This window comes from Pinus tabuliformis, chromosome Q (genome assembly GCF_031772625.1).
Source record: "Pinus tabuliformis cultivar Carrire ecotype Pingquan chromosome Q, CPIR1, whole genome shotgun sequence".
NCBI classification, from domain to species: Eukaryota; Viridiplantae; Streptophyta; class Pinopsida; order Pinales; family Pinaceae; genus Pinus; species Pinus tabuliformis.
The window spans coordinates 100,038,425-100,110,513 of NC_142296.1; the positions used below are offsets into that span (position 1 = coordinate 100,038,425).

The window sequence follows — 72,089 nt, forward strand, 5'->3', positions numbered from 1 at the left end:
GGCACATTCATCAGATGGATGTGAAGACTGCGTTCCTCAACGGAGTCATTGAGGAGGAGGTGTACATTGAGCAACCCGAAGGCTTTGAGGTCTTCAGCAGCGAGTTGCATGTGTGCAGGCTCAAGAGAGCGCTGTAGGGGTTGAAGCAAGCACCACGTGCTTGGTACACACAGATAGACAACGATTTCACAGGACTTGGATTCTCCAAGAGCGAGGCGGATCCTAACCTATACCAGATTGTGGTGGAGGGTAAGTTGCTTATCATTGTACTATATGTTGATGATTTGGTTCTAACGAGTGATGAGATGTTTATACTGTCATGCAAGAAGGATCTTGCTACAGAGTTTGAGATGAAGGATTTGGGCCTCCTTCACTATTTCCTAGGATTGGAAATATGGCAGCGCAGTGGTGGACTGTTTGTTTCTCAGGGCAAGTATGCTCGGGAGATACTGGAGAAGTTCAACATGCATGGTTGCAAGCCTGTTGATACTCCTCTTCCTGGAGGTTGGAGGAAGGAGGATGCCACTTCGGGAGAAGAAGTGGATGCCACTGTTTATCGACAGTTGGTGGGGTCACTAATGTATTTGGTCAATACACGACCTGATATATGCTATGCAGTTAACCAACTTTCACAAGCTATGGTTAAGCCTACCAAGCTCTTCTGGAAGGCGGGCAAACATTTATTATGCTACTTGAGAGGCACATCGGGATATGGTTTATGGTACAGACAGGAGGATGAGGTGAAGCTATGTGGCTTCATGGATGTAGATTGGGCAGGGAGCCCAATGGACAGAAAGAGCACATCAGGAGGGGTCTTCAGTATTGGATCGACAACAGTTTCTTGGTACAGCAGGAAGCAGAGATCCTTGGCACTCAGTTCAGCGGAGGCCAAGTATATGGCAGCAAGTTTGGCTGCATGCAAGGCTATATGGATGAGGAAGATCCTGGTTGGTTTGTTCGGTTCTCATTTGGATCCTACTGTGATTTACTGTGATAACCAGAGTTGCATTAAACTCTCAGCTAATCCTGTATTTCATGATAGATCTAAGCATATTGACATCAGGTACCATCATATCAGAGATTGTGTGCAACGGAGGATCATGTTGCTTTCATACATTCCAACGGAGGATCAGGATGCTGATATTCTGACGAAGGCTCTCACCAGGAGCAAATTCGAGTACCACCGAGGCAGGATAGGGGTTTCTGATAATCCATATCTTGTCGAGAGGGAGTGTTGAGATTGCAACAAGATGATGGAGCTTAGTGAAAAGAGTCGCCTTCACTAAGTGGGCCCGCAGGCAAATTATGGTGCAAGTTCTATTTTTGATCCCAGCAGGGATGATCACAGTGTGGGTGATCACAGTGTGAGTGATCACAGTATGAGTGATCAAAGTCTATTTTTAGACTGGCTGTCAAAAATAGAAGAGTAATATATTATTGTCTCATAATAATATTTGGACTATAAACTTGATCTTATTCTCTTGGAGCACTTCAGGATGAGCTACGGATGTGGTACATGCAGATCCCAGAAGGAAATACGTGGTTACCTATGGGATGACTAATATTTGCATGCAGGACTTCAGTTAGAACTCAAGTGAGTTGAGTTTAGTGGACTAGAGGTGCAGTTGATGGAGTTGTGTTCAGTTTAGCTTTGTTAAACTGGTTGTATTTAGTCTAACTGGCAAATAGACTAGAGATGAGTTGGGTGAATTAGTTATTAATTAATTCACAAGTTATTAACTCATAATGCAACTATAGAATACATCAGTTAACTCAGTTGCATGTCAGTGCATGTTCAGTTCAGCAGGGACAAGTGTTAGAGGATCAGATTGCTATCAGTTGTGACTATAGTTGTGCATGATGATTTGCACAATCAGAGGGATTGAGTATGCCAATGAATTGGCCAATATCAAGAATTGTAGCCTGTTCTCACGTCCAACACAGTGTGAGTGATTCTTTGCAGGTGAAATACGAGTTTGGTAAACCATTCTCATCAATTCTTGAGCAGGTATTGAGCTGGAGAGGCAGGCAAGCAGTGGAATAGATTTGGAGATCAGATCTGAGCTGTATTGTGTGTAACAGGTGGAGCTGGTACTGGATTGCTTGTGATAAGCATTGTACTTTGTAATGTTACATGTTCTCAATCATTAATATACAGATAGTGTGTGGTTTTTAGCGAGATTCTTTCCCCGGGTTACATACTGTGTTAATGTGTGAATGCTCTTGATGTTTTATTGTTATTGATGCTGCTATATTGATGATCAACGTAGAGGAGCTTATGTATTGTGTATGTATTCTGCAATAGTACATGATCAGGATAATCTCCATTGAATATGTGTTAAATTATTCAAAATTTCTATAGTGGAAGCTATTGTTTACATGCAGCTTGTGGGTTCACTCATGTACTTGGTGAACACACAACCGGATTTATGCTATGCAGTTAACCAAATGAGTCAAGCAATGGTTAGGCCTACCAAGTTGTATTGGAAGGTGGCAAAGCATGTATTGAGATACCTTAGGGGCACTTCTTAGTATGGATTATGGTACAGACGGATAGAGGAAGTGAAGCTTCAAGGCTTCACCAATGCAGATTGGGTAGGGAGTCCATCCAACAGGAAGAGCACATCAAGAGGGATCTTCAGTATTGGGTCAACGGCAATTCCTTGGTACAGTAGGAAACAGAGATCGGTTGCACTCAATTCGACAAAGGCAGAGAAGATGGTTGTGAGTTAGGCAACATGTGAGGCCATCTGGATGAGGAAGATCCTGGTTGGTTTGTTTGGTCAGTAGATGGATCGAACTGTGATTTACTGCGATAATTAGAGATGTATCAAACTCTCTGAAAATCCAGTTTTTCATGTAGGTCCAAGCACATTGATATCTGATATCATCATCTCAGAGATTGTGTATTGAGGAGGATTATGTTATTAGAGTACATTCCCACAGAGGAGCAAGATGTTGACATTTTGACAAAGGCATTATCAAGATGTAAATTCGAGTTTCATAGAGATAGGATCGAGGTAGTAGATAATCCCTTTCTTGTTGAGAGGGAGTGTTGAGAAATGACAATAAGGAATTCCTGTTTAATTTGTCTTTGAATTAAAATCGAATTATATTCTCATAAGAACTTGTAAATAATTAATTAAGTTTAATTAACTTAATTAGCTTAGGAATTTTGAGTTGGAAGTCTTTCTGTAGTCATGTATATGTTCTCCCTAAGTTTTAGGGGTCCATGATGAGTTTAAATTGAGTTGTAATTAGATTAACTCAATTTACTGAGTTATGGTCAGTTAAATTAATTCTAACTGTTTGTGGAACTAATAGAGAACTAACAGTCAGTTGGTGCACTGGTGCATCCACAAGTGTTACTCAAGTTAACTGAAGATTCCCTCATGAGAAACTCATGCATGTCAATTCAGAGAAAGACCCAGTTGAGACTAAAGTGTAGGGACAATGTACTATCAGTTGTATGATTTATTGAGTTGTAAATATCATGCATGCAATCAAAGAAGAACCTATGTTTGGATTGTGCAGTTTTGGAAGCATGAATTCCCTTTAAATACGGGTTATTCATCCTAGGAATTGCGCAAAGAAATAGGGGCTTGGCAGGTAGCGGAAATTGGCTAAGTTTTGGCCAAGAGTGGGCTTGTGAGGCTAAGAGTTGAGCATACTTGTGCGGAATTGTTCTAGTGAGAACAAGCTTTGTATCTTCACTCATATTTCTCATTTAATGCAATACAAATGAGCGGGGTTTTGAGTAGTGGCTTTCCCCAGGAAAACTTATTGTGTTATGTGCCATTAATTTATCTTCTTCTTGTTCATATTGTTTTCATCGATCTATTGGCTTCCGCTGGTTGAAAGTAGAAGTAGATTCTTGTCCCGTGGTTTACTTACATTGCACGAGCTTGTGAATCTACAGGAAATTCTACGATGTCCTACTAATATTCCATCCAAGATATGTTTGTTGTCCACATAACTAGTCTGCTCCATTGAAATTAGATTTGGCAGGAGCGGTAATCCTGATACATATATATGTGCTTGACATTTTTCTTTGTCATGCTTTATGATTTTTTATTTTTTTAATGTGATATATATATATATATATATATATATATTCTCTTATTAATTAAATTTAAATATGAAGCACTGAAATATAATAGTACAAAATGTGAATCATTATTTTAATTTATATGGTAAACTGTGTCTTAATTCATAGCTATTAATTAAATTTTATAAATGTTTCTCTCTCACACACATAGATATATTTACACACATTCTTCTTTTTAATTATATATTTATTAATTAAAACTTCAAATTATATTTTATGAAATAACATAATTTCTAATAAGAATCGTCATTATTTAAATTTATTTTAATACAAGAGGTATATCATGAATTTAATATATATATATATATATATATATATATATATATAGATAGAGAGAATTTTATTAATAAAAACAAAATTACCATGTAACAAAATTTATGAAATTAATTTATTATTTTTAGTATTTATTTATTTTTAATTAAGATAATATTATTATTATTTTCATTGTAGTATTTTTATTAAAACAATATATTATTATTATTTAATATAATGTATAATAAACACCACATCTCTTTACTAAATTGCAAAATGCCTCTCTTACCTATTGAATAAAATCTATAATTACTTTTTAAACATGCTTACATTGAAACTATCATTATGAAAAACGAAAAAAGATGTTATTTCATAACAAATGGTATAAAATATCCATTTCAAAATATAATATATAACACTTTGCATTTTCTAATCTTTAATAATAATAAAATTATTTGACATATAAACCTAACACAAACTAGTGAGTTAAAACCATGACCAAACAAACCAAATGAGTTGTAAAGTGTGAGCAATGATAAAGTATAATGGCACTTAGAAGTCAAACCATTAAATGAACAACTCATTTGGTGTATCAGCGTACCCCACAACTATGCCCAACTCAGTGGTTGGCTTTAGCTTTTTCCTTGCATCCTTGGTAACATGACAATAAATTAATGAACCAAAGATCTTGAAGTGTGGCACATCTGATTTCTTCCCTGAAAAAACTTCTTCTCATGTACTCATCCCGAGAATCTTATGAGGACTCTTGTTCTGCACATATACAACTGTGTTGCATGCTTCAACGCACAAGTGCAACGGTACGCCCTGATAATGTAACATTGCCCATGAACCTCCGAAAATACTTTTGTTCTTCCTCTTAGCCACCACATTATGTTGTGGGGTATGGGGTGCTATTAACTCCTGTAGAATTCCTTTTGATGCACAGAAGTTCTTGAACTCATTCGACACATATTCTCCACCATTATCGCTCTTGAGAGGCTTCACTTTCCTGCGAGTGGCTTTCTCAACAAGTGCTTTAAATTCACAAAAATTAGGGAACATCTGATCTTTCTTATGCATGAAGAAAATCTAGCACTTACGTGAGAAATCATCTACAATATCACATAATACTTGTGCTTGGATGTGGAGGCTATCGAGAACAGTCCACACACATCTGAGTGAACTTTTTCAAGGATCGCTTGCGTTCAACTGTCCTTATCATGAAAGGTGTCTTTGGTGTACTTTCCCAGTGTACACCCTCTGCAAGTATCTTGCTACTCTAGTGCACCCTTTGGAAGTCTTGTAGAAATCTATTGCATGATTTTCAAGGCTCCATGGTGCAAATGGCCCAATCTTCTATGCCATAATTCACCGATGTCTCGGCTCTGCACCTTCTCTACTTTCATGCTCAAAGCAACACAATCTTCTACATCCAATTTGTAGAGGTTCTTTACCCGAACCTCGATTTGCTTCACTTGTCCTATGGCTATGTGACAAAGGAAAGTATTTCCTTTGCTAAATATCACATCGTAGCCACAGTCTTCCAACATAGCAACTGAAACTAAATTCTTCTGCAGTCTCATAACATACATGACATCTTTTAATGTGAGAGGAGTACCAGATTCCCTTTGAAAAGTAACAATATCGATGTCGGTCACGTTATACCTTCCATGATCTCCCATCTCTATGTGCATTTAGAGGTCCTTCTCCTCCAAGTCACTGAAAAATTATTTGTTGCCCGTCATATGGAATGAGGCTCCACTATCCAGATACCACGCACTACCCATCATCAATGTCACCATGCATGCAATGAGGGTGAAATCCCACTCAAATTGTGAAGCAAGAGCTTCACGTGTCTCTCCTCCTTAGGGCTTCTTGTCAGCCTTCTTGTGCGGACAGTTCGTGGCATAGTGTCCCAGCTCATGATAGTGAAAACATCTAATCTTTGACAAGTCCTTCTTCTTGTCGCCCTGACTGGAATCCCATTTGGATTGGGATTTCTTCCCTTTCCCTTTCTTTGCATTTCCAGCCAAGGCACAATTTTCCTCATCATCATGCTTGGATGAGGTTCCATCTCTGGTGCTCCGCCTTATCTCTTCTTGCACCAAGTTGAACCACAAATGCTCCCACTTTGGTAGATGTTTCCTCCCATTAACTGAATCCTGGTAGTTTTGCCAACTTTTGGGAAGGCATAAAAGTGCTAGGCTGACCAGATCATCTTCAGCAACTGTAATACCAACACTCCCAAGCTCATCCTGACATTGGGTGAACCTGCTCAAGTATTGTGGTATTGTGTCACCCTTCTCCATCTTGATCTTCTGAAGCTTGTCCTTCAGTGCCAGCTTCCTGTGGTCACTGTTGTTCTGAAACAAGTCTATCAAGGCTTGCCACATTGCATATGGTGTATCCTTCCCGTGGAGATTCGAGACAATATGATCTTGAACTCCTTCTAGTATGATCCTCCTCACCTTTGCCACACATTTCTTCCACTCTACCAAATCTTGAGCATCGGTTGTTGGAGGCTTAGGAATATCATTGTCTATGAATTCCTTCAACCCGTTGTCTTCCAACACTACCTCCATCCTGCCCAACACTGTCTTTTAACTAAAAATGACATGTTAACTAAAATATTTTTATGAACAAATTGAATAAAAAAGTTTCAAAAATAACAAATTTTATGATATTTTTATGAATTTTATATCAAAAAATGATGACATTTGAATTTTTTTTCCAAAAAAATTGATTCAATAGTAAAAATAACAAAAAAATAAATTAAAACATACAATTAAAAAAGAAAAAACATAAAAATCTCCTAAGATCCATACTAAAAATTAAAAAAATTAAAAATCATAAACATAAAAAAAGTGCAATTAAATTAAATTAAAAAACACATTTTAAAAAAACATTAATATAAAAAATAATAATTAAACATTTAAAAAATAAAATAAAATAAAAACATTAAAATAAAAATAAAAAATAATTAAAATAACATTAAAAAATTAGAAAATAAAATATTAAAAGTTTTAAAATTAAAAAAAGAGCCTCGGTCAGTCGTCTGCGCTAGCCTGTGATGGGCGATTGGCCAATTCCCGGAATCGGCTAGCCCCCAACTAATCACCCGAGGGGCTCTAGGAGACCCCCACCCTTGCTCGTGATCCCTAGGGTGGATGGTTGGGGGTTCGCCGATTCCCGAATCCTAGAATCAGCTAGCCCCACGCCAACCGCCCGAGGGGCTATGGGAGAGAGTGGGGTTGCGTGCCACGTCCCCCACCCCACCTCCACCACCCTCCCCTCGCTTGCGGCCCCTTGGGTGACTGACTAATTCATGCAACCACCACCCCCCCCCCCCCCCCCCCCCCCCCCCACCAAAACCCCTGCCCCCCACCCCTGCGGCCCCTCGAGCGACTGGCTGGGGGCCAGCTAATTCTAAGGACCATCGCCTACAGCCACGAACAAGGGCAGGGGGACTGCATGTAACCCCCCTTCCCTTACCCCACGCACCCTCTCTCGTAGCCCTTTAGGCGATTGGCTGAGGGCTATCTCATTCAGGGATTCAAGAATCGACCAAACCCCAGCCAACGACTCGAGGGGTCATGGGTGAGGGCGGGGGTCTCCCGTAGCCCCTCGGGTGATTGGTTGGGGGCTAGCCGATTCCAAGAATTGACTAGCCTTCAGCCAACCACCCCCCGCGGCCCCTCGCCAACAACCTCTCGGGTGACTATCGAGGGCTTGTCTTTATATTTTTTAATGTTTTTTTCGTTATTTTTAATTTTATTTTTTAATTATTATTATTTATTATTATTATTATTTTTAAATAGTTTCCCTTTTTTTTATTAATTTATTTTGTTTTTTGTTTTTTAATTATGGTATTTAGTTTTATTTAATTGCTTTTATTTTTATTTTATTTTGGTTAATTTCTTAAAATAAATCTTAAATTATGTTTTTTTTTTAATATTTTAATATTTTTTCTTTTTTTGGTTAATTTTTTATCTTCTTTTTGTTTTGTTTAAATTTTTATATTTTATAATTTAATTTTGTTTTTTTCTATAGTTATTAAGTTTGATTTTTGTTTGTTTGTTTATTTTTTCTTATATTTTTTTACATTTGATTTTTTGGGTTTTTTTTTTCAATGTTTTAATACATTTTTTTATTTACTTATTTTTATTTTTAAACTACTTTTTTTTTTTTTTAAAGTTTGTTTTATTCTATTTTCTGCAGGATTTGTGTCGATCCTTAACTAGTAACTCCACCCCATTATGTGTCAATTTGATAGTTGTTTTTAAAGTTTTCATTATAATGGATCGAGTCTACCCCCACAATGTGTCAATTTCATGGTTGATTTTATAGTTTTCATAGCAATGGGTCGAGTTCGCCTACACTACGTGTCAATTTGATGGTTGATTTTTAAATTTTTGTTGCAATGTGTTAAGTTATCTTATGCTAAGATTTTAAAATAGTTATACTTTTAACATTTGAAAAAGAAATTACTCTTAGTATAATGACTCTTTCATTTAGGTGTTCATTTTTTAAGTTTTGTTAGTCATATAATTTGTCCATAATGCCATAGTTGAAATATGTTGAAAATTTAAGGTTTTTGTAGTTACGATATTTGGTTTTAATTCCACGGTTGAAAATTTATCAAAATTTTAAAGTTTTTCTTAGTCATGATATTTTATCTTTAATGTTGTGGTTGAAAACAATTATAAGTATTTTATCTTTAACATTATGACTTAAAATTGTTGGAATTTTAAGGCTTTTATTCTATCTTGAATGTCATGCCTAAAAAAAAAAAAAAAAAAAAAAATCCAACATCAACACTTCGTTTGTAGGGTGTTTTTTGCACAAAAAATGACTTTTACTGCGATTTTTAAAAAATGTTGAATATTTACCTCGAAAAAGAAAAAAGAAAAAGGTGTTATTCCATCATCAACACTTTTCATTTTTAAGGGTGTTTTTTGCACAAAATTAATTGGTTTTATTAGTTTTTACTGTCATTTTTAAAAAATATTGAAAATTTATCCTAAGAAAAATTAAAATTAAAAAAAAAAAAAACAAATAAATAAAATGTTGATGCAACATCAACACTTTTCGGTTTTGGGCTGTTTTTTCACGTCTTTTTGGAATTTTTTTGGCTAAAGTTCTCGTTTGATCGGTAACTTTGTTATAAGAGCCAACAACAAAATATGAAACAAGGGCTACATAGTAGCTAGTACGTGCTGCTTAACTTAAATATAACTTAATTAAACTAAAAAATAAAAAGACAAAAATTTCATCAAAAAAATAAAACAACTAATAAAATGTTGTATTGTTAAATGTCATTACCAATAATATTGTTTATATTAACATATATACACTTTAATATATATATATATATATATAAGGGGCAAGAGGAGCGGGAGGGGTATTACTTTGCCTCGACGAACAAATTAAGATAAAATATGCGTAGGGTTTAGGAGTGGCCACCAATAACAAGGAAGAGTTATTTGCTTTGTGGAAATGATTGGATCTTGTTATATCTCTAGGAATAAAGAAAATAATATTGTAGGGGATTCTTTGATGGTCATCACAATATTCTCATCCTTTAACCACCAATATGATGCTAGTAGGTCCTCTATTATTAAAAGAATAATACATATTTTGCAAAAATTTGAAGAACACTCACTCTTTCACGTTCTTCGCCACCTAAAATGGGAAGCCAATGAAATGTCGAATTGTAGAACGCTTTTGGATGTAGGTAAATATGAAGTCGACAGGAGAGATTTGGGCCATCTTCCCATACCTTAAAATAATGTTTGTGAGGGCAGCACTAAAGACCATCAATGATGGTGCTGACAGAAGAATGACGCGGGGAAGCATAATCAGCAAGTGGGACAGGTGGGGGAAGGTCAAAGTGAACTCAATGCTTGGCGTCTTCTCAAAAACCCAGGGAAACAAGTTACAAGGTATAAGGTGGCCATTAACTCAGCTCATGGCGGTCATAGTGAAACTGCCATTTCAGGGATTTGGAAGGGTAGCATATCGCACTAGAGAATTAATGGTGAGGGGATGGGGTAAGGATTTGTCTTGTATCTCAGTGAATTGGTTGCAGGGATGGTTTAGCAGATCCCTTAGATGGGATGTCTATTTAATGGGTATGAAGATTGAGGATCTGCATGCGATAATGGCACAAGCCGATGGTAATTGCGCGCAGAAGGAAAGTTGTCTATATAAGGATACACATGCCTCATCTCGTTTTGCAAGTTTGGAGCGTCGATTTGATAAATGCATCATTTGGAGAGACTCTATTATGGATATGTGTGAAGTTCATGGAAGGAAATTCCCGGAGGATGATTTGGCTCGCTGGAAGCGGGTCGTTGAATTCCTGTTTAAATTACTAATGGGAAGGTTAAACCTGATTACTCATTGGGTTAGGATGTTGGAGAAATATCGTGCTTCCAATGTTGAGCGTATTAATGCCAAGTTTGAGAGTGTTGAGGCGTCTTTGGAGCGAAAAATAGTGAAGATGCATACTAACCTACTAACCTCCGACTCATATTTGATTAGTGACAATATATTTGCAGAGGTGAAGGAGATCATAACAGGGTTGCCTGAAACAGTTGTGGTCTAGTTGCAAAATGATGGAGGAGAAGTTGCTTTAGGAGCTAGTCCGAGCAGCCAAGGCAAAAAAGTAAGCAAGGATGCGGGGAAGTCTAATCTCGGTTAATGTTTTTTTCATGTATTGTTGTGCGTTGATATGGGGTCTATTCTTTCAAGTATATGGTAGATATCCATTTTTTTATAGTTCATAGGCTCATAGGGGGGAGAAAATAGTTTTATGGTTGTACTGGGATATGGAAGCAGTTGCACAAACTGAAGATAGTTTTGATATGGTGATGTAAAACCAGTTCTGGTTGTGTAACCCAATTTGAATATAAAGTATTTGTTATGTTAATATATATATTATATATTATAATTAAATTTATTAAAATATTTTTTTAATATAATAGTAAGTCATCTTACATTGAAAATATGGAGAAAAAATTATAATTCGTGAAAATGGGAATAATAGAAAAAAAAATCAAAATAAAAAGGTTAAATAAAACTAAAAACAAAAAATTAGTTACTAACATTAGTGGGAGTTATTGAAGAACCCATAATAATACATCAACCAATCACCTTACAAATATATAAATTTAAATAATAATAAAAAATAAAGAAAAATAAATTCTCAATGTAAAATTATGGATAAGCGACATAATATTTTGGTCAAAGACAAACTAATACGTAGTCAAAGCAAAATTGAATGTGTAATACCATGTCCGCAACATGTATAATAAGGTAAACAATAATAAAAACAAGGACTATATTCGAGTAATAAGTTCATCCATGTATGGTCGATGGAATTGGGAATGTTCATCGTTCAAAGCTTCTTCAATGGACCATATCCCCTGATCAAGTTGAAGGCCTTCCTTAGAAAGTTAATTTGCCTCCCTATTTCACTCCCTATAAATAATGCAAGAAAAATATACATAAATAAGCTTTATCCTTAGCAAATCCTCCAAACTGTGAGAAAGGTGTAAGTTGCAACATTGTTGAATCTCATTAACCCAAATGATGGCCAACAAAGAATCACTAAAAACTATACATATATATATATATATATATATATATATATATATAGCGAGAGAGAGAGAGAGCTCTAAGGATTAGCTCAATTGGTTGAGTCCTCGTTGTTAAAGCACCTTTTCTATTGAGAGGTCATAGGTTCAATTCTCTTGACACTCTTGAGTTAGGCTCTATGGGTGAGATGACAAGAAGTGATCCCTTCAGGTGGATCTTCCTGGTATAAATATTTTATGGGCATAGAAGTCATCAATCTCTGGGGTCTGTGAACCACATTGTGTGTGTGTGTGTGTGTATATATATATATATACATAGAAGTCATCAATCTCTGGGGTCTGTGAACCACATTGTGTGTGTGTGTGTGTGTATATATATATATATCCAAAGAAAGAAACTGTAATTTTTATTAAAGAAAATAAAATCACATTCTGTCGACACCCCATGTGTGTATGTAATCCATATTTGAAACATGATCGATACAAATACAAAATACAAGCACGTAGGCCCGCTAAATAACCCCAATAAAATCACCATAACATGCTCTGAAATGGGTAACCACTACAATAAAAAACATTTCAAACAAAACCCAACAAGGATGTCACAGATCCCCAAATATGGGTCGATAACAGACTAGGCTGAAACCCTGAAAGGAATGGAGGCGAGTTTTGGAGCAATATAAGGCAACTCGAATGTAAAGGTCAACGAACCCCATCTCTAACACTAGAGAGAAGTCACCAGACACAAACGAAAATGTTGAGAATGCAACAAGATGATGGAGCTTAGTGGAAAGGAGTCGCCTTCACTAAGTGAGCCCGCAGGCTATTTTTGGCGCAAAGTCTATTTTTAGACTATGTCTATTTTTAGACATATGGATCATGATCTATGAGTTGCAGGATGTTGTTTATGGATGATTGGTCATGTTGGTAAAAATAGGTGGACTTCTATTTTTAGACATATGGCCGGAGTCTATTTTTAGACTGCCAGGCTAAAAATAGAAATAGTCGAATATTATTATCTCATAATAATATTTGGACTCTAAACATTATCGTATCCTCTTGGAGCACTTCAGTTTGAGCTACAGATGTGGCACATGCAGCTGTCAGAAGGAAATACGCTTTTCTTGTGGGTCAGTTGAGCTATTGCATGCATGACTTCAATTAGAACTCATGTGGTTGAGTTTGGTGGAGTTGATGGAGTTGTGTTCAGTTGAACTAGTTGTATTTAGTCTAACTACAGAATACACTAGTGATGAGTTGTGTGAATTAATTATTAATTAATTCACTAATTATTAACTCATAAAGAAACTAAAGAATACATCAGTTAACTCAGTGCATGGACAGTTCAGTGGAGACAGGTGTTAGAGGTTGAGATTGCTATCAATTGTGACTATAGTTGTGCATGAGATCTTGCACAATCAATGGGATTGAGTTATGCCAATGAGGACTACGCAGTGTGGGCCAATACCAAGGCAATTGTAGCTTATGCTCATGTGATTTTCATTTTGGATTGTGCAGTGGAGGCAGGCAAAGCAGCGGAGGAGATTTGAACCTGTGACTTGTTCGGATCTGAGCTAGTTTTGTATGTAACAGGTGGAGATAGTACTGAGTACTTGTGAGGAGTATTGTACTATGTATTGTTACATGTTCTCAATCATTATAATATACAGATAGTGTGGGGTTTTTAGCTGTATGCTTTCCCCGGGTTACATATTGTGTTAATGTGCGCATGCGATTGATGTTTCATTGTTTTTAATGCTGCTAAATTGATGATCAACGTAGAGGAGGTTATGTATTATGCATGTATTCCGCAATAGTGTATAATCAGGATAATCTCTGTGAATAAGTGTTTATTATTAAAATTTTCTACAGAAAATAAAAGGGTCGCTAAGACCAAATGAAATCCGTGACAACCAATATTCTAGAGACAAACCATTGGGCAAAAAGAAAGAACCGCCAAGATGAAAAAAAAACCTACTTCATGAGCCCAAATTTGTTGATCCCTGATGACAAAAGAAGAGGCCACATGGCCCAAAAATAGGGAGTCAACATCAAACTCAGATGACTAAGCAACCAAATTTCTAGGGAATGCCCAAAACAATGCGAGAATGTGGACGATAATGAGCCAAACCCCTTGTCAACCCAAAAACCAACAACCAAACCACAAAAGAAAACCTACAAAGATAGAGGCACCCACCAGAATAGATGAAGAAACATTGGTTCCAAAAAACTTATGAAGCATGGACTAGGGGGTGAGGGCGAGAGCGAGCCCCAAGGGATAACTCAATTGGTCGAGTTCTCGTTGCTAAGTACCTTGCCAATTGAGAGGTCACGGGGTCAAATCTCCTCGACGCCATTGGGGTTAGGCTTGATCAGATAAGCTGATGGGTAGATCATTTCAGGTGGATCTTCCCGAATTATTACCCGTGAATGTAGAGACCACTTAGTGACTATGAACCACATTTGAAAAAATCCCTAAGGGATAACTCAATTGGTTGAGTTCTCGTTGCTAAGTACCTCACCAATTGGGAGGTCACGGGCTCAAATCTCCTCGATGCCCTTGGGGTTAGGCCTGAACATATAAGTTGGCAGGTAGATCCCTGTGGGTGGATCTACCAGGATTATTACCCATGGATGTAGTGTCCACTCAGTGACCATGAACCACAGTTGAAAAAAGGGGGCGAGGGCGGTCAGGTATCCAGTTGCCCCGCCCTCCACTCCATGCAAAAATCCAATGTGAAAAGAGAAAAAAACCAATATTGAAGACTATATTTAGAAGAGGCAAAGGGATTCACGAAAAACCAGCAAGGATGACTTGCAGATCTATAAACCCACCACTAGGGTTTTCTCCCTCGAACCGCCTTTCAGCGTTTACCTCTTCCCCCTTATTTGTAGCAATGTATTCAAACCACACACACACACACTATTATATATATGTTTGTTTAATTATAAATTAATTAATTAGTAAATTTTATCTTTTATTTTTATATAACTTGGAACGAAAGCATGGAAAATCTCAAAGTACTTTCCCACATTTCGTGGATGGTAAACCGCACAAACTGTTGGCCATGATTATAGGGCATCGTCACAAGAGAATCAAATATAGTTGAACTTGTGATGAGTAACAACTAGCAACAATATCAAATAACTTCACACATCGCTCTATACCACTTAAGCTAACCCTTGGGGCTTTAAACCCAACTTAATTAATTAGTAATATTAAAATTAAATTATTGTGTTGAGAGGCACTCTCTAGTCCAGTATGGTAGAGATGTTGTAATGTAATATCCTGTTTAACATTTTGACTCGGTCAGATCATATTAAAAAAATAAAATAATTATAATTATAATTAATAATTAAACGAGCCTAGATCCATCTTAAATCTGCATCTAGTATGCATCGAGAGTGATCTAATCTCTTGAGATGCAAACCTCTTTTAGAGTGAGAAGAGATTTGATCCCTCTCAACACTTGGTACATTTGGAGTTAAGATGGATCTAGGATGGTAATATATAGTGATCTTTTATATATGAATATTATTACTTAATAGTATACATTAAAAATATATATTAGTAGTTAATATATATAGATATATATATTATGACTTAGACATGGTATTACACATTCAATTTTGCGTTGATTAAATATTAGTTTGCCTTTGACAAAAAAATTATGCCACTTATCCATAGTTTAACATTGGAGTTCAATTTTTGTTAATTCTTATTATTATTTAAATTTATTTATTTGTAGGGGTGGTAGGAGGGGGAGGGATTCTCTTTAATCCCGATGGAATCATTGTGGATAAGTATGCATGGGGCCTAGGCATCAAGACCAACAATCAAGCAGAAGTTTACAACTTGTATATGGGGCTCCTCTTAGCCATGAAGAGGGAAATAAAAAGCATCATAATCCTAGGAGACTCCTATTTGATCATCAGGCACCTCAGAAAGTCATCCCTTTTCCAAGACTATCATCTAAGCCAAACTCTTCTTCGTGCTTCGAGAATCCTTTCCTCCTTTGAAACCTTTCAAGCTTGGGATATCCTCTAAAACCTTAACACTGAAGCTGTTCTAATGGCCAATAAAGCCTATCATTTGTCCGAAGGAACTTTGGAAATCAATGGGGTATTTAGCGCCTGCCCTATCACCCTCTTCCCCATACATGTTATAGTAATAATGTATTGGCTACCTTTTTCGTCCCTCATCACTCCCCTCTCGTTAGCAACTTGATTATTCTTTGTCCTTCCCCATACGTCTGTGCGATGACACCTCTCCTTTCTCCCTTGTTGCGCGGCCACCTCTTTCCCCTCCACGTGATGTCATTAAACATGAATCTACATATAAGTGTGAGACTTCTCATGTCGATTTCATTACTCAAGGTTCATTGCAGGTGATTGAAGTTGGTTTCCATGCGAGGCCTCTCTCCCTGCGTGCAACATTTACTCCCCATGGCCCAAAAAGGACAACCAATCTGCAAATCATGGTCGATCTCTCTCCAAAAAGGGAAATGATGAGGTCGTATTAGGATCATGGCGGCTCGGGCCGGTTTCTACAGGGTCACGGTTATAAATATCAGATGAATTTTCTCCCCCCTCTCATACTACTTGTGATTTCCACCTTGGTTGGTTGGGGTTTTTCTTATCGAGTGTTGAGAATTTGGTTGCTTTTATGGGGTGCGAGTTCTCAGTCTCTCTCTATGACTGGACTTGCACCCTCCCTTTTTGGTGGTTCTCCAATTTGCTTGGGCAGACTCTAGAAAGATCATCTTAGGAGGGAATTTTTTGGCACACTACTCCTCGGCCCTGTCCTATCATTCTGAAGATGGATTCATGTTTTTGGGGCAGCAGATGCCCTCACTCTGGCTAGGTGTCGGGGAAGGAAGCACCGTGCCATGCCTCAGGTCAACTTTAGAGTTCTCCACCTCCCCACCCCCCTGACTCTGTCTTTATGCCTACATTGTGCAAAGGAATTGGCCGAGATTAAAGTGCAACTCTCTGGCATAAAGGACTTGGTGTATCGTCAAAGGGTGGCGGCTTATGAAAACTCGGAAAACATTGATGCGAAAGGGAAGCAGGCCGACAAGCTTGAGGACAAGGTAGTTGCACTAAGAACCATGATCGAAGACATACAATTGTTGTTGTCAAAGATAGGGTCTCCCGATAATGAACAAAGCAAATATGGAGTCCATAATTCATACATTGATCTGAATCGTCCAACTGACCCTACTGGCTAACTACTCCTTGCTATGTTTGGTTTCTTCTACGTCATTTTGTTGTCTCAATTTTGCCGAATATATACCAGTAGGCTAAATAAGAGTATTGTGTCTGTTGTAAATTTTTGTAATGGTCAAGAACATCCAGGCTCTGTAAATCATGATGGAAACGACAAAGTAGAAGCCTAAGGGCAAATTCAAATGTAATTTACCTGTGTATATTGCTGCGATCGAGCACAAAATTAATATATTGAGTACTCATTGTTGTTAATATATATATATATATATATATATATATACATACATACATATAAAGTGATTGGTTGAGGTCTCATTATGGGTTGTTTAGTAACTTCCATTTCAATTAGTTACTAATTTTTTGTTTTTAGTTTTATTTATTTTTTTAATTTTTAATTTTTTCCTCTTTCTATTGTTTCCATTTTCACGAATTATTCCTTTTTTGTCCATATTTTCAATTTAAGATGACTTATTATTATATTACAAACATATTTTAATAAATTTAATTATATATTTGGTTGACTTTGTATTCATTAACCTTTTGAATACAAAGTCAACAATAAATTGATTGTTATGGTTATGGCCTTCGGCATGCACTAATAAGAATAATAATTATTATAAATACTTGCATAGATCCATATTAACTTTGGATCTATGAAACGCTGAGACAGTTCAAGTTTCTCAATATGCAAACCTCTTTTTGACTACAAAACTTGAGGACAGGTTTGCACCTCGAGATATTTGAAACTAAATTACATAATATCAAAATCATTTTGCCATAGTTTGCTAGATTGGAAAGCAACCCAACAACATAAGTTAGTGTCTTTTATCCCAAAAGTTAATTTCTTTTATACCAAATGCTCATACACTAACCAAATACATACAAAAAGATCTATTGACTAAGGCTTCATTATGCCACATCACTGGTAAATTCCAAGTAAAGTAGAAAACCCATAAGTTAATTGAAACCATCAAGAGGATGCAAAAACATTAATAGTGCCAAGAATTGTTGGATTAATTGGAGGTACAAGATTTGGTTTGTTGCAAAGCTACTCCTCAATGTTAGCCAGTTCTTCATGTTCTTCCACCCCAACAGGATTTATCAATATTTGTTTATCAGTTCGATAAGTCCATATCTCTAGTCCTCTCACAAGTTATTGTTATAGTTTGTTGAACGATGAAAGTGAATGTCATTGCTTCTGAAATTGACCAAAAGGTTCAATACCTTATTGTCTATTCTCCTGACGTGAGAGAGAATAATGACTGGAATCATATGGATCAAATAGTTAATATGTGTGATATATTTTTTCAATCTAGCTGTGGCAAAATTTTCCCGAAGAAGCTCCATTAATCAATTTCTTTACTCTTGAGATGACTAGTTGAGAATCACACTCCACAATCGGCCTAGAGAAGCCTTGTGATGATGTGATAACAAGGCTAGTCTCTAGAGCTAAAAACTCAGTTGCATTGTTACTTGAATGTCCCATACTATTTGCGAGTAAGAACTCTAGTTTCCCATGGTTGTAATGAAAGATTCCTCCAAGACTAGTAGAACATAAATTGCCTTTAGATGCCTTGTCAAAATTAAGTTGAAGAAATCGAAGGGGAGGAGGGCTCGAAGAGGCCAGAGGACTAGAAGATGGGTTTCTTGGAGGAAAAGGATGGTTAGAAGGAGACAAAGCAATTGGAGATAATGCAAAATTGTGGCATCCAAACCTTCATCTTCCCAATCTGATGATGACCAAGGGTGGAGTAGTCTTGTTTCATGGAAACACTACAATGCCTTTTCTCATATTACCTCCCCTTCTAATGATCTGTTAATAAATATGCAATTGTTCCTCTCCTTCCATGTGTTCCATAGCAAAAACTTTGAAATGAGGGCCTAAGCTCGATTTACAATAGGATTCTTTATCATGGAGGATGTCCAATCTTCAATTGTTTCTATAATGCCATTTTAATTCATGTATGACTATCCAAATAAGTTGAAGAGTTCATACCATATATTTTTAGAAAAAACAAGTGTACTGAGTAAGTGCTCGATCTCTTCTACATTTGATCTAAACAGAAAACAAATGGAAGGACCTTTGAATCATTTTTGGATTATTTTATCCCATGAAAGGGCTCTTTTATGTGTGGACAACCAAAGAAATTGAACAACTTGGGGCCATAAATTTTGAGCCCAAACTTGTTTCCAAATCAAATCATGAGGAAGATTGGTGTAACTTATAGCTAGAAGATATGCCTCTTTGATTGTGAACATACTCTTATGGGTATAATCCCATTGGAGTTTGTCTTGTCCCTTGAAGAGTGAGATCTTTAGTTTGTGAATTTTTTCCATTAATGTGTTTAGATTGGCTTGATCAAGAGTTTGAGGCCAACTTTCCTTATTTTTCCATTCTCTCCACAAGGTTCACTTGTTTTTTGGTGCCAATAACTTACTAATGTCAGGAGACCTCAAGATTTCATAAGCTCTTATATAACGAGAGCTTATGCCCTACCACCAAGCTTTTGATACTACTGCCACACATATGTAAAAACAAGGCATCCTTTCCCTTTAAGACTTCCCAGAAACAATGTTGTCATACAATGAATTTATTAGTGCTTACTAAATTCCATATTGAGGATCCTTGAACAACATTTGAGCTCTCAATTAATGTTTCCATGTTTAAGAGGGAATGTATTTCCTACTCTGAAGTTTCCTCCATAACTCCTAGACACCTTGGATCCACCTTCACCATAATTTTGCCCCGAAAAATGTTATTTAGAAATCTTGAGTCATGAAGACTAAGACCTCCTACCATTTTGGGAAGCATAATTTATCCTAGGCTACATGGGCCCATTTTCTTTCCCATATAACCCCTTCACAGAGAAAGGATATGTAGATAACCTTGATGGATCTAAGGATTCGTTTAGGCGTCGCCAATACAAAGAGAAGATACGTTGGAATGGCTTGCAAGACTGATTTAAAAAAAACTAATACATCAACAAAATTTATATATCTAAAGGTCCAACAATCCAATTTTTTGGATTTTTTTTACTACTTCCTTCTAGTTGTAGTTATAAGGGAGTCATCTACCAAAAGTGCCCCCACTATTTAGCAAGGAGAGAAAGGTGTTGAAAGCTTAACAATATGGCTAGGTTCCTTTGCACTGCTAAGTCAATATTAAAGAAATAAATTTGAGATTTACTTGCATTGATGAAAGTACCTGGGGCCTCCATGAAGGCCTCTAGGATTTATTTTAGAGCTCTTGATTTCTTACTATAGGAACTCCCATTAGCATTGTATCATTAACAAAGTATTGATGGGAGATGGGAAGATCACCGCCATAAAGTCTTAATCCTTTGTTATTGTTGCCTTTATGGTGCACCCCAATCCTTCTGCAACAAGAATAAATAAGAATGGTGAGAGAGGGTCACCTTGCCGAATTGCACATGAAGACTTGAATGTTGAGGAAGGAGATCCATTGAGCATCATCAAGAAGAAAGGGGTTGCAACCAAAGCTCCTACCCAATTAATCCAACTACTTGAAAAGCCAAAGGTTGTGAGAACACTAAAGAGATAAGCCCAACTAAGTTTGTTAAAGGCATTAGACAAGTCAAGCTTAATTAACATTCCCGCCTTTCTAGATTTTTTCAACAAATGGAGGACCTCATGTGCTACTAATATTCCATCCAAAAGATATTTGTTGTCCACATAACTAGTCTGCTCCATTGAAATTATATTTGGCAAGAGCGACAATCCTGATACATATATATGTGCTTGACATTTTTCTTTGACATGCTTTATTATTTTTTTATTTTTTAATGTGATATGCATAACACACACACACACACACACACATATATATAAATATGAAATTTTGAAATATAATAGTACAAAATGTGAATCATTATTTTAATTTATATGGTAAAATAGATCTTAATTCATAATTACTATTTAAATTTTATAAATATTTCTCTCACACACAAATATATTTACACGCATTCTTCTTTTTAATTATATATTAATTAATTAAAAACTTTAAATTATATTTTATGAAATAACATAATTTATAATAAAAATGTTTATTATTTAAATTTATTTTAATACAATAAATATATCATACATTTTTAATAGAAAAATATTTATAATTTTATTAATAAAAACAAAATTACCCTACAACAAATTTTATTAAATTAATTTATTAATTTTTATTAAAATAATAATAATAATTATTATTATTATTATTTATTTTTAATTAAAACAATATATCATTATTATTTAACATAATGTATAATAAACACTACATCTCTTTACTAAATTGTAAATTGCCCTCTTTTACCGATTGAATAAAATCTATAATATTTTTTAAACATGATTACATTGAACTATCATTATGAAAAGCGAAAAAATATGTTATTTCATAACAAATGGTATAAAATATCTATTTTAGAATATAATATATACTACTTTACATTTTTTTAATCTTTAATTAAAAAAATTATTCGACGAATAAACCTAACCCAAACTAGTGACTTAAAACTATGACAAAAAAAACCCAATGAGGTGTAAAGCGTGTATAATGGCACTCAAAAGTCAAACCATTAAATGAACAACTCTTGACATTATCAAGAATTTCTTGAAAAATCACACACATCGTCATTCAAATCAATAATTTAGGGTAGAATATGCCCATAAAACTAGGGGATTAGACATGACATCCTATAGAATAAAGGAATCAATAATACTCAGGTGCTTTGGGTGGGAAGTCACAAAAATCTTGTTTTATAATTTTATTTTTATATTAAATATTATTTTATTTTTACATAATAATAATAGTGATAATATTTGCGGGGTTTTGGATAAATAGTGATTGAGTGTTTTGTTAGGGCACTCCTTGATGTGAAGTCACAAGTTCAATTTCTTACTTTGATTGATGTGATATATTGGACACGATGAAGATATAGTCCTGCCAAATTTCATAAAAAGAAATAATAACAATAATTTATTTTTAATATGATAATAATAATAACAATAATAATTTAATTTTAAAGTTATGGTTTTGTTAGATATTAAATTTATCTATGTCAATGTTTAACTACTTTAATTTGTAAGTGTCTACCCTACTTACTCCAAATATCTATTCAGAGTATTTTAAGAAGAAACACATGCTTTTAACTATTTGATTCATTATAAAAATACCCTTTTATGAAATAATTAAAATTAAAAATGTATTTATTATAAGTAATTTAAAACTTTTTACCTTATCAAAATCACTTAAAACTTATAACTAACTTTATTTGCATTAAAAGACCCACTTATATGAACATGGATTAAAAAATTAAACATGACACTTAACACATTTATAGATGGTTTAAAAAAAATAATAGTAATAAAATCAAATACAATTTTGATATATGAAAATTATATTTGTTTAACATGTAAAAAAAATGCTTTCTTCTTCTTGCAAGGACAAATAACAATGTCATAAATATATGGAATAATAAAGAATAAAGATTGTACTCATAAGCTAACAAATAAATTTGTTTTTTTTTTCCACATGCATAAATTTCATGTCATAAAATGTATAGGGTAAAGTAAGTTTTTCAGAACGAAAAAGCTACAAATAACAATGTCATTATGGAATAATAAAGAATAAAGATTGTACTCATAAGCTAACAAATAAATTTGTTTTTTTTTCCACATGCATAAATTTCATGTCATAAAATGTATAGGGTAAAGTAAGTTTTTTAGAACGAAAAAGCTGAGATGTATTATATTGAGGCCATATAATAGAACAAATAGTACAAGAGCTTTTGAAAAGCATGAGGACAAAACTGGACACCCTGTGCACCAGGGGGAAAACAAAAGGAGGGACTGACACACATACAACCAGATACGATTTATACTTGATCAAAAAAGCCTAAAGATATACAACAATTGCCAGATAAAGACACCAAGATTATACAACCATACCTGTACCTGAACATATAACAAAAGGATCAGAAAAGACAGCGCACCTTCAAAATTAGAGCATCAAAAACCAGGGAAGGAGAAGTCCTGGATGGGGACAGATTCCCCGTCAGATATTACCTTCACCAACTAGATCCCTGTTTGAGAAAGCAAACCTTCCTTTGAAAGGCAGTCAGCTTGCTGATTTTTTGACCTGTAGATGTGATGAATAGAGCACCCATCCACTTTTTCCCAAAGAAACATAACTCTGTTCATCCAGCCTGAAAGATGAGGGCAACAAATGCGGCACTTTCCCAAAACATGGTCAATCACTATCTTAGAATCCCCATAGATTGATACCAGGTGAATGTCCAGAAAGATACAAAAAGAGAGAAGCCCCGCTAAAGCCATCGCCTCAGCCATGCAATTTGATCCCTTGCCAGGGTAAAGTAAGTTAAAATGACAAATTATAGGGTAAAGTAAGTTAAAATGACAAATTTTAGACTCTTTATAAGAAGTTGTTTGTTTTTTAATGTAGGGATATAATTTTGGTGAGATTATAATTTTTTTACCTTAAATGTATTTATGAATACATAAATGGATTTAATGAATTCTTAAGACATTCAAATTGTATAAATCCAACAACTAAAACATATTATTTTATTATTTTTAACTAAAATTTTGGCAAAATTATTTTAAAAATAATTAAAAAAATGTAAAACATTTAAAGCATGCTCTTTATTTAGAGATATTTGGTATGTATTTCTTTGACTTTTGAGTTAGCCATACAATCATGACTTATGTTGATTTTCATTATTCCTATATAACATAGGACATGAGATATATGTAGTATTTATTTTGATGTGTTTAGTAGGTGTGTTTTTGACTTTTGAGTTAGCCATATAATTATGGCTTAGGTTGATTTGTAATATTTGTATGTAATATAGATATGATATTATTTGTATATACTTTTAAGATCAAAGTTTAGTTAGGCATTAAATTAATATATGATATTTTCTTGGGAAAAAAATATTTATTATTTGATTTCACTGCTTAAATTTATAGAGTTGTAGATTTGATTGTTATTATTATTATCTTTGTGCAAAGTGAGAAAAATGACCAATCCATTGGACGTGGAATTTCTAAATGTTATCCACCACTTCTAAATGTTATCCACTAATGCTTATTCACACATAATATTAGTAAGAGGAAAACCACACCACTTGGAATTATTCCTTGATGTCTTATAAGGAGGCAAGTTTTCACTCTTGCAAAATATCTTTGAGTTAGGTTGTTAACCTATTCCCTTACATTTAAAGAGGACAAGCTTTTAACCAAACATACACAATTTTAGGATATACTCCAAATCCACACTACAATCAAATTATACATCTATAATAAATATTTTTTTTCTATGTGGTTCATGGATGTCGGTGACAGCGACTTCCATGGCATATCCACCCGAAGGTTTCTATGTGGTTCATGGACCTCGGAGATCAGTGACCACTACGGCTACTTCCATGGCAGATCCACCTGAAGGTTTCTATGTGGTTCATGGACCTCGGAGATCAGTGACCGCTACGTCCATGAAATATTTGTACCAAACAGATCCATCTTAAGAAAACACTTTTTGTCGTCTCAACAACAAAACCTAACCCCAAAAGTTAAACCCATAACTTCTAAATAGCAAATATATTTTAATTACAAAACCTTGAGTAATTAAACTAACCCTCAAAAATTATATATCTATAATAAATAAATATTCAATATTTTAAAATTAAAATCTTTTACCTATCAAAACCCAATTGGAAAATACCAAAACACATTAGTAAAAAAACTTAGTAACAAAGTCCACTCGGAGTCAAAGAATTCACACAATAAATCCGGTTTAGAGTGGTTCCTCGTCTGTGTTTTCATGACTTGAGACATTGGGCATCCAATAAAAAGGTCCCTAACGGCAAAGCAACAAATGGGAATCACGGGCGTTGAGTGGTTGGTGGGTATGCCAATGGACGCGTATTGCATTTGATAACAGCCAAAATTAGGGCAGTAACAAGAGCGTAGATTCGGAAAAGGGGTTTCTGACGATGAGATTCCAATCCCAGTTCTGTAATCCAACCTCACAAGTCTCCTTATACAGCTGTTGTTACTTGATTGATTCCTTTACGTCCACATCATTCTTTTTAATTTTCATTCATTCATGTGCTGCACCGCTACCAGACACCAATGGTACTATGATTTATTTATCGTCGTCATCGTAGTTTTCTAATTTTTTAATTCGCGTTTTGTGATAGATTCAACCTCCCTCCCACGGTTTTCGGTCTTGGGGCCAACGGCAATTAACACCAAGGCGGACCGCTTTTATCCGCATTCTTTCTGTATAATATTGGTAAAATCCACGCACCCTCGCCCCAAATCCTCTGCACAGCACTCCTTTCTCTTCGTTTTCCATAGCTGGAGAACGCCATGGAGACCAACAACTGGAGGAATGAGGAATCCAGGCAGAAGATCGTCAATAAGATGTACTCAATCTGCTCACAACACCCATCTCTCGTTTTTTTGTTTGGTGTTTTGATTTGGGTCATGGTCGATATTTGAATGTAGATTTGGGGTTTTATTGATTGATGATAGTTTAGGTGAGCTCAATAAATCCATAGACAATCTGCTTATGATTGTGGAATTTTAAATAATGTTTGGTTGGAAGGAGGAAGGGCTCTGGTATACTGCTATTGAATAGGACACAGTCTTGCCCTTTGAGAATACCAAATATCCCCATGCCTTTGTTGTTGAGCTTAATGCATTCATTCACTCTTGGAAATGATTATTTTGTTAAATACGTAGCAAGGAACGTTGGTCGGAGGGCTTCAATTTATTAGATCCAGGTTTGTGGCATATCGTTTTTCCAGAGATATAAAGGATATGCGATTTTCTCATCTTACAAATCAAATGGGCCGACATCCATATGAGCGAACTTTCTTTCTTCTGGACATGCAAAACAGGATTAATGGGCTTTTATCATTCACACCCAGTTTGAGATGGTTTTGTTAAATGCTTTATTGGGGATTCTTTAGAGAGTTCCGAGGGTCATTAAAACTGTTATGAGCGACACAAGATAAATTGCGATGATATCAAAATTTCTGGACAACCAGCGTGCCTAATAAGCGTGATGTTATGATTGAACCTTAAACTTTCCCAGACCACAATAAAAAATCAGAAGTTTTCTAGTGATTTATGTTCTCTGGTACAAGCTATGTTATTGTTTATACACCTGATTTATAAGCCACACATATAATTTTGCCTATCAAATAAGTAACTGTGATCAAGCGCAAACTAGGATTTTATTTGTCTGATCGTCTGATCATCTAACCAAAGAGATAAACAATTTTCAATTATTTGCAACCCAGAATTCTTTAGGGACACATGGTTTAGCATGCACATAGTCCTGGAATTCATCAAAAGGAAATGCCAGATTGAAGTTACAGTACATAGCTGAAGCACTGATTGTTGTTGCCTATTGATTACAAAGCCCAATAAATTAACTTGTCTGCCAATACTACATTGATAGGGTATATTTCTTTCTATATTTATTTGCAAGAGTTGTGTACTTGTAATTGATTAGAGGCTTAATGGGTTTTGGTTCTTCCAGCTTGTAGCAATTAGGGTATAATGAATAGTGAACTGGGATTGTATTTTGGTTCGATTACCAGGTCCGGTTGGGTTAATGTCGAGATGAACAATTTTTATGTTCCATTTTTTGGATCAGGCATATCAATAATCAGACTTGTATACCTTGAAAAATGTACATCAAATTCCAAGCAATAAGCGTTATTTTCACTGAGAAATTGCTAATGCACCAATTATTGGTGATCTACTTGAATTTGCTGCCTGGGATTTTGTTAATTCAATTTACCTGATTGGTCTGTGAACTCTGTCAAAGCTATATGATCTTATGCAAAGAAATACTGGTCTTTCTAAGTTTGCAAAAAGATCTTGCAATTGGTTGGTTTGCTAATAGAAACCATGAAAGTAGGTTTATAACGCTATTGTTATTTTGTGCAGAATGGACACTCTTCAGAGACACATGCCACAGACGGGTGCAGATGGAATGAATGAACTGAAAAAAATTGCTTTGCGGTTTGAGGAGAAGATTTATACAGTCGCTATAAGTCAGGTGTGCTACTTCTCGCATTGGAATTGCAATGACTGTTAGTTTTCTTCGAAGGATATTCCATTTTATCAAATTTTGTTATCATGAAATGGTAACTGATGAACTTCTTTCTTCAAATTTGAATCGAGGGCATCTTTCAAAAATATCTTGTCTACGAATATTATCATGTAAACATATCTCCTTTCATACAATGTTAGATGCCATTGCCGTTTGAATACATATTGACATTTTACTGTGGCATATCTATATATATGTATGTATTTATAGCAGTGTTTTAAAAAACGGCCAAGCTGACTCCGACTCGGCCGAGCCAGACTGAGCCAATGCTTGGCCGGGTCGGCTCGGTGGCTGAAACGGAACGGCAGGCCGGGTTGTTACCGAGCCGGCCGAGCCAGTCATTGACTCGGCCAGCTTGGCTCTTTGAAAAAGATCCTGAAGCACATTTGTCAAAAGTTGTTTCGCATCCTACATATCAACGGTTGGGTTGTTGTTTATTGTATATTTATAGCCCTAAGTAATCTATCACTGTGAGAAAGTTTTGAAAATTACAAGGCCAAAGTATGGTTATCCTAGTGGCATGAATTAGAAAACTGAAACAATGCATTGAGCCATACAATGTTTTTAAAAAGGCAAACATTCTGGCAATGGACTAATAGATACATATTTACCTCTGATTGTTCTGGAGCTTGACCATAATTAAATCAAGGGTTTTGAGACTTCATTAGGGGCAGATTTCTTGAAATCATCTCCAGCAGTCTAGGTAGAAGCATGAGACAGGTCGTCCTGTAGCAAAGGCACAAATTTGAAGACATCTGTTGATCAGTTCATTGGCTTATCATTTGGGAAGCTATGATTGGTTGCAGAGAATTGGTATTATTGTTGTTGTAGTCTAGTGATTGTCCTTGGGCTGAGGCAGAAAAGAATCCTGGCATTGGTGGCTAAGTATGAACTTTGTATTGGACAGTGCACTGGGTGCCATTTTGATATAATGGATATATTCATGAGCCTACTTTGATCATATGTTGTCTTCTCTCTATATTCTAAAGCTTTGTCTCTTGTGTTTGGAAACATGAATGAAAATCTTTAAAATTATGTTTTTTAATAAAAAAAACATTTAATGTATTTTTTACAACGACCGAGTCATTGAAATCAAACTGGCCGAGTCGATACCAAGTTGGAGTCGGAGTCGGAGTTTTAAAACACTTATTTATAGATATCTTGGTTCCGATGAAGAATTTCTTGATGGAGGATATTGATGTGCTCTTTATGCTTTGCAGCAAGACTATCTACGGAGAATATCTCTCAAGATGCTATCATTAGAATCAAAAGCTAATGGACCTTCGAATCATTTTCCGGGTAGTTCTCCTGGTAACAACCAGCGGCCTCTAGATCCTGGTGAGGGCAATACAAAAAAGGCTAATCTGTTACACAGAAGACTGATTCGATTAGTTACATATAACTTTTATGTCTTCGTACTATATATCTGATATGTGTAGGTAAATACAATTTGTTTTACCAGGACGTTTCAAAAATATAAATTATTCTTAGCATTTTTCCAAGGAATTTTTATAAGTTTTATTATTATTTTTATTATTTTTGTTTCATTGCTTTCTATGTTCACTGTAGGAGGTATGCTGTTACGACCACAGATTAGAAATCAACAGCAAGCATCTGCAAATAATCTCCCATTGCCTGGGCAACCTCAACCACAACAACCAATGCTCCAACAAAATCTGCAAAATAGCATATCTGCAGGTGGAATGCCGAGCTCAGCTGGTTTGGCACCTTCCTTGTCTTCGATTCCTAATGGTCTGCCACCTATGCAGGGAATGCCACATAATTCAATTAATAGCTCAACAAGTCAAGTTTTACCTCCTCTTCTTGCAAGCAATCAGAGGCAGCTACAATCAAGACAACAGCAGCAGCAGCAACATCAAATTTTTCAACAGCAGTTGCACCAACAGCAACAGGCTCTTCTGAACAAGAAGCTTCAACAGCAGTCTCAATTACAGCCATCACTTCTTCAACAGCAACAATCAGCCTTGCCACAGAGTCAGCTCCAGCCATCGCAGCAGGCTATGCTACAACCAGCTCAACAACCTGCTCTCCAATCAAGTCAACAGTCTATTCTACAGCAATCCCAGCCCTCTATTCTACAACCTGCTCAACAATCTGTCCTTCAGTCAACTCAGCAATCTGCTCTACAACAAGCATCTCAGACTCCCCTTCAGCAGCATCAGCAATCTATGCTTAGGCAGCAACAATCACAGCAATCTGTTATACAACAGCAACAGCAGTCTTCTATGGTTCAGCAGTCAATTCTACAACCACAGCAACAACACCAACAACAACACCAACAACTTTTGGGTCAGCAAAACATGCAGCAACACCAGCATCAAATTCACCAGCTTATGCAATCCAAACATCAGCCAACACAGCAGACACCATCATCACTATTACAATCACAATCCCAGCAGTTGCAGCAACAGTCACAACAGCAGCAGCTTCTCTCTCAGCTCCAATCTCAGACCCAACCATTGCAGCAACAGCAGCGACTGTTACAGCAACCAAGTCCAATACAGCAAGAGCTGCAAAGGCTTCAGACAACTGGTGGTTTGTTGCAGCAGCAGCAGCAACCGAGCTCTATTGAACAACAAAAGCAGCTATTACAACCGCGCGGTCTGCCAGAGGGCTCTTCAAGTAAAATCCACTCATCCACTTCATTTGCATTTTAGATCCTCTATTCCCATTCAAATTGTGGTTAAGGCTTTAATCAACTTTGATGATAGTTATTGACCATCTCCAGTCCATATCTGTAGGGCATATCTGACGTAATCTAAACATAGATGAAATATATCCATTTGTACATTCTTCTGATTTTTCATATTAATAAAACTGTTTTGCGGCCTTATATGGGGTAACTGTTGGCTTTCCAGCATCAATGGAATCATCAGGTCAAACTGGACAACCAACTGCTGCTGACTGGCAAGAGAAGGTTTATCAGAGAGTAAGATTTTATACATTCTAATTCTTTTTAAAATTGCAATTTGGTTTTCAGCGTTGGTGTGGGTGTATGTATCTTCATATTTTCACAATGATTGGTTTTCTATATGTCTGTCCAAGAGCTCTTTCTGTAAAGAATATTGGATTTTTTTTGTTTGTTTGTTCTGGAGAGATACCGTGTCATCTTCACTATTTAACTGTTCACAACCATGAATGAATGCAGAAATCCATAAGAGATGCCTTCACACTCCTAAACTACAAGCTGTTTTCTTGCCCTTCTTTTTCAATCTGAAATGCCTTGAGAAATCATTTTTTCTTCTGAAAATGCATCTTATATTATATTGTTGAATGATAAAGAATACATCAACATACATCTTTAAACGAAGCTGTGATTATGTAGATTACTCTTCCCTGTGTAAGTGAAGAGAGCAAACGTATTTGCTTGGCTCCAATCTTAAGGTAGTCTACATCTTTTCTGATGTAGAGTCTCTTAAGAGTGGATGCCTTGATAAATTTTTGGTGTTTCATGAACAATAAAAGTAATAGAAATTGTTATGTTCTTTTTGTAGCTACAAACTCTGAAGGAGATGTATTTTCCAGAGATAAAAGAATTGTTTACCAAACTTCAAACGAAATGTCAGCAGGTGTGTTTTCTTTTTTACCCTAACTACTTTGACTGTTGTCTACTTAATAAAATGGCTTGATAGTATTATGAATATATGGCAAGTGAGACGTGAAATCATACAGTGAAGTAATCTAAATGATGTTGTCAGAGTAGGCTGGAGTTGTATTGACAATGCAATTCAAGTAGCCACTATTGATGGTGATAAATCGTTGCATTTCATGCCTGTGTTTGACCTGTTTCAAAAAGGAATACCAATAGTTATGACAGTTTTCTATTTTAGTTCATTTTGGCTTGACCGCTCATAGAATTGTTGTTTTAGCAGCCCATGCAACCTGATCAATCCGAAAAGCTTAAGCACTACAAAACTACTTTGCAACGTATGATGGCATATTTTCAAGTTCCAAAGAGCAGTATTCCACCAGGGTTTAAAGAAGACAAGGTTGATGCTTTCGAGAAACAGATTCAAGCCATTCTGAACTCGTTTAAGCAGAGGAAATCTGCTCCACAACAACAACAGGGACAGCAACAACTTCCAAGCCAAGTTAACAACCAAGTGCAATCTATGCAACCACAAGAGAAGCATGTTAATCCACTCCAACAGATGAATTTACAGCCTTCAGTTACTTCAATGCAACCAAACAGCGTGACACCTATTCAGCACAGTTCCATGCCTCTGTTACAGCAATCTGGTGGACAAACATCACACCAAAATATTCGTACTACGATGCAGTCTGCCACCAATCTAAATGCATCGCAAGGAAGTGGTGTAACTTCCTTGCAGCAGAGTTCATTAAACCATCTTCAACATAATAATAGTATTAATTCTCTTCAGCAAAATAATGCTCCTCTTCAGCAGAATAATATTAGCTCCTTACAGCAGAATGGCATGAATTCTCTACAACAAAATAATATAAGTGCTCTGCAACAACACCACCATCTAAAGCAGCAAGAAATGATGCAAGCACAAGCACAACTTAAGATACATCAGCAGCAGCATTTTCAACATCAGTTGTTGCAACAGCAGCAGCAGCAGCATCTCCAACAGCAACAGCAGCAGCAGCAGCAGCAGCAGCAGCAGCATCTCCAACAGCAACAGCAGCAGCAACAGCAGCAGCTTCAACAACAGCAGTTCCAGCAGTTACAACAGCAGAAGCAGCAACAAGCTGCTCAGTTGCAGGCACAGCTTCAGGCACAACAAATGCCGCAACTTCAACAAATTAATGAGTTGAGTAATGAATCAAAGACAAAACAGTCTGCTGTTAAACAAGCATTTATACAGCAACATTTAAGTCAGCGTTCAGTTTATCAGCAGCAGCAGCAGCAGCTTAAGACAGGGTCAGCACTTTCTGTTTCTTCACCTCAACTTCTCCAGGCTGCTTCTCCACAAGTATCTCAGCAATCCTCTCCACAGATAGATCAACAAAGTTTAGTAGCATCTTCACTTCAAGTTCCTAAAGCTGTAACTCCCGTGCAGCCTGCAACCTCGCCATTTATGGTTCCTTCACCCTCTGCTCTCCCAGCTCCTTCGCCTCACATAGAAGACACTGAGAAGCAGTCTTCTGCCATTTCTTCAATTTCGAATGTTGGAAGTGCTCAGGGATTTCAGCAGACAGCTCCTGCTCTAAATCATGCTCAGTCTCTAGCTATTGGTACACCTGGAATTTCTACTTCACCACTATTAGCTGATTTTTCTCCTAGCCCAGCTCAGAATACAGTCAACCAAGATGGGCACCAAACTGTTTCATCTGGATTCCTGGTGGGAGACAAGTCAAGCACAACAGAACCCCCATTGGAGCGCTTGGTAAAAGTGGTATGCAGGTGTCAACTCATTTTCTCAGATTATATCTGGAAGGGATAGTTTTTTTCTTTTTCCACATTATTTTAGAAAATGATCTTGAAAGCTCTATTTATTGTTGATGTTGCTACATTAACAGTGCAAGTTACCTAACCTATGCATATGTTTCAGTTTTCCCTTGACATTTCGGTATAGTTTGTGTAAAATCCTTTTGTTTTTGTAAACAAAACAATCATCACGCCTTTTTAATATATAGAAACTTGGAATTCTCCTTGGGTTTCATTGCTGATGGAATAGACACCCAGCCGATATTATAAATTCCATGCTGTGACTTCTAATCAGTATTTCTATTGTAGTAATTCATCATGGTTTCTCCTAGATGCTGTAATGACAGTCCTGCGGTTATGTCTAGGGGGCAGCAGTATCAAGTCAAATTATAATGCATTATTGTCCCACAATGGCAATTATTATTCAATAGAAGCAAATTACATTAAAAACAGTGTAGAAATGCTCCAGTAACATAAGGTAATAATAAACTGAATGTAACATGCTATTGTTGGGGGCCGAGGGGCTATTGGATGATACATTCAAATGGTCACATTAGCAGTTAAAATCAATTAGTTTATATAGTAATAGCATAGAACCGAGGAGCTTGTTAGAAAACCTCAAGGAGCTTTGACCATTTTAATTATCAGTCCCAGGACTGATTATTACTGTTGTTTTCTTTTGAAAATATATTGTGGAGTCCATTATACTGGTTCTCTGTTATATACTTGTGGATGAGTTGCAGGTGATTGCTGTGTGTACATGCACCCCAGAAAATAGTGATCAAGGAATGGTATTAGGAGTCTGTATTGTAATAATTATCCTAGTTGAAAAGCCCTCCTAATATATCCTATTCTGTTTAGAGTACTGGTTGTCTTCTTTTTAGTTCGTTACCTTCCTGTTTATGCATTGGTGGATTTGGTTTCAAGGAAGGAAGTACCCATGCGGGAGAAAACCCCTTCATAAGGATATGTCACTGCAGTAATAGCTTGAATTGGGATTCAAGCAATCTAAATATTAGAGACTTCAACAGCTCCCAGTCACCAGCAAAATTGACAGATGAAGTGTCAGTCTCCCTTATTATTATACAATTTGAAGAATTTCAGTATGTAAAGTTGACTATTCTGGGAATCATGCTATGCTTTTGATTACTTTCATATTTTTAACCGACTCCTAGGTTTCCAGCATCAGTTTCCTTGAGGCTAAGTAGCGTCAGGCAATAGATGAACTGAAAATAGGACTGCATTATTCTGTCATGCTTGGAAGTTGGAACACTTCTATTCGAGGTTTCCCTTAGATGCCATAAGCAGTTATAATACCCAGTTTGAAGATCACGAGAATTGTTGGTTAACTTAATTGTTGAGTTCATGTTGAGATGTATCTATCATAGAAGGTTGTTTGATGTTTTCCTTTTTCCTGAAATTTACAGATCAACTCAATCTCCCCAAAGGCTTTGAGGGCTGCTGTGAATGACATCGGTTCAGTGGTAAGCTTGATAGATAGGATGGCAGGATCTGCTCCAGGTAACGGTTCCAGAGCTGCTGTTGGAGAGGATTTGGTTGCTATGACAAAATGTCGTTTGCAAGCAAGAAATCTAATGTCACAGGATGGTAGTGCTGCAACAAAGAGAATGAGACGCCGTATGAGTTCCATGCCCCTAAGCACAGCATCTTCAGGTGGAAGTGTGACCAATAGTCTCCAACAACATAATAATCTAGAGTCTCCGGAAATGGAGTCTACGGCAACCTCTAAAATCAAGAGGCCAAGATTGGAGGTATGCTATGTAGATTCACTTATATCCTATATATGAGTCATAAACTTGCATAGTTTATATGTTGGTTTGTTCTTGTTGGAGAGAGGCAAACATGCAGACTAGATATTCTCGTATTAGTCAAGATTTTACTGTACCTGTGATTCTGCACACATCAATCATGCAAGTTTAGAGAGATTATTAATCTGGAAATCTGCCTCATATATTTCAATATTAGCATTGCTATATTTTGATCTTGTGCACCTTGTTTCATTTTTATGTGTCTCTTCCGTCCATAACAATATTTTATTTCCCCATCATGGTGTCGACTGTTAGATGCATTGTGTTCATATATTTTGTGATCCTTTATTTTTTGGTCTGTTCATGTTGTGCCCTTTGAACCTCAAGAGTCTTTAAATATATGAAAGTGTGTTTTTCGTGCATTGCTAAAAAGCATTTATGGGTGTGTTCTTCTGGCTATTTTTCTACCACCCAATTTCTCTTCAGCCACATCACCTGATTGCAATTTATTGATCATTTGTCCTCATTTTGGCACATTATAATGCACGTTGGTGCTGAAGATAATCTGTTTTTGTATGTTCACTTTGCATTTCTGTCACCACCCCAAAGCCCCCACCACAAGGATTCTCTCTTTCAAATGTTTTTTTCTGTCTTTGACAGATAACTGAGCATGAGCTGTGGGAGTTGTGAGTCATATTTGCTCATGTCATACCCGCAAAATTGAAGCGAACAAAGTTCCTTCTACAAATTAATTAATCCAAAAGACTTGGAATATCAAGATATCCATGAGGATACAAATATTATATTAAATATATGAATAAGAATAAGAATGAATGATAATGAATGATTTACAATGAGAACGAGAGGCTTGCTCATATATCAGGCAAGTGTCTCTTCATGAAGAGTCATGTCTCATTTAGACATGCCTCCTCAACCTAATTACTACTTAACTAATAATTATTTATGCTTATTATCATTTACATTATTTTATATTTATTTATATATATTTTATTCGTTACATTGCCTCCTTCCTCAAAAATCTGTCCTCAAAGCTTGTCGATGAAAAAGGCTTGATCTTTTTTTCAGCTTCGAAAGTCTTTCTGTCTCGGAATAGTCATTGTCGTCGATACAAGCTGATATGATCTTCTATGTGACAAACAAAATTGTTGCACTGAGAAGGAATCAGACCATCCCAGATTAATCTTTTGTATAGTATTTTGATTACTGGAATTTTGTAACGACTTGTTAGCATAAGACGGAATTGATGTTATGTCATTATTCTCTGAAACATTAATTTGTTGCCTACGGTTTGAATGGTCCTGATATGTAGCTTGGTTGATTTGTCTACTCTCGTGATTCGGATGCCGATATAAAGTTTTTAGATTTTCTTCTCGTGAAGATGTTGTTGAATTGGTTATGGAACCTTCGCTTGGGATGTCCATTGTCTGAACTGCAACATCCAAGTGCGCCTTTTTCTTCAACTTGCTTGTTTTCTTCTTGAGTTGTGACATTCACTGAATCGGTATTTGTTGTTTTGTCATCAACTTGAATTCCTACATTTGATGCTTCCTTCTTGATAAGTTGTTGTACCTGGTTTTCTAATGACTTCTTATCCTTCTTAAGTTTCTTAATTTGCGTCAGCGATTTTTCACTATGGTTTTTAAGTCGGGAAACTTCTTCATTTTTGTCAATAGTGATTTTGTCAATTTCTTTTTGCATATTTTGTAATACTTTTTTACCTTCTTGAGAAATTACTTTTGAAATATCCGAGATATCCTCTGGCGTTACTGAATTTGGTTTCAGAGTAAATCTTGGAGCATTATTTTCTTCTTTTTGTAAGAAAATGTCAAAAAAGGTTTTTTTGTATTTAGAATTAAAAGAACCTAGAGTTTCCATCCATGGTGATCCCAAAACAATGTCACTATCGTTAATACATAAGGTTTTCACGGTGAATTGTGACGTAAAAGTGTAATCTCCAATACTTAGGTGTATATTGCTTATGTCATATTGTTTGTCATAATCGCCAAGAATATTCTTTTCAACTATAATTGATTCAGGAATCACCAATTGGTTAGCACATTTAGGACTAACATAATTACTTTTTTCAGCAGGACTGATAGTGATTATGATATCTCTTCCTGCGAGCGATCCTTTGATTTTAAATAATGTATCAACATATTTACCAAAGGTTTCAGGAAACCTTTCATCTCTCATTTTTGGACTACACTCAATTTCTTTATCGTCAACGGTTGACTCCATTTTTACTTTGTTAAGATGAACTTGGGATATTTTTTTTTTTTTTGGTTTTGTTTTTGTTCGAGTAATTCCTTTATTTTTTATATATCTTTTCCAAATATTCTCCTTTAATGTGGATTGTTAAAAACTTGGAGTCCCTTTTATTAAAAAAAATACTCCTTTATATTGTTGCCCTCTATATATGTATGTATTTCTTTATATTAAGACCCCTTTTCAAAACAACTTTATTATCTTATAATAATAACAATTTCACTTCTTTTTTTATAATAAATTGGTCATTTTTTTAATATACTTAATTACTCCCTTGATAAATATTTAATGTCACCCCACTTAATAAATATAAAGGTCATGTCTTTTCATATGACACGGTCACGATGTTAAAATACCATGGGCTATTACCATGGGTTGTTTTTAAAACCTCCGTTAAAATGTTCTCCACGTAAAAAGTAAAACGTATTATTTTTGTTTTTTTTTTATAACTTTTTAAAATACCATGGGCAATTACCATGGGTTGTTTCTAAAACCACGGGCTTCTACCAAGTGATTTATTTTTTTATGTTTTATTTTTTTTAATTTATTTACTTATATCTTTTTTTTCTTGTCTTTTTTTTTTATGGCCAAAGGTCAACTAGCGATTTTTTTTTTTTTTAATGGCCAAAGGCCTAGAAAAACGGGGAAAAGGAGAAACTCCCAAATTCTGAGCAAAATGCTTCAATTATACGGCAACAAGGTTGACGAATTTCGATAGCCAAGGCCTTGGATCGGAGAACGAGCTCTGTGCACTGGTTAAACAACCTAGAGAACTGAAAAACTCTGATACCAAATGAAGCGAACAAAGTTCCTTCTACAAATTAATTAATGCAAAAGACTTGGAATATTAAGATATCCATGAGGATACAAATATTATATTAAATATATGAATAAGAATAAGAACGAATGATAATGAATGATTTACAATGAGAACGAGAGGCTTGCTTATATATCAGGCAAGTGTCTCTTCATGAAGAGTCATGTCTCATTTAGACATGCCTCCTCAACCTAATTACTACTTAACTAATAATTATTTATGCTTATTATCATTTACATTATTTTATATTTATTTATATATATTTTATTCGTTACAAAAATTGATTTGGGACTGAGTTAGGCTCAACTCTGTTTTCTCACAGTCTACAGAGCAGAGTCAGACTTGGAAGTCTGTTTCTTTTCATACGAGCCTGTTACATTGGTTCAAAGACTTTCCTTGCTACAAGTCTAACTTCTAAGCTGAGACTACAAATTTCAATGTGCTTACTCCATCCACTTTAATAGCTTAGCTATCCAAGAATCAATAAAGCAGCTTCCTCTTAACTTTTTATAGCTGGTGGGAGATGCAAAATTGAACATGATCTCATCTTTTCTCAATCAATGCCAGATAATCGTTGATCTTTCCAGTTATTGTCGTTATTATTTAATAGCTACCGCATCACAAGCTATGTCTAATCCTGTAGAATTGTTGGTCTTCCCATGTTGTTAGTACTGAATAGTTAGTGCATTACATGCTATGTCTAATCTTGCATTGTTATAACTTATTGCTATGATGCCTATAGAAAACAGATATATCTATTAAGCTGATACAACTCATATTATTATAAGATCATCAAACACTTATATTTGGAAAGATTGTGAATCAGAATGCATCATTATAGCTCTCCTCCAAAGCACCAGAAAATCCTCCAATAGAGATGTTCTGATTAGGTCGGGGAAATGATATGGCACTGAAACTGCACTTTTCATTGCACTTTTAATTGTTACAGTGATTATCCTATGGCACATGGTTTTGTTTTGTCAGATGTCTGTGTCTACATAGTAGACGTGGTTACAATTTATTAGACAGATTATAATATACAGACATGTAGTAGAAACACAAATGCTAATTCTTTTGGCAAGGAAGTTTTCCTATTATCTTCAAGTTCATTTGAATATTTTATCATTTGCAGTTGTTTTAATACCTTACATTATCTAGATTATACTATTATAAATATTCTGGAAACAGGTTATTTCAATTTTAATAGATGTATTGCAATAATAGTTACTGTTAGTTCAGTACTTTTCTATATTTGTTAAGAGAAAAAGGGGGAATCGAATAGCCAATCAAAAAACTTGCAAAAGTAGAAGAGAAAACAGCAGTAAACAAGTGCACTAGAGCTGTTCAAAAGATGCACTAGACAGAGAGAGAGGAACAACCATAGGATAAGAGAATGCCAAAGTTGTAGTACCCATAGGTTTAATTGCTTGTGGAAAAGAATGGCCCATTGGTTAAACAATGTCATGAGATTACATGATTGCATAAGATGATGTTATAGATGAGATTTGAGTTGTGTATTTAAATCAATGTTGCAGTAATCATTATCGGGATAATATTGGCGAGGGAAAAAATCAGGAAAAAATCGGGAAAAAATCGTAAAATACAATATATATATATATATATTTTCATTTTTTTAATATCTAAAGCATCTACAACATAAAATAAAGACATTGACACATAAATATGATAAAATATGTGTAATATCATTTCTAGTGCTACATCACGCATAACAGTGAATCATGTCCTGAATAGTCAGTCCTGACTCCTGAGTCCCAACTCAGCCTCAAAATATCAACAAAAAATATAATAATGGATCTCATATCATGAGTCATAATGTCATATACAATGAAATGAACCAAATAACTAATACCACTGATTTCCTCTACCTCTCTTGCGAGGAAATGCAATAGCTTTCCCTCTAGATGTAGATGCCGGTGGAGTTGGTAGTGGACTTTGTTGTGCTCTAGAAGCTGAAGAACTAGGAGCTACAGGAGGTAGACCACGTCCTCTACTGGTGACAGGGATAGCCTAGGTAGGTTGTGTCACCTCCTCCTCATCATCAAAAAATCGCAATACATTTTTTTAATTAAGATTTTTTTGTAAAAATCATGATTATTTCAATTTATCGTGATGTTTTTTTTCGCGATTTTTTGCGAAAAAAATTAACGTAAAAATCGGGCGATAATATCGCCAAACTCAAAAAATCGTGGTTTTCGCAACACTAATTTAAATACAAGTCAAGTAGGACATCCTCTAAAGGGGGTTTACGAGCCCACATAAATAGGGCACATTCCCCAAGAGGGTTATTGAGCCCATAGTTTTAAAACTCCGAGTCTGACTCCGAACCAGCGGAGGGTCGACTCCGACTCCGATTCCCACTCAGTGTCGACTCGGCCTAGTTAATTTCAATGACTTGGTCTTTGTAAAAAATACATTAAATATTTATTTTTTTATGAAAAAACATAATTTTGAAGATTTTCGTTCATGTTTCCAAACTCAAAGCATTCAAATATAGAGAGAAGACAACGTATTATCAAAGTATGCTCATGAATATATTTATTATATCAAAATGGCACCCAATGCACTGTCCAATACATGTAATATCTAGAGATCAGATTAAAAACACATAACCAAAGAGGCTCTAAATGGCCTCTACAACAAAACATCACTAGTCACTGTTGGAATTTCTAAGTCTAACTGTTAGAAACCTTTCATGTACTTTTCTGATTTATTTTTGCCTACTCGTTCGATTAATTAACAAGTTATTTACCATGTAAATATTGAAAATAAATACAAGTACATGCTCAACACATTACAGATCATCAACTGAAGGAAACAAAACAAGCACACAAGTGACACCATTGTTTTTGGACCAATGTCCATGGAAAAACCCAATGTGGGAAAACTGGTGCAGCTATCTGAGGGTTTTAATTATTAAGCAGTTTCAAAATACAATTTGGGTGCCAAAACTGACTTACCCAATAGAGAATAATCTCGGCAGTAGTACCTCTTGGCCGGAGACGGATGTTCCAGCTGAAATCTCGGATAAACACTCCAACAGTTCCCAGCTCCAATCTGCCCCACAAAAACCCCAACGTCAACCTCTAGGGACTGCGTCAGCCCTTTTTGGCCTAGCGTCTACCCAACGTCACCCCGACTTGCCTTGCATTAGCCTCTAGAGGCATTGCGTCAGCCCTTAGAGCCTCTGCATCACCCACGCTGGCTCTCTGAGGCACTATGCAGCTCTTGGCCGCCTCTGCGTGAGCCCTGGCTGGCTCTGCGTGAACCTCTGGCTTGCTCTGCGTCCCTCTCTCCCGGCTTTTGCGCTGATCCTCCCGGTACTATCTTTGCCTCTCTGTTTCTGTATTCACTGCCCCTCAGCTGCACTTTCGACTTCCTCAGCAAACCCAGCCCTAGAAAATCGAAATCTTGATCAACTCGATGTGTTCTCTAAGTGACCCTCAAGCCTCCTCTTATACTTTTCTCGTTGACAATTCAACGGCTGAGATTAAGTCCCTAATCAACGACTAAGATTAATTTTGGCTTGATCCATGACTTTTGGACCATTCTAACACAATTTTATATTAATACACATTAATATTTTATTTTTCCTAAGTTTAGATTTAGGGACCACATTAAAAATATTAATTATCGTGGCTAGAGCACATCCGATGCTACCCCAAATCAACACTCCCTCTTAGCGAGGACTGTGCTCTAGTAATACTCCTCACTGAGCATCACCCTGATCATCTGGCATCGGTCCCTGTGCTGATGCTAGGCCTGCCACCCAACATCCTCTACATTGTTGCATCATGTACTGCTACCCATGGCCCTGCCACTGCCACAGCTGGCTCTGTACGATAGCTCCCTCTCATCATGCTACATCGTGCTGCGCATAGCACTGCCACTGCTAACTGTTGCACTGCAACTTAGTGACTGAGAAGTAAGTAACTAATCTCCCAACTCTGACATCTCTGTCAGGCTAGAGACACCCTCGATGCTGACACTTCGTTTGTCACTGACAAGTGCTCCCTCTCTGACCTCTGCACTGCTGCAACAACTCTATGCATCTCGCATTGCTGCCTCACGCTGTCCTGGGAATTCTGCGCTGTGGCTCCCTCTGTCGCTCCATCCGCATCCGTCTCTACTGACATCTGCCAATCTTGCTATTCCCCTTCGGGGCTCCTGTAGCAAGGTATAATCCAAGAGGTTGGGTACCTCGAGGATCCTGCCCCTCATCGCCTGTAGTCCGTCTGACTACAGCTCGATGTCTCCCCACTTTTGCTCAAATGGCGTGTGCGCACTCATGGCACAGTCATCATCTGTCTCCACTTCCTTCTTCGCCCTTGCTAGCACTGCCTTGGTCTCGGAAGCCTCTCCTTTGCTCTTCCTCCTCGGACACTGGCTCGCATAGTGACCCAGTTCCCCACAGTGGAAGCATTTGACCTTGGAGAGGTCCTTCTTCTTCTGTTTCTTTTGCTTTCCCTCAGATGCTAGGGTAGCATCCTCCTCTTCCTCCTTCTTGATTCTGATCCCCTTGCTGTTGCTTCCCGCCTTGCTTAGCCTTCTAGTCTATTCTTGGCGAAGAGCTGCCCACATTTCCTCCCAATCTGGAAGGGTTGCTTTGCCCAGTATGCTCTGAACAAACACCTCCCAGCCTTCTGAGACCACGTTCAGGGCTGTTCTCACCATCAATTCTTGATCCGGCGTGGCCCCTATGGAAGTCAGCTGTTCCCAGATCTCCTTCAGTTGACCGATGAAGGTGTCGATCTGTTCTTCCTTCGACATCTAGTATGACCTCAGCTGACTTTCTAGTAGCATCTTCCTCTGCATTGAAGTATGCTGATACAACTTCTTTAGGGCCTCCCACATCTCATTTGCCGTATTCTTCTCGGCAATGTGTGGTACTACATGGTCCTTGACCCTGTCAAGGATGATGCCCTTGGCCCTCGCCATTGCATCCTTGTACTTATCGTTATCAGTCGGGTCAACTAGGACTGCTATTGTCCTCAAGGTGAAGTGCTTGAGATGGTTCCTGTCTAGAACGGATAAGATTCTAGCCTTCCAGACTACGAAGTTTGAAGCTCCATCCAGTCTGTCTTGGTCTCTTACCACGTTCATTGCCATCTCGCTGTTCCTCTACTTCCTTTCCGAAGTCCTCGGTGTGACTCTCTCTGAGCCTCGATTTCCCTTCTGGAAACCCCTCTGCCAATGTCGAGATGCCCCCACTCCGATCCTTAGTGCAGCTGCACCATTGATTCGGATTTCTTGGCTAGAAATCCTCGGTAGCAACTCCCTCCTCCTTGGTCTTGCCCTGTTAGGTACTATTCTAACTACAGTACCCCACCAGCTTCACTTTGCAACTTACCCACAGCCTCCTATGCTCCAACAAATTGAAGGTTAGAGCTTCTAGGCTCTGCGCAATCCCGACACCAGCAAAATCTGCACCTCTTGGCCACGAGCGTCAATCCTTCCTGACTGAGAAAGATGACTGGGCACTGCGTAGGTCGAGTCTACTCCCCTCTGCCACTGCGTTGATCCTCTTCCCGGCCCAAACTTGATGACGTAGGCACTGCATCAGCCCTTCCTTGCTGCTTCTTTGTTAGGAACAACTTCTGTCACTCGAGACAATTGCTTTTTGCTGCTGTTGCTCTGCTCGGCTGATGTCCTTGGTTCTTCTGTGATCTGCAACCATGCTCTAATACCATGTTGGAATTTCTAAGTTTAACTGTTAGAAACCCTTCATGTACTTTTCTGTTTTATTTCTGCCTACTTGTTCTGATTAATTAACAAGTTATTTACCATGTAAATACTGAAAATAAATACAAGTACATGCTCAACACATTACAGATCTTCAACTGAAGGAAACAAAACAAGCACACAAGTGACACCGTTGTTTTTGGACCAATGTCCCTGGAAAAACCCAATGCGGGAAAACCGGTGCAGCTATTTGAGGGTTTTAATTATTAAGTAGTTTTAGAATACAATTTGGGTGCCAAAACCGACTCACCCCACCCAATAGAGAATAATCTCGACAGTAGTACCTCTTAGCCGAAGACAAATGTTCCGACTGAAACCTTGGATAAACACTTTGACAATTCCCAACTCCCATCTGCCCCATGAAAACCCCAACGTCAGCCTCTAGGGTCTGCGTCAGCCTTTTGGCCTAGCGTGTGCCCAGCGTCACCTTGGCTTGCCCTGCGTCAGCATCTGGAGGCACTGCGTCAACCCTTAGAGCCTCTGCGTCACCCACGCTGGCTCTCTGAGGCACTGCGCAACTTTTGGCTGGCTCTGCATGAGCCCTAGCTTGCTCTGTGTCCCTCTCTTTTGGTTTCTGTGTTGATCCTCTCGGTACTATCTCTGCCTCTCTGCTTCTGTATTCACTGCCCTTCAGTTGCAACTTTGATCACTCTTTCGACTTCCTCAGCAAACCCTGCCCCAGAAAGTCGAAATCTTGATCAACTTGGTGTGTTCTCCAAGTGACCGTCAAGCCTCCTCTTATACTTTTCTCATTGACAATTCAACGGCTGAGATTAAGTCCCTAATCAATGGCTAAGATTAATTTTGGCTTGATTCATGACTTTTGGACCATTCTAACATAGTTTTATATTAGTACACATTAATATTTTATTTTCCCTAAGTCTAAATTTTCCTTAAGTTTAGACTTAGGGATTCCATTAAAAATATTAATTATTTTAATATTTCTCAAACTGTTTAGAATTTGCCCAAACCATTTTTGGGTATTGGAGATCTCATGTGCTTTAGCCTCTCCACCAATTTTTGTGGCTAGAGCACATCCGATGCTACCCCAAATCAACAGTCACTAGTCACTATTGCTAGAGAAGCCAACGTCATCTGGCTCAGACTTTGAATCAGAGTGAGACTGGGAAACCCATGGCTCCTCCTCCTCATCAATATCTCCAACTGCAACTGTAGAAGTAGTAGCACTAGCACGTTGAGATAGACGAGCTATGCGCTTGCGTCGTGGTTGAGTAGAGGAAGTGCCTGCAACTGGAGGACTTGGGGCTGGGCCTGGTACTAGTGGATCTGCATTTAACTGAACATTATGTTCAAGTAATGCCTCCATCTCTAAATCCAAATCAAGACCAATATCCTCATCAAGGTCAAACTTTGCTAGTTGACTCTCCACTACCCAATCTGATGTTGGATTAATATCTTCCAACACAATGGGATCTGTATCAGGTCTTTTGTTCAACAATTGGTTGCATCTTAGCCGAAGGTTGTATTGGACATAGAGTCTAGACTAGATCATTTAACTGTTTTTGTTCCAAACGGTTTCTCTTCTTAGTGTGAATCCTCTCAAAGACAAACCAATTGCATTTACACCCAGAAGCACTGCAAGTTTGACTCAAAATACGGATTGCAAACTTCTGCAATTGAGGACAATGGCTACCAAATGCCTCCCACCATTGTGTTGCAAAAAACATAGTTGTGTAATGAGTTAGCTCAACAAATTATATCCAACTTTCAAATTATAAAGTTATAAACAATTTAACAAAATAAGAATTTGAAAATTGAACTTGTTTACCTGGCTCATCTGCTTCCCTTGCAATCCTTGTTAGGTTCTTGCCAAAGGTACTTGTGGCTCTACTGAAGCAAGTGATCTATCGGTGTATCTCCAGCTGGTCACTCTCCTTAGGGACCATGCACTCAAGGCACTCAATTAATCCATCCCTAACCTCCCTAGTTAAAACTTCTGCCTCCAAAGCTTTATAATGATACCTTGGGTTCAGAAAAAAACCTAGCTGCATGTATTGGGCGATGGAGTTGATTGTTCCATCTTTGATCAATGATTTCCCAAATGGGCCCATACTTAGCCACTCTATCCTTGTATGTTGCCTTTATTTGCTCCTTTGCTTGATCCATAGCCTCATAAATGAAGCCCATAGACAATCTTTCCCCATCCACCAACCGCAACACCTTAACTAGTGGCTCAACAACTTTCACAATCTCTGCTGCCTTTTTCCAAAATGTTTCTTCATTAACTTTTTTTTCTCACATCTTTGCCATCCTGTTTGCGAGACCATTGACATTCATTCCGTTCATCACTAGAAATCATCCTCTGCAAGCTTCTATGTTGGGAAAACATAGATTGCAATGTTAAAAAATGAGTTGCAAATCTAGTGATGGCAGGCCTAACAAGATCCGTGCCCCCTGTGTTTTTCCTCATCGGGTTCAAAATCCATGAGTGATTGTAGATATATTTTGTTATGCTTTTGGCATGCTCTATAGTGGTTTTGACCCAATCTATTTTACCAATATCCTCAAGCATGAGGTCATGTGCAACACATGGGGTCCAAAAGATGGTTTTGTGTTTTTCCTCTCTACCAACAAGAACATAGTTAGAGGCATTATCTGTGATGATCTGAACAACATTAGCCACCCCCACCTCTATAACAACCTCATCCAAAAGCTGAAACAACAAGTGTGCATCTTTCACTCTATCAGATGCATAAACTGATTTTAGAAACATGGTTCCATGTGGGCAAAAGATAAGAAAATTTGTGATGGTACGGTTCTTTGTTGGAAGAATCACCGCACCTCTATGGAATCCGTAATTTCCACCCTGGGGATCCTAGTTATTGGTTTGGAAGGTTTACCAACCCTTGCGGGTTTTGGTGTAATGGAAAACCTCTTCATGGTATCAAAGCCTAGACCCAGGTTCGATTCCCCCGAGCTGCGTTTGAGGGGGGGTGTTGGAAGAATCACCGCATCTCTATGGAATCTGTAATTTCCACCCTGGGGATCCTAGTTATTGGTTTGGAACGTTTACCAACACCTGCGGGTTTGGTGTAACGAAAAACCTCTTCATTCTTTTGATCAATCCATCAAATATTCATCAATGGACAAAACCTCTTTTTGCAAAAGAGATCCCCTTAACTCATGCTTAGTATGGTCTTTGTAGCCCTTTCCAGCAGCAAATATGGTATCAAACATAGGTTCATAATATGGTGAAAGAGAAGCATTGAAGGGGATATCAACATTATACCACCATCTATCTATGTAATCACAGACAATTTCTCTCAATTCTTTCTTCCAATGGTCATCTAAAGTAGGCTGCATTTGACCTATTTTAGCTTGAGGACCACATGCATTATCAAATGGAGAGGAGGGTGTGACTGTGAAATAACTTTTGATATCACCCTTACCCTTTTCTTGAATGGACTCCAAAGAGGGAGGAAGATAGCGAAAGGGGTTGGATGCATCAGCGCAAGAGATAGATGAAGAGCCCTCATAATCAAAACTAGGGTTGGCAGCGACTATGTGTTTTATACAATGTTATTAGACTCGGAATCGACAATAAATCGACGAGGCAAAAGAGCGAAGAGTTTTAATTGGATCAGTGAAAAATCGGGAAAAAATCGGTGAATTCAATAATTTAAGATATACACATATTCAAAAAAAAAGAAAAAAAAAGAAAACATTTTTCATTGATATTCAATAAAGCCATGTCCAAACAACGCATAATAACAATAGATATCCAAAATATCATGAATGAATAACTATCTCATATATGTTATGAGTCCAAACATGATCCAAAGTACCGGGTCTTGACTCCTAATCTATGACTACATCGAACCAGAAGCATCTGCTTCTAAAAGTTTATAAAATACTGTATACTAATCAGTAAAAAGCAATAACTGAAATCTCTTGATTGCTGCTAAAATGATACGATGATGGTTTGCTACTGAAATCTTTGGCCAAGCACATGTTGAAGCTACAATGGAGCACACTGCACACTATGCCTCTATTACATTACGATTCTATTACGTGGAGTAAATATAAACTGAAACCATGCCTCTATTACTTTCTCGATGTATGAGTTGTAGGCTTGAGTAGTGAGAAAAGTCAATTACAGACTGACTTTTAATTTTTAACCTAACTAAACTACACAACAAAAAATGCGGAAACCCTAAAAGTTAAAACCTGTGCCCCTCGAGTTGAGGGTTGAAGATCACCTCAGTTGCCTAAATTGCAATTAATCAGTGAGTCACAAGTGAAACTTGCCTTGCCTACGAGTCAAACACGGTCAACGCGAGTTTGACTCACCCATAGTTGCATCGGATCGTTTGAGGGAAGAGCAAAGTTTGACTCGTGATTAATCGCAAGTGATCAGAGATTCACATTTCACTGGTTTTATACTCTTCATCCTCCCAATTTCAGCCTCTATTTCTTTTTGCCCAGATTTTTCTTCCTCAAACTTCTTAATTTTTTCTAGCAACTCCTTCCTAATATCCCTATTTTGTTCTATTGGTGCTGCACATGGAACAATTTGGCCTCTAATACCGGCCAAGTGTTGTTTCAGCCTATGAATGCCCCCTTCACCTCCCTTAATTCTTTTATGACAAATTTTGCAATGCATTTGATTATCAATTATCAGCATATGCCCAATTAGCATCTTTCATTCTAGGAGCCATTTTATGATATTTGGACTTGGAAATGAATGAACAAAAATCTGAAAATGAAAAGAAAAAAAAACAACTCTTCAATGTTCATTTCTTTTACAAAAAATATTCTTTTCAATTTCCAGATTTGCAAAAAAAAAACAAGCAAAGGCAGATTTGAGAAGTGAAAAAAAAATACCTCTAGGCTCTAGCCTCCTCAATGCTGCTCCAACAAACCAACTCCTCAATGTTGCTCCAACAAACCAACTCCTCAATGCTGCTCTAGTGATTGCCCAAGAAGGTTGTCACTACTGCTTCAATGATTGCCCAAGAGACTCCTCACTGTTGCTCCAAAAACCAACTCCAACTCTTCACAAACTCCTCACAAATGCTCACACAAATGCAATGTGATCGCTGTGAGGAAATATGAGCGGGTTGGGTAACTTTTATAGGCTTGGGAGAGGGTAGATGGAGTGCCGAAAACCTAAAACAAACAAAATCGCTTTTGGAGTCAGTCTTTCCCTCTCTTTTCCGCCGTAGACCGGCTCAGACGGTTCGGTAACGGACTGGCATTTGGTCCTGTTTTTGTACCGAGTTGGCCTGGGCAGGGGTCCGGCTTGGTTAAGTTTTAACTCGGTCGTTTCCGTTTTGGTTCGGCCGTTTTTTAAAATACTAATTGAGCCTTCATATCAAAGTTGCCTAATTGGCTTTAACCATTACTTAGTATTACAATAAATGATGGTCTTAATGCCCAACAACATGCATTAATGGTAGTATGAGATGGTCATGGTCACATATGAAGATTACACCATTCTCAACATCACCCCTTAAGTTGAATATGACGGCACAAAGATAAATGGTGAATTCATGTGGGGGTTGATTTATAGACTTAACTCGATACAAGGTTGATCGAGGCTGAAATACAAATGAGAGGTGGGTTTATGGACCTATCTCTAATACAGCTGTGAGGCAGTTTATGGATATCCATCTCAAATAGGTTGGCCATAGCCAAGATACAACAGTGAATGGGTTTATGGATACTTAGCTCAAGATAGGGTTGGTCCTATTTGCAACACCACCACTCAATCTGAATGGGAGGCTTTTGAGAGAAGGTGTTACATCACAACTTCCCCCATTAATACTAAATTCTAGCCATTTGGTGAAGATAGTACCATCTTTTCCAAGAAATCTGCTGTGTATTGCTTTGTATTTAGGGTGGTACACGCATTAGCAAGAAACACAGCGCTGTAGAAATATTACTGCATAATAATGATTGAAGAAAGCCCGAGTTCTGCATTGTAAGAATGATGCCACCAGCCAATGTTTTTTAGATCATATACCTCAAGTGAGCAATGGAGAAGGATTAAAACCCTAGGAAACCCTAAGAGATAATCAAGAAACTCTAGATCTACAACCCTTAGGGCAATACCTCTCGAAAAATATCTCCGGATCACTTGTAGAGAAAAACACATATATGGAAACCCTAGTTCTATAGCGCTTAGTTCAATGCCACTTGAAATTTTTTTCCAAAACTATGGCTGCAAAATATCCTGAATTAAATCAGCAAAGGCATGATCCGAAACCCTGGTTTTACAGACATAAATAATGGTAATGCCATGAGTCAATAGTCCCAGATCTGCTGCTAAATATTCCTGAAATAAAAATTAGTGAAGAAACCCTGATGCTGGGCACATCAATTTATGAACGAGATCTCCAAAAAAAGGTGCACAAAAGACCCAAACAGCATCAAATGAAATACCTTTTTCCAGCCAACAATAACACCATGAAAAACAACTCTGGAAATCCTTGATTTGGAGATTATTCTGTATGCCAAAGGCTGATCACAAAGTATACCAGCATGAGCAGCCAAGAAGAAAACCCTAACTGGCAGTGAAGTAGGTAGAGAATAGTTCACACCTGCTTTGATACAATGTTGAGATCACAAGAGAACGAGGGTATTAAATGTATAACCAATCAGCCAATCCAGAAACCTGCAAATATAAAAAAGAAAACAACACTAAACAAGTGTGCTAGAGCTATCCAAAAGATGCGCAGAGGGAAAAACACAACCTTAGAACTAGAGAACTCTAAAGATATGGTACCTGTAGGTTTAATCAGTTGTATAAAATAATGATGCCTGTAGGCTAAAGAATAATTACAATATCGGATGTTCACACAAAATGATATTACAAATGAGGTTTGAGTTGTGTATTTATAAACAACTCAAGTAGGGCATCTTCCCAAGAGAGTTTATGGGTCCATATAAGTAGGGCGCATTTCTGAAGAGGGTTTTTGAGCGTACATATCAAAGTTGACTAGGTCGACCTTAACCATAATCTAGTATCACAATAACTGATGGCCTTGCCATAATTAATGCCTAACAAAATGCATTAATTATTTAAATTAATTTTGTCATAATATTTATAAAACAACTAGCCTAAAGTTTATTAAAACTGAATTTGACAAGGGAGAAAGGCCACAAGTGGATAATTTACATTCTCACATGTCCCCATACAGAATCTCACTGAACAGTGGAGATAATTCCTTCAAGGGGAACTTTCTTTATATTGCCAGAGGAATAATGATAAGAGGATGGGGACATAAATTTCTTGAAAATGCATAAGGAACCAGATATGAACCGACAGGAGAACATGACCTTGCTAGTCTGTGTTTATTTGATCTTGTTAGGCTGGGCTTATTTCAGAAATCAACTCTGGTCACTTGGAATCTAGATTATTATTTTTAACATTCGCGCACAGATAAGTAATGCATACACTGGTTTTGCTTCTATGTTCACAATATCGGTTATACTACTTGATTTTGCAGATGAACCATGCTTTGCAAGATGAAATACGAGAAATCAATCACCAACTGATAGATACTGTAGTTGATGTAAGTGAAGATGACAATGATGCAGCTGCAGCTGCTGCTGTAGGGAGAGATGGGATTGTAGTGAAATGTTCCTACAATGCAATAGCATTGAGTCCAAGCATGAAAAATCGCTATAGATCATCCCAAATGGTGAGTCCTAGCTATCTTTTATGGCTTTGTCACTTGAATAAATAGTACACTTACTGTCTTGCCATTTTCTACGATTGGTATTACTGATATGCTCTTTTTCAGGGACTGAAGGTGCCTTCAGAAATATTAGCTGATAACTATCTGTGCCAAGATATTTTATAGTTGCAAATTAGTCTTTTCTTTCAATAGGTTAGACCAGAATTGGAGGAGGCAAATGGATTGCTCTGTAATCATATCATTTGAATTATTCGTTTCATTATATGCCTCAAGGTTTTACATTCTTTTGAATTATTTGTCTTATTTGATTGTGGTTTTCAGACACCCATTTCACCACTGCGCTTGCTTATTCCGGAGAATTATCCAAATTCTTCTCCCATACTTATAGACAGAGCTCCTGTTGAACCATGGTGAGTAGATTCTAGACGCTAATTAAAAATCCTTTTTGATTTCAGTTGTGCACATGTTCTTGTGCTTTGTCGTATGTCCATACTCTTACAGTGTTCCTATTCAAGCTAATTACATTTGCACTCTGACAGTAAGGAGTATGAAGACCTCTCATCTAGAGCAAGATCAAACTTTCATGCAGCTGTACGAACTCTTCCTCAGCCAATGTCCTTAAAGGCATTGGCAAAAAATTGGGATCTCTGTGCTCGGAATACAGTAGCTGAATATGCACAACAGTGTGGAGGGGGGAGTTTTAGTTCAAGATTTGGTGCGTGGGAGAACTGTGCAAGTGCTTAATTATGGCATATTCAAGTGGCGGGGGCTTGTATATTTTTCATTTGTTATATCTGTTGTTAAGGGAAAGAGTGTATTCCTTAGTATCTTTACACATTACCACTTGATCTCTAAGCTTAGTGTTTAACTTGCATGGAAGCACTAACATGGTAATGATCCATTGCGCCCATCAAAGTTTTCAGTAGCACATGAAAATATTGTAGCAGTCCATGTCTCATATCTTTGGAATATAGTTTTCAAATGCTTATCCCATTAAATATCTGCATGTGGAAAGTAATCTCATTCATTACTGTGTTAGTGGCCACTGTCAAATATTGATTTAAGAGAAGCATGTCATTAAAAACAACCAGGACAACAGCTACCAAAAATATGGACTTGCTTCGAAGTGTGACAAGATGAGAAGACACGATACACTGTTGATGGAAACTAAATTGGCATGTGAAATGCTCCGTCTTGTATTAGAAGTTCATAATCAACGCTTCTATTTCCTTCTACTGGAAATAAGGCAAACACTTATCAGAAATGTCAATATTTAAAGCATATATAATTTTTTCCTTCTGATTTCCATTTGAATTAATTACTAACACAGTTGGAAGTCAAAAGGTCGGAATTCCATGGCATTGGATATTTAAAATTTGTAATTGTCAAAAACATACTTGTGCCACATGATGTTCAAACACCACTGAAACAACTACTAATCATTCCTACCCGCAAATGTCAGATTTGAAACGTCTTTTAACCAATATATGTGTGAATTAGTTTACAATATTCGGTACAATAACATCTGAGAAGGCTAAAATCAACTACAAATCTACGACTATTTAGATTCTTTTTGCAATTCTACTTTTCTCAACCGTTGCTATCTTAACACCCTGGATTACAACTATGGATCATGATTCGAGTCCATGAGTCAATTTCATAGCACAAATTTGTTTAGAAATCTCTATGGATCTTATACAATAGGGCCCAATATCATGTTTTGTATACAATTTTGAACTTTGACGGGCCATGGATTGTTTTTGTTATGATAATCTTGATGGATACCACTTTTGATTTATATGGCATGAATTGTTTTTTATTTTTAAACCCTTTTTCAAAAGAGGTTGCAAGATCAATCTGAACTCAAGTAAACCTAACAATTGATTTGTTTTGGCATTTGTTCTTTACAAACTTTTAGATTCGATAACACTAAAGAATTTAGAGGAGAAAACCCATCTGTGAAACTATCATAATGTGTATTTTAAATCTTTTAACATCCCTATCTGCAATAAACATGCTTATGTTGAACTTATTCTCGGGTTTCATTAGTTTATAGCCTCTGGTAGCCTCTGGTATTCCTTAGTCTTCTTAAAAGATTGAATCATTACTGTTAGACTTGTGTAATTTTGTGATCTTTGGACTGTTTTAAGAATAAACATTCTAAGGCCATTAAACAACCTTTTATATTGAACTCATCCATCTTGAGATGGATGAGGGTTAGTCAATAAATAGCCCTTTGTCAGAGAATGATTCTTCCCTCATGTCCAAATTGACATATATTCTATGACAGATCAGAATCAAACCAGCTTCAGTCTTAGTTCTCATAAACATTATCCTTAAAAATATCAACTCGTCCTTCACCTTCAACATCACCTTTATGAGTAAATGCATGAGGGTTTGTTGATTTCATTGGACCAACTCATCCATTGCTATTGTAGCTTATCTTCATTAACAACATACACAATCTACACAACTATCATTTTGAAACATTGTGGAAGTTATCATGGAAGATTATTTCCATGTTAATATATTTTTATGATGTGCCTTGCATCCTCATATCTCACATGTCATTGTTTTGCTTTGATTTGAGGTAACAAACCTCCAATATCAAACATAACTCTCTACTTGTTAGTCACCTTAATGTTGACCACACATTTTTTAATACATGTTTACCCACTTGATGGTTTTTCTCATAGCTGTCTTGGTGTCAACTCTTGAAATCACCTCCCACTTAGGTGGGTGAGTGAACTAATTAGCAAGAAGGCTTAAACATAACTTTGTGCTTATTAAGTGTCCACTTTTTTACCGTTCTTGTGAGGTTCTCATTGACCTGCCTATGAATTTTGATCTTTGTAGATTCCATGCTTATGAATTGGTTTAGAGCACACCTAGTGACCCAAGGCATTCTCCAAACCACCTCATTACTTAGATAAGAGGCTTATTCAAGTAAGTCATAATTTCCTACAATATTGTCCAACCTTGTTGGACTTTATTTGGTTGGAAGAGCCACTCAAGGCATACATATAATTGGAGATTATTTCCATGCTAATATATTTTTATGATGTGCCTTGCATCCTCATATCTCACATGGCATTGTTTTGCTTTGATTTGAGGTAACAAACCTCCAATATCAAACATAACCCTCTACTTGTTAGTCATCTTAATGTTGACCACACATTTTTTTATACATGTGGTTTACCCACTTGATGGTTTTTCTCATAGCTGTCTTGGTGTCAACTCTTGAAATCACCTCCCACTTAGGAGGGTGAGTGAACTAATTAGCAAGAAGGCTCAAACATAACTTTGTGCTTATTAAGTGTCCACTTTTTTACCGTTCTTGTGAGGTTCTCATTGACCTGCCTATGAATTTTGATCTTTGTAGATTCCATGCTTATGAATTGGTTTAGAGCACACCTAGTGACCCAAGGCATTCTCCAAACCACCTCATTACTTAGATAAGAGGCTTATTCAAGTAAGTCATAATTTCCTACAATATTGTCCAACCTTGTTGGACTTTATTTGATTGGAAGATCCACTCAAGGCATACATATAATTGGAGAGGTAGCAAAATAAACAAGATCAAGTAGCCCCTATTGGGGAATGTCTCCAATTTCTTTAAGCAATGATAATATGAGAGTGAATCTATCTTGGTGTACTTTGGAAACCCTGGCATCTTATCTCTAAGTTAGAAGTTTTGCCCAGGGGAGTGTGGTCTATGGCAAGCAATGAGGTCATTGGGCTTGTATTAACATAAAGACTTTGGTTCAAAACCTCCAAGTGGATGTGGATGTGGATGAGGTAAACTATAACTCTAGGGTGACTTTGATGCCAGATATGTCCCTCATAGCACCACATCCTACCCAAAGAGATTTTGTAAGACATTTTTCAACCAAAAAAAAGACTAGAGAGTGGAGTGCTAATTTTGCTTAAATATCTAAGTTGTGTTACATTGGAGGGGAATCTTCACTTTCATACACAAAGGTAACTTGTAATACCTTGGTTTTGACCCCTAGAATGTATCAAATCAAATAATGTATAAATTGTAAATGTTTGGTCATAGTGTTGAGAGTTTATCCATGTGACTCTAAACAACTAACCCCACATGTAAATGTTGTAAATTCAATAGTGTGGATTTTTAGTCTGGAGCTTAGAGCTAAGTCTCGAATAAAAAATTACTATGCAAATAAATGATGTATATATAGTTATATGGACCATGTGGTAGGCTTGCAATGATGAATTCCATAGATGTAAGTATTAATAATGGAATATAATGTATAATGGTCAGAGATTGCTAGGGGGAGAACAAGAGGGGCAATGATTCAAACACAAGGGAAGAGGAAAATGTTTTTTCGAGAGTAACTCTCTATTGCCAAGTGTGAGTATGAACTCAGATTTTTCCTACCATGTGCATTAAATGGAGCTATCCAACTTTGCTTATTAAACCAATCATTGAATGTGTGTAAGAAGTTTGTGGGGAAGTCTTCTCATGTAATTAATAAAGCATGGTTTGAGTACAATAGTTATTGAGAAGGAAGTATTTTATTCCTTTCGTCAAAAGTAATGTTAGCGATAATTTCCTCAAGTTTCCTTGCCATATATTGATACATGCTATCAGTGTCATGTTCATGCAAGATACCTCTCATGTTACATTTGCCTCGCCAATAATCAACCAATCTGAAATTAGAAAAATCAATGCCATAAAAGGGTAGGTTGGAGACCTCAATTGAGAAATAAATGGCTATGGGAGAGCACAAAAGTTGGGGAAGTGAAAAATCTTGCACCCACTTTGTAATTGTTACTCATTGGATCCTTAAGAATTGTGTGCAAGTAATTCTTAGGAAACATTCGATAGATTGTGCTCTTTTAAATTGCATTGAAGAGTATTGGAGGGAAGAATATCCTTGAGGTATTGTTGAACAATCAAATGGAAGTATATTTTCGATGCAATGTAGAGTAGAAAAAGGGAAATCTTTTTAGCAGTGTAAAAATTTATGCAATTTTTTACAACAAATAGCAGAGGATTTTCCGTCTTAGTTCAATTGAATAAACTAGACAACACAAGAGAAAAATCTTGCACCCACCTTGTAATTGTTACTCATTGGATGCTTAAGAATTGTGTGCAAGTAATTCCTAGAAAACATTCGATAGATTGGGCTCTTTTAAATTGCATTGAAGAGTATTGGAGGGAAGAATATCGTTGAGGTATTATTGAACAATCAAATGGAAGTATATTTTCGATGCAATGTTGAGTGGAAAAAGGGAAATCTTTTTAGCAGTGTAAAAATTTATGCAATTTTTAACAACAAATAGCAAAGGATTTTTCATCTTAGTTCAATTAAACAAACTAGACAACACAAGAGAAACGATACCAAGTATATGTTGACAATTTTCAATGCTTAGGGCACATTTTTCCAAGCATAAATCAAATTTGAAATCACTGTGATCACTACAGATTTACAGTAGTGAAATTGCTCTATTATATTCAACATTGCTCTACTGTATTCAACATGTATGTGTTAAAAATCACTCAGTCAAAAAGACAATACAAGTTGAAATCTAGCATGCAATTGCACAATTTTGGACTGTTGGAAACTTCACGCACACGCACACCAAAGAAATGAAGTAAATGTACATACCATAGCTTGCTCACAAAGTTTGTGATTTCTACCTTTCCAAGCCCTAGCTAGAGAAAATCATGAAAACTCTAACCATTAACAAAGATCCACATCAAACTAACATTGGCATTCACAAGTCCTTGACTTCAACAAGAAGGTTGTATCATATAAGCTCTTTATGCTAGCACTATTATCTTTTTCTAGGTCTGTAAACCCTAGCTGTGTTGCATCACTCAAGAAAATGGCAAAACAACTCTAGTATTACCCCCCTCCAAATCTACATGTCCACTGTAGGATATCAATGTTCAAAATATATGTCCTCAACTTTTGCATCTACACAAAGACCAAGGCCTCCATGGAAAATCAGGGATAAAATAATTGAGTCTTCTTCCAGCCAAAGCACCACTCCAGCTCATCTCTCCATGGTCTTGCCCTAGCCTTACATCTCAAAAGAACAAGGTTCCAAAATCATACAAGGTGTTAGCTCCTTTCTCCCTATCTGCTACTAGGTAAGAAACCCTACTACTACGACAAGAACCATAAGAACCATCATTGCCTCCTGTTGAATTTTTGTAGCTATGGTCGGTCTTCATAATTACTACTTTTAGATTCATGATTTTGTAAAGCATGTTCTTCATGTATTTGTCAAAAGAGAAAAATGTTTGACATGTTCTACGTGCCGGTTCTTAAAAGAGAAAAAATTCATTTTTTGGTTCCAATTAGCCATGCTGGCCCTCCTCCTAGTCAAGTCAGCTCCAACCTAAGAGGCACCCATTTGGCCCACCAAAAGATTATATATATGAGGCATTCAACCTCCCTCCAAGTGCACAATTTGGATAATTTGTTCAAGACCTTCCAAGGTAAAAGACGAGTATGAGGCAAGCAAAGGATGGATCTAAGGAGAAAGAAGAATGAATCTAACTCTTGTTTGAGGACATAATCTCCGTCATAGCTTTCTATTGAAGGACGAATATTTGTTGAAGGACCAAATCTCTTAAGTTATACTATTATACTATGTGGAAAGGCCGAATTTCCGAGGAAGAAATCTCTGTGAAAGGCAAAAGGACCGAGTCTATCTAGGGAAAAGTATGAGGTTGAAATTATACCCTAGTAGCGCAGACCAGACAGCCACTGTTGGGAATCTAGTTGACTTGACCAGGAGGCTAATGGACCAGGTTTGTCCATGCTTATTTTGTTGGTCAGTTTGACCTTGTAAATGACTAGAATGTATGTCTCTCTTGTTGAAACGAATAGTTTCGCTAAGGAAAAGGTTGTTGGATTTCCCCCCATGTGGGTTTTCCCAAGATAAATATTTGTGTTCTTGTGTGACATTTTGTTCTACTATTGATATCCTTTGTGTAATTGCTTTATGATGAATAAGAATGCATGAAAGAATTAACCTAAGAAGAAATTATAAGAAGTATGTTGAGCTGCAAAATTAGCATACACTTTCACTCCATTTTCACCTTTATCCTCATTTTGTCACCTCATTTCATCACATTATCATTATATTTCCATTACCATATGGGTTCATATTTTCATTTTCCAAAGTTATTTATTTTCTGTATTTAAAGTGAATTTATGATTAAAAGTTAGAAAATAACATATATTTTCTTATACCTAAAGGTGGAATGAGTTTGGTGACATGTGTAGGTGATTTGGAAGGTTCCAAGACACTTTTATGTGGCCTCCAAGACACAAATTCGATTTCTCTTGAAGATTTGAAGGAGATTTTGGATAGGGGTCAAGCACATCTCATGGAGAAAAATCATGGATAAAGGAATATGTGTTTCATATTGATTGTAACCATATGAAGGATTTGTGGATCTAGGAGGGATTAGTGGATCTCCATTAATGAGTTAGTTTCTTATGTTTTTGTATAAATAGGAGTACCTCCTGCATTCCAAAGAGAGGACTCTTGGAGCATGTATCATAACTTATGATAAAATAGAATAAAGTTTTCTTTCTACAATTTTAGATATAAATTGTCTTAATGTAGTATATGAATTTATGAAATAGTTTGTCACTTTGTTCTTAAGAGAATTGAGCTCACTCTAAAAGGATCAAAGAAAATTTTTATTTCATTATAGATTTTATTTTCATTTAATTATTTAGATGTTTGAAGATTTTTTTCATTATTAATGAATGAATTTTAGTTTAAATCTTATCAGCATGTGAAAGGACAAACAAGGGTCTAAGTTAGGCTCTCTTCCTATTTGATATGAGTAATAACTGAAATTCATTCTCTTTTTCTAGTTTCAAGTTATTTCTAGATTCTTGCTTTTTGATGCTTATGAATGAATTTTATTTGAGTTCTAATCAGCATATGAGGGAACAACCAAGAGTCTAAGTTAGGTTCTCCTTCTATTTGGTCTGAATAATAATTAAAGTTCATTTCCTTTTCTTTATTTCAAGTTATTTTTGAGTTTATGCAATGGTAATGTTGTTGGAATAGAACTATGAGGAAGGACAACCAGAACCTCCTAAGTTAGGAGCCTCTTCTTTTTCTTTCTATACATCACATACTGTTGCTCTTTAGTTTCTCTTCTTAAGGACAATATTGGGGGAAGGACAATGAAGACCTCCCGAATTGAGAGCCTCTTCCTTTGTTTGCTGCATCTTGAACTAAAAACTTTTTAGTTTTAGAAGTTATTTGTAATATGCATTTCCATTCTTTATTTCCATTCTAAACAAACCTCCTACAACAGTGTCATCTGAGGTCCCATATATTTTGGTTTGCTTCTAAGTTTACGAAACCCCCGGGTTGACAAATTAAATGATAGGGATTTAACAGACAATTAAATTACCCAACAAAGTAATTATCAGTTTAGAGGATACTTCGAAAAATTAACATGGTATCAGAGAAATGGTGAAAGAGAAACCTTGAAAGATAAGTCATTTAAGCCATCCTCTAGGGTTGATTTAGTCAACTAGCCTTAGATGCCTAGTTCAAGAATCAAAAGTCAAGAATTGACATCTTGTTTGAAGAAAAGCTACATTTTTCCATGTCACACAATGCTGAAACTCTGGTGTGAAGAAACGAGTACTTGAAAAGATTTGTCTGTGTTAAAGAAGGATGAAGCCTTAAACCTCAAGCGGAGGAAACCTTAGAGCCTATCTCAAAAGGACCAAGGGTCATTAAGGATTACGCCACAAATCTAAAGATAGTATTTGTCCCAACATTAAAGGCAGAAAGACCTTATGCATGACCTATCTAAAAAACCCTGAAATGATGGAAGAACCTGCCTACAATTTTGTTTTGTTTTATAATCAGGTCACAATTTTGATCATGTCTACAAGGATCAATGGAGCTTATTTGTTTTTAAGGATATAATCTTGTGATGAAAGATGCACTATACTATTCTAAGAAGGTCGAAAAGTATTTCTATCTTAGTAGGTCGAATGCGTTAGACCTTGGAGAGGTCGAAACTAATCTCAGGTCAGAATGTTGAAAGTTCAATAAAGCATGTCACTGTTAATCTATGTTGTCATTGATGTCAATATAACAGTGTTTGTGATGGCAAATTTTTTGATACATGATTGCCCATTGATGCCCATTAATCATAATGCTCATAGTGATGAAAGTTTGATATATGATGATATGATGAGATGGAGGACCCAAGTGGATTGAACAACATGAGGTCAATTGAATAGTAAATGACGCAGGAGGTCAATTGAACAACAAATCAGAGGAGGTCAATTGAACAACAAATGATGCAGGAGGTCAATTGAACAACAATTGAACAGAAATTGAACAACAAATGACACAGGAGGTCAATTGATTAGAAATTGAACAACAATTGAAGAACAAAGAGAAACAACGATAACAGAGGAGTAAAGAAGAGCGGGGGTAGGAAAGTACAAATTTCCTTGATCGTGGCTGTAGTCCTGCACTCAATCCTAGCCATCGATCTCATAGTCAACCCTTAGATCAAGGTCAACTGCAGGGTTAAGGCCGTTTTAATCCATGTGCCAGTCGAAGTCTCGCAAACAATCGATTGCGATAAGGCTGTGGACCCGACGGATTCATTAAAACAGTTCATTGAGTATCACATCCGCTCCATCGGAAGACAAAGCATGTGCACACTTGTAAAACATCCGATTTTTTTATGAAATTGCGATTGCGGGATTAAAGGTGATGACATGGCATGTGGGACCTGTTAGCACTCCAAGAAACTCTCCTTGGTTGTAGCTCGGAGATGCCTGGAAACATATAAATCTTCAATATCGTTCTATGAACTATTGGAATGGGTTGGGGTTTGGATCAAGTCGAATGACTGTTCATCTCTGTTTTCACTCAAGACATGCATGAACACCCTCAGCTTGACAAGGCTTTCGACCATAATGCTCAATAGTTTGTAGATTTAGTGAATAGATGGAGAATCCTGACTGTACCAGCAGATACATACATAAACACATTTGAATGGCTAGCTGCAGAAAGTAAATGAAGCTTGCAAATCTAATTTATCAATGCAGAGATAAGATGACAGTTATCTGGCATTAGATACAGAAGAAAACGTGAATAACCTATTCAAGTGCAAGCTTAGAATAGAGGAGAAAATGGGAATTGAACATGTAACAACAAAAGAAGCTTGTATTACTGGAATGAAGATGAGACGTTGGAAGGAACAGAGTATCCACAGTCTCCAAAAGTTGAACTCCTATTTCCTCTAACTTTCAGCCATTTATAGGCTTTTTACAATGCTCTTGGGCTCTCTGAGGCTCAAGATGTCTTAATCTATCCCCTCTGGCTTCTAACTACTTGATGCCATAATTAGACAGACATGACCCAGAGGTATCTTTTTCTAACAACATAGTAACCAAATTCTGGTACTTTTGCCGTGCTGTTAGGTAGCTCACTCGTGCCAGCTACGCTCCATGACCATTTCTATTGGTTCGGCTGCCCGTGCTGTTGTTTTTTCCCTTTTCGGCCATATATTCCGTTATTTTAGTTCACCTGTTTGACTGTCAAAAATACTAACAGAGCCAAAATAGAGCTATCGGGAGCTATCGAAGGCCAAAACCCATATATATATATATATATATATATATATATATATATATATATATATATATATAGATATAGATATATATATATGCATTTAACACTATCGGCGACATAAAACCATACATATATGCAATACACTATCAGAGCAGAAAGGAAGAGCTTATAAATGTGTGCGCGAAATGCATTATTAGAGCGGGCATAAATATTGATGACAATGGAAATCGGTGGTTCGGCTATGTGCCATCACCCCAAACCCCCAATTGCGATACATATACGCGGACCTGCTGCAACATTGTGCTCTGGTTTAATGTATATCGCATCTGCCCATCTCATAATGCCTAAAGCGTTGTCCTCCGCAAAGCACCGATTGCGATTGCAAGACCGGACCTGATGTAACATCGCAATTTGGCTTAATGTCATATTGCGTCCATCGGACATCGACCATTGGTGACTGTCGATTGCGATTACAAGGTGAAATTGAAGCAGTTATAGATGCGAGAGTAATATTCTTGAAGTCTGGCTTATGGCCAAAGTGGAGCAAGAAGAGACGTGGAGCATCGGGGATAAAATAGGGGAGATTTCCATTAAAATAGCGACAGTGCACCCTAGGGCTAACACTGGCTCCTTCTGGGGATGAAAGCCTCCCTGTGAGGTTTCAAGAACTGCAGACTACTGCCTTTTCAGTATCAACCAAAACAAACTTATCTCCTAGTGTTCCATTGGGCATGGTGTTTATTTTCATAAAAAACAAAAACTGTAAATAACTAATTACAGTATTAAGGCCTTAAAGCCTCACATGAAGTAAAGTTTCAAAAACCGCCCATTGACTGGGCCATCAAAAACACCTTCCCCCTCCAAATTGTGCAAAATGAACGTATTGTTCATCTGAACTTGAGCGATGACAAACGGTCCTGTCCATAAGGCATTGAATTTACCATGGTTGCCCTTCTTTTCCTTCAATGCATCCCATTTGAGAACCCAGTCACCAACTTGAAAACTGTCCATTTTTGCCTTTCTATCAAAGGTTTCTTTGATCTTCTTTTGATGAATTCTTGACTTCTTAACCAGTTGTTCTCTGATCTTCTGTAATTCAACCAAGTTACTCATTGTCTTCGCCATGTCGTTCCCTTCATCCTGTTCTTCTTGCAATAATTTGGCCACAAGGAGAATCAACTGGATAGGAAAAACAACATCAACGCCATAAACCAGCTTAAATGGATAATTTCCTATGGACTTCTTGTTGGTAACTCTGTCAGCCCATAGTGCAAACTTCAACTTGGAATCCCAGTTCTTTTTGTTGTCCTCCAACAGTTTTTTGATTATCCTTACAAGACTTTTGTTAGATGATTATGCCAGGCCATTGCCTTGAGGATAATATGAGGTAGAATGCACCAATTGAATGCCCATGGATTCACACATGTCCACCAATTCTTCTGCCCTGAAAGCTGCTGCATTATCAGTGACTAGTTTGGTTGGGCAACCAAATCTAGTGAAAATATTCTCATTCAAGAACTTTATGATAACCTGATGATTAACATTTTTAGTGGGTATAGCCTCAATCCATTTGGTGAAATAATCAGTGGCTACCAAGATCCATTTGTGATGGCCACTGGAATGTGGATTGATCTCACCTATGAAGTCCAAGCCCCACTGCTGGAAGGGACCATTGGTGTGTACTGGCTTCAAGGGCAGAGATTTTCGCTGTTGTCTTCCTGCAAACCTCTGAAATTTTTCACAATACTTCATAAAAGAAAACACATAAGAAAACGGAGTAGGCAATAATACCTGACTCTCAAGATCTTGTGGGTTGTGGTTTTCCAATAATGATGCCCTCCACCGATGCTAGAATGGAATTGGTGCGTGACTTCCACAGATTGTCCTTTGTATAGACATCTCAAGAGGATTCTTGATGGGTCTTTCCAATAAAGCAGGTTTTTATTAATGCAGAATTTGGCTGATCTGAGCTTAATGGCCCGGGCTTGACTTGAGCTAAGCCCTAGAGGGACTTCGAGCTTCTGTAAAAAATGAACTACATTGGAATACCATTCACAGGTGGCTAGATTTTCAGCCAAAGATTGATTATGCTCTTGCTCTTCTGCTGCTTCCTCTGTCCGCTCACCACCTGAATTTGAACCCATGCAATTTATGTCTAACAAACTGCAATTTTCCTTAGCTATAAGCTTAGCCAAGCCCTGGCCTTTGACAAGCTTGGTGGGCTTCACCTCTATGTTGAACTCTATGATTTTTTCAATCCATTTAAATCTCTTTCCATCAATATATGGCTGAGTTAGGAGTCTTTTACTGAGGCTGAAAGTACATACACAACCACTTTGGAATGCAGAATATAAATTCTGAATGCCTTTAAATATTTTATGAGAGCATAAGCTTATTTTTCAATAAGGTCATACATTAGTTCAACGTCCTTCATAGTTTTGTTGAAAAAGGCCACATGGTGTTCTACACCTTCATCGTTTTTCTGCAATAGAACTGTTGCAAGTGTATCATAAGAGGCAAAAGAGAAGATATAAAACTCCCTGGTATAATCTGGGCTGATTAGAGTGGGAGCTTCCATGATAGCTTGTTTGATGGCTTCAAAAGAGCTTCTTACACCATCTGTCCATTTTATTTCTGATCCTTTTCTTCAGCATGGAAGTGATGTGCTTCACTAGCTCTACAAATTTTGGAATAAACCTTTTGACAAAGTTAATCTTTCCCAGGAAAGATTGAATGTCCCTTTTTGACCTGGGAATGGACAATGTTTGAATTGCTTGAACTTTCGCCGGATCGATATTCACACCTTCAACAGAAACAAAGTCCCAGAAGTTTTCCTTCTTCTAGAGAAAGCTGTGACTTCTTTGGGTTCATAGAAATTCCAAACCGTCTGCATTTTAGAAACACCTTCAAATGCTGCAAATGGTCCTTGCGATAGCTGGAAAACACTGTTATGTCATCAAGGTAAATAAGGACAAACTTGTCCTTCTCTCCCACAAAGGCTATGTCCATGGCCCTCTGAAAAGTAGCCCCAACATTCATTAGTCCAAAAGGCATATTGGAGTACATGAAAGTGCCCCAAGGAGTAGTGAAGGCGGTCTTTTCCTGATCTTTTGGATGTACAACAATCTAATTGTAACCTGAAAATCCATCTAAGAAAGACATAACTCTAGCCCCTGAAATTTTTTGCTGCAAGTGTTCCATCTTAGGCAGGGGGTAGTTGTCTTTTTTAGAGCATTTGTTCAGATTCCTGAAGTCAACACAAAGCCTGATTTCTCCATTCTTCTTTCTTACTACCACAAGGTTAGCTATCCAATTTGAATACCTTAGGGGAACTATGATCTTAGCATCCAATAGCTTCTTGATTTCCTTTTCAATCAAAGGCAATAAGAGAGGGATGATAGGTCTTAATTTATGCTTAAAAGGGATAGTGTTATTCTCCAGTGGAATCTTATGCTGGATGATGTTGGTGGCATAGGTCTTAAGATCACTGTACTCCCAAGAAAAAATATCAGCAAATTGTTTGATCAGGGTGCAATACTCGGAATTTTGGGCAGAATACAAGTGAGTGGACAGATTTATGTACTTTTGATGGGCTGGACTCCCTACATTATGTCTATAAACTGCAGACTCATTTTCTTTTTGGTAGGCTTATAAGGTACATCATTATGATCAAACAACTTCTCTAGGGGCACCAATCCTTTGGGTATATGGTTACGAGGTAGCTGAACAATGCTATCCTGACCAATCTCGTCTTTTAGGTTAGACTGGTTGCATTCTTCAATGGTATCGTTTTCTTGGTCAATGCGCATTTCAGAAAATTCATCAATGACTTGTAAAATCCTATTAATTTCATTTTCATCTTCAAAACCTTTCCAGTATTTGACATTTTCAGGCAGAGATAGTCTATATTTCACTTGAACTTCATAAGTAAATTTAGGAGGCAAAGGAGGAATAAACGTGCTAGCAGACACAACAAGGGAATCAACAAGTTGGTTCTTCATTCTAGGGATGTAAGAAATGTTGAAACTATTAAAAGAACCTGTGAGCTTCCATACCTCATCTCTATATGCTTTCAGCCTTGGATGCTTTGCTTGGAAAGTTTTGTTCACTTGCTGAATGATAAGGTCTGCATCTCCAAACACCTTCATATCTTTGATGCCCATTTCTTTAGCAACGTTTAAGCCCAATATCAAGGCTTCATACTCTGTTATGTTATTTGTGACTTGAAAAGTTAACTTGAAAGATAAATGAATGCATTCTTGTGTGGGGGACACAAGGACTACACCTGCCCCTGCAGCTTCCTTAGAGCAAGCTCCATCAAAGAACATGTCCCAAATTTGTGGGCCTTATTCCTCTGTGATCTGGCAAACTAGTTTCCTAAGCTGCATGGAGGCCAACTGGGATTCTTCAATATGAAGAATATAGGCTCCAAAATTAGTGTCGGCAACATAGATGGGATGATTAGTGGGATTCCTTTCATCACTGATGATATAAGCCAACTGAGCTTCTCTGTATAAACTCCTACTCTCACCTCCAAACACTGGGACAGTAGCACAAGATAGATCATTTTGCAATGTCCCACCTAATCTCTTGATCCAACCTTTAGAAAGCAACATGCCAAACTTGGGGGGTACGTCTGCTACCACAATATCCATCATCATGCTCTTCACGGGCAGTTGAGACAAGGTGATGGCTTGGTCTTTGATAAATCCTAAACATTTCACTTTTCTAGAGTCGAAAGAAAATAGGTAATGATAAGACTTGGTAATGTCAAGACCCAACTCATCCATGACAGCCTTGGGCATCAGATTATGGCTGGCTCCTATGTCCAGAAGGTAGTTGTGAAGTATTTTGTCATGAATAGTCAAAGAGACATAGAATGATGGGGAGTTGTCATCACAATTTTCAATCATTGGGTTGAGAACAACAACGGGTTTGTTGTCTTGCAGATTTACGTAGTCAGTGGAGGCTTGGATGGCTTTAGGCTCAAGGACCTCGATGATAGATCTTTTGAAGGACTCATTCTTCACTAGTTCAATCAGAGGTATAGGTATGATTAGCTTCTGAATTTTTTATTTAAAATTGAAAGGAGAAGGAGACTTGTCAAGGCCTCTTACCTCGTGAGCTGGAGCTTTGAGAATGATGGGATCAACTGCTGGTCGTTTCTGCTTTTTAGCTTGCTGTATTATAGGGACAACAACGCTCTGAACATGAGTTTCCTTGGCATTATTCATCTTCGACCTCAGATCATATCTGTGTTGATCATCGGTTTTCAGAACAGCTCCACCATCCCACTCTTGGCTGATCTGGTCATTGAAAAATAACTTTTCACAGGCAACTGAGGTCAAAAAGGAGGCACTGCCTTTGTCTTCCAGACAATGGATCTCATCATCTTCTTCAAACTGCTCTTCTTCCATGACTACATTCTGGAAAGGGGTCTTCACCCTTTGGTCTTCATTGGCATCTTTTCTTCTTTGCAGAATTTGCAACTGCTCATTAGCTCTTCTATATGGATTTGGATTTCTAGGAGCAAAGATATTAGGAACTCTTCCTTTCCTAGGGTGCTGCTCAACCTTTAATTTGGAGATTTCAGAGGCTAATGACTCTATCATCTTGGTCATCTTATCTATCTTGGGATCTGAAGATGATGAAGATTCACCCCTATGTCTCCTTCTATCAACACTCCCCTTGAGCTTCTCTGCAGCCATGATGTTTGATTCTACTTCCAACGCTGCATCCTGCATATCAGCCAAGGTAGCACATCGTCTCTCCCTCAACAGTAGACAAAAGTCAAAATCAAAGGTACTGGCATAGGTGAGTTTAGCAGAAGTAGTGGTGGGTTTTACTTCAGCTGGTATCTTGCTGTACATGCGGTTAAACCTCTTATTAAAATCAGACAACAACTCACCATTTTCCCTCTTTAAGTTCCCAAACTTGGTGTGGTAGTAGAGTAGATCCTTCTTATCCCCCCAATGCTTTAGGAATGCATCATCTAAAAACTCAATATCTGCTATAGACCTTGGGGTCAGTTCTTTGAATCATTTTCTAGCCTCTCCATCTAGACTTTGGACAAAGACTCTCATCCATACATCATATTCACTAATGTCCAGGTTATCAGCATAGCTATAGAATGATTTAAGATGTTCCTCAGCTGTAACACCTTTAGTCCCAGTGAACTTAGGCCTATACTTCTGATATTCTCCAGTAGGCATGGCATTCAAAGGAGTGGGCAGTACTAAAGGTCCATACCTAGACACTATGATTCTTTCCATTTTGGTAGGTGCTTGTGGTCCTGCCATAGCTGTGGTGGCTATAAGGGAACTGGAAGTCTGAATGATAGAGGGTTGAGGAGTAACTGATACGACTAAAGGAGTATGAAGGATAGGAGGGGAGGTTTCCTTTGGGCTTAAAACAAAAGAAGAACCTAAAGAATAAGGAGCTCTATGGATCTCTGAGATTTTTTCTTCATTGCTAGTATTAGAAGCTATACTCTCAACATGTACTTGTTCTATTATAGGATTTTCTTGAAGAGATATAGAATATTGTTTAGAACTACCTGAATTTGATGCTCCTTTCTGCAACACTTTTCTTTATTTGATGATCTTTTCAGGGTCAGGTACTGGATCAGCCTGTGGCTTCTGAGGATTTCTCCGAGTATGCCTCCCAAACTGAACCAGAACGATGGAGTGGAGTCGCCAAGAGGTTCGTCCTCCAGAAGAGTCTCCAGATAGATGATTACAACCGAAATAGTGTCCAAAATTTGTCTATCATCAAAGCTGGATCTGTGTCGTCCCCCAGGGAAGCTGAGCTTTAGTCTCCTCTCCCCGGCAACGATGCCAATTATGTTAGCACTCCAGGAAACTCTCCTAGGTTGTAGCTCGGAGATGCCTGGCAACATATAAATCTTCAATATCGTTCTCTGAACTATTGGAATGGATTGGGGTTTGGATCAAGTCAGATGACTGTTTATCTCTGTTTTCACTCAAGACATGCATGAACACCCTCAGCTTGACAAGGCTTTCGAACACTAATGCTCAATAGTTTGTAGATTCAGTGAATAGATGGAGAATCTTGACTATACCAGTAGAATCATACATACATAAACACATATGAATGGATAGCTACAAAAAGTAAATGAAGCTTGCAAATCTAATTTATCAATGTAGAGGTAAGATGACATTTATTCGGCATTAGATACAAAAGAAAACGTGAATAACCTATTCAAGTGAAAGCTTAGAACAGAGGAGAAAATGGGAATTGAACATGTAACAACAAAGAATCTTGTATTACTGGAATGAAGATCAGACGTTGGAAGGAACAGAGTGTCCACAGTCTCCAAAAGTTGAACCCCTGTTTCCTCTAACTTTCAGCCATTTCTAGGCTTTTTACAATGCTCTCGAGCTCTCTGAGGCTCGAGATGTCTTAATCTATCCCCTTTGGCTTCTAACTGCTTGATGCCATAATTAGACAGACATAAGCCAAAGGTCTCTTTTTCTAACAACACAGTAACCAAATTTTGGTACTTTTGCCGCCCTGTTAGGTGGCTCACTTGTGCTAGCAACGCTCCATGACCATTTCTGTTGGTTCGGCTGCCCGTGCTATTGTTTTTTCCCCTTTCAGCCATATATTCCGTATTTCAGTTCACCTATTTGACTGTCAAAAATACTAACATAGTCAAAATAGAGCTATCGGGAGTTATAGGGAGCTATCAGAGGCCAAAACCCATATATATATATATATATATATATATATATATATATATATATGCATTTAACACTATCGACGGAAAAACATATATAGATAGGGCTATATACACTATCGACGACATAAAACCATACATATATGCAATACACTATCTATGCAGAAAGGCAGAGCTTATATATGTGTGCGCGGAATACACTATCAGAGCGGGCATAAATATCGACGATAGTGGAAATCGGCGGTTTGACTATGTGCCATCACCCCAAACCCCCGATTGTGATACATATATGCGGACCCGCTGCAACATTGTGCTTTGGTTTAATGTATATCGCATGCGCCCATCACATAATACCCAAAGGGCTATCCTCCGCAAAGCGCCGATTGCGATTGCAAGACTGGACCCGATGCAACATCGCAATTTGGCTTAATGTCATATCGCATCCATCGGCCATCGGCTATTGGCGACTGCCGATTGCGATTACAAGGCGGACCCAAAGCAGTTATAGATGTGAGAGTAATATTTTTGAAGTCCTGCTTATGGCCAAAGTGGAGCAAGAGGATATGTGGAGCATCGGGGATAAAATAGGGGAGATTTCCATTAAAATAGTGGCAGTGCACCCTAGGGCTAACAGGACCTCCATGTGGAGAAGAAGGACAATTCACAACTCGTGAACGTGAATTAGCATAAGAAAGGAAGCTAAAGGTCGAGTGAATGGTAGAAATAAAGCCGAAGGTCGAGTGAGCACAAAGGAAGCCGAAGGGCCAACGAAAGATGAAGGTAAAAACATTCTGCTGATTGGGTTAATCTTTAAAAAGGATCATACCGGTGATAAATAATATGATGGAAGAAGTACAGAACACAATTTTTGAAGAACAATGCAGTGAAAAGAAATAAAGTTTCATCTGTTATCGTTTGAAGGGAGCAGTAGACAACACCAGCATTGAAGTGATTGTGAGTTTGTTTCTTGGAAGTAATATATCGCGACAATAAGAAGCAGTCACTCCTGAAACAATTACCGCAACACAGAGCTTGGAGACATTATTGGAGATCATGATGGATATTTGAAATCATCATAAGGTAAATTTGTAGACTCTGTGTGGGAAATGTGAAGAATTGTGAAGACTCCTTCATATGAAGACAGATTGTCATTGATGTAGTAGTGAAGCTGTAGATTGACAGAACACAGTGAAGAAGATTTTGAGAGCAGTGTAATACAATCAAAACATTTCTTGACAAAGCAAAATTATAGGGTCGGAGCCCTTGGTGTTGGTGCCTCAGAATTGGAAGGATTGGTGTCCTTGGAGTTGGTGCTCCTAAACACAAGGTTGGTGCCTTGAGAAGATAGGGTTGGAGCCTCACAAATGACCAAGTTAGTGCTTGGCAACAGATTGGAACCTTATATATATTGTACCTAATTTATTATAAAGATTATATTAATAAAATCATTTATTCCTATTGCTCATTTTTTGTTCTAAATATAAATAATTTAACTGGTAAAAATAACAATTGAAAAGAAATACTGATTCACCCCCCCTCTCAGTATTTCCAACAATTGGTATCAGAGCCAGCTTCTTCATATCAGCCTAACAGCTAGAAGAAGGATTCTTAGTCACAATGAGAAATCAAGAAGTGTCAGGAAGACCTCCTCTGTTCGATGGCACAAATTTTGGTTTTTGGAAAAAAGAATGTCCTACTACTTAATGTCCCTTGGACCTGAAGTTTGGCATTCGGTTTTAAATGAGTACACAGCTCCTTCCACTCTTCCAATAGATCAAGACGAAAGGAAAGCTTACATTGCAAATGCAAAAGCCTTAAATTCCATCACTAGTGGAATCACTGATTCTGAATTTACACGAGTCATGAGTTGTGACTCGGCCAAAGAAGTATGGGATAAGCTAGTTAGCTTATACGATGGGGACTCCAAAGTTAAGAAGGCAAAGCTTCAAACTCATAGAAGGAAATTTGAAAGTCTGAAAATGGATGATGAAGAAGATATTGCATCATACTTTCTTCGAGTAGCTAAAGTGGTCAACTCTCTTAAAGGATTGGAAGAAAACATTGAAGAAAGCACTATTGTTCAAAAGGTCTTAAGATCTCTCCCAAACAGATTTGACTCCAAAGTAAGTGCTATAGAAGAAATGAAGGACCTAGATACTCTCAAGATGGATGAACTTCACGGAATCCTCATTGCCTATGAGATGAGAAAAGGAAGCGCAAGTTCCAAAGATGCACATTCAAGGCATCAAAATCAAAAAGGGGGAAAGAATGGAATCCCAGTAGTGATGACTCCGATGTTGAATCCAAATTGGCGCAATTTGTATGAAGACTAAAGAAAGGATGTAAGCTAAAAGGTAAGTACCCTCTTATTTGTTTCAAATGTGGAAGAATAGGTCATTATGCTGCAAAATGTCCTCTTAAGCATGATAGTGATGGTGAGGAAAATTATAAAATGATGGTATACAAAAAGAAAGGGTTCAATAAGAAAATTTCTTCTCTAAGCAAGACGAGTCTGATGAAGGTGAATTTGTAGTCATCAAAAAGAAATCAACTAATTAGTTCCCTCACCACAAAGGAGGTAATGATGAATCCGATGAAGAAAATGACCATGCTAGAAGCCAAGAAGTATTATTATGGCATTCACAAATGATGATGATTCAAGTCTAGAAGGAAATGTAGATGAATTGTTAATGAGTGGCTTTGAAGAAAATTAGAAATTAA

The 72,089-nt window shown here is 37.2% G+C and overlaps 1 protein-coding gene across 3 annotated transcripts; it reads left to right on the top strand.

Annotated features, from left to right (window-relative positions):
- The first annotated feature begins 25,367 nt into the window (after nt 1-25,367).
- LOC149218426 (mediator of RNA polymerase II transcription subunit 15a-like) lies at nt 25,368-52,079 on the top strand. Of its 3 annotated transcripts, none has more exons than XM_089383974.1 (11): nt 25,368-25,640; nt 27,178-27,289; nt 28,564-28,681; nt 28,913-29,986; nt 30,223-30,293; nt 30,859-30,933; nt 31,234-32,724; nt 34,184-34,528; nt 50,861-51,055; nt 51,374-51,462; nt 51,592-52,079. In XM_089383974.1, the coding sequence occupies exons 1-11, from the start codon at nt 25,585-25,587 to the stop codon at nt 51,794-51,796; spliced, it is 3,831 nt and encodes a 1,276-aa protein (XP_089240100.1). In that variant the 5' UTR covers nt 25,368-25,584; the 3' UTR covers nt 51,797-52,079. The 3 variants fall into 3 exon arrangements, with proteins under 3 accessions (XP_089240100.1, XP_089240101.1, XP_089240102.1); XM_089383975.1 differs by having other exon boundaries at nt 25,371-25,640; nt 31,237-32,724; XM_089383976.1 differs by lacking the exons at nt 25,368-25,640; nt 27,178-27,289 and having other exon boundaries at nt 28,674-28,782.
- Nucleotides 52,080-72,089: the final 20,010 nt, after the last annotated feature.

Excerpts from the sequence above, each read along its gene's own strand:
- LOC149218426 (XM_089383974.1), top strand. The coding sequence starts at position 25,585 with ATGGAGACCAACAACTGGAGGAATGAGGAATCCAGGCAGAAGATCGTC. Across the intron at positions 30,294-30,858 it reads AAGAGAAGGTTTATCAGAGA|CTACAAACTCTGAAGGAGAT; the intron begins GTAAGATTTTAT and ends TTCTTTTTGTAG. Across the intron at positions 32,725-34,183 it reads TGGAGCGCTTGGTAAAAGTG|ATCAACTCAATCTCCCCAAA; the intron begins GTATGCAGGTGT and ends TGAAATTTACAG.